The sequence below is a fragment of the Dermacentor andersoni genome, chromosome 8 (genome assembly GCF_023375885.2).
Source record: "Dermacentor andersoni chromosome 8, qqDerAnde1_hic_scaffold, whole genome shotgun sequence".
NCBI classification, from domain to species: domain Eukaryota; kingdom Metazoa; phylum Arthropoda; class Arachnida; order Ixodida; family Ixodidae; genus Dermacentor; species Dermacentor andersoni.
Window position 1 is genome coordinate 29537383 of NC_092821.1, and position 72089 is coordinate 29609471.

The 72089-nt window shown below is 44.7% G+C and overlaps 1 protein-coding gene and 3 long non-coding RNA genes across 4 annotated transcripts; 1 reads left to right on the forward strand and 3 right to left on the reverse strand.

Moving 5' to 3' along the window:
* Positions 1 to 12352: 12352 nt before the first annotated feature.
* LOC129383454 (uncharacterized) lies at positions 12353 to 27867 on the reverse strand. The gene is made up of 3 exons (XR_011895961.1): positions 27316 to 27867; positions 14849 to 15031; positions 12353 to 12616 (listed from the first exon to the last, which is right to left on the reverse strand). It is a non-coding gene; the product is annotated as an uncharacterized lncRNA (long non-coding RNA).
* Positions 27868 to 40227: 12360 nt separating this feature from the next.
* LOC140219779 (uncharacterized) lies at positions 40228 to 41723 on the reverse strand. The gene is made up of 2 exons (XR_011895962.1): positions 41631 to 41723; positions 40228 to 40333 (listed from the first exon to the last, which is right to left on the reverse strand). It is a non-coding gene; the product is annotated as an uncharacterized lncRNA (long non-coding RNA).
* Positions 41724 to 54383: 12660 nt separating this feature from the next.
* On the reverse strand, positions 54384 to 56423 carry LOC126526201 (uncharacterized). Its single transcript, XM_050174142.2, has one exon. It carries the CDS (start codon positions 55836 to 55838, stop codon positions 54960 to 54962), a length of 879 nt encoding a protein of 292 aa, XP_050030099.1. The 5' UTR covers positions 55839 to 56423; the 3' UTR covers positions 54384 to 54959.
* Positions 56424 to 62422: 5999 nt separating this feature from the next.
* Positions 62423 to 64243, forward strand: LOC129383456 (uncharacterized). The gene is made up of 2 exons (XR_008611367.2): positions 62423 to 63088; positions 63945 to 64243. It is a non-coding gene; the product is annotated as an uncharacterized lncRNA (long non-coding RNA).
* The last annotated feature ends 7846 nt before the right edge of the window (positions 64244 to 72089 follow it).

The window sequence follows — 72089 nt, forward strand, 5'->3', positions numbered from 1 at the left end:
TTATTTTTTTAAAATAATAACATAGTTTTAAATAACTGGCATCCTTTTTAAATATCACAGTCACGTAGGCAGGCTAAGAGCTGCATCTCCAACAAGTTAACATCTCATGTTCGCTATGGTAAAAACTGCATTTCATTGCCTGAACGCAGAGGTGAAGATGGAGAAATGGAGTTATGTGTAGTAGACTGTTACTTTGCTGCTGCATCCTGGATTTTCATGCATTAATGAGGAATTCAACAGACTTCAAGGTTGCTTCCTGCTGTCTGTGACAATGCAGAGGTCTACGTCAATGAGTGAAATTTCTTGAAAGTATATGAGAAGAATATGAGTGAACCACTTTTGACAGTTCCACATGCATTGGACTTCATATCCACAATGAATGTTTTGAGTAATGACTTCAGACTTCTCGCATTGCTTTACCGAAATAATCTTTTAAACTGGTTTATTATTAGAGGAGACAGAAGAAATTGAATGCCCTCTTACCATACCACCATGAGGTGACCATGACTGCCAACAGAGACACTCTCTCCCTCTGCCTGGAGTAGCATCCGCAAGCGACATTCCTTCCTCGCCTTGTCACATACTTGAGCCGAAGAACCACATCGGGTTCACGTGACTAGCACCACCCATTTTTTTTTTCTTATCCAGTTTTGTTGCGTGGCACATTTTCCACCATGGCATTGCGCATTCTGAATTGGGCGATTTACTGAAGTAATGCGTCATGCTGAGCGACACTTTTAAGACTGTGTTTTGCGTCGCACTGTTTGTTTGTGTTGCCTTGACTCTGGCTGGGTGTGGCACTTTCTCGAGAGAGAGGAAAGTGGTGTTTTATTTGAAATTTCAGCTGTCTGTATGACATGCACAGATTTGTCATGAATACCTGTGTCATGTGCTGTAAGGCTGTAAACTTAAGAACAGCATTAAATATGTTCTATTAGTGGTGAATGCAACGCATACTTATCTTTTGCGCTCAAAGAAAATGTGAACAGTGTACAGTGCTCCCACTTCTGCGTCAGTCTGATAAAAAGGCCAACAAAGAGTGATACTGCACTAAATCAAGTATCTTGAAATTTGTAGACATACTAGGGATGCTTCTGCAGCAGACATGATTGACCAGAGAGGTTAACAATGTACAGCTGCTTGCGGTGACCAAATGCACAGCATCATCAGCTTTGTGCCATGCTATAATTCTATCAAAACTGCCTAAAATTCTTGCAGCTTTTTAGGAAAGGATTAGTGGCACATAACAGTGTGCCTTTTTTCCCAGTTTTTTTAATGTATAATGTGCTCCCACGTAGCTGATGCGACTCAAAGGTTTATAGTCCTGAAAGCTTGTTTGCTTTGTTATGAATGTTACCAAAAACTTACGTGTTCAAGCTTACCCCTGCCCACACCGAGCGCAGACCCAGTGAGTTTATTTAGTATAGAAAGCTAAAACAATGTAGTGGCAGCACTATTGTTATGAATCTGTCGTAATGATAGATGTTGCTGATTTTATGTATTGCTTGTTTTCATCACTCAGGATATCACCCAAAATGCTAGGAGGTGAAAAAAATAGATGTATATAATGTTCACAAGATATGGTTATGTGATGAGTAGGGACTGGGTGGTGGCAGCCGATTGAGGGAACGAGCTCGCCTGCAGATCTTGCAACCACAAGAGAGAGGTTCAAGTAGATTTTATCGCATTAAAGTGCAACAAGTGACTAGAAAAAAAAAAGCCTGAGCATGTCATCAAAAGATACCGTTGGGAACAAAAGTCTATGGATCTACACGCACCATGAAATACCCAATTTTTTTTCTTACCTGCCATGTTGGCATACACTGGTCCACAGTAAAGTTGCAGAATGGGGCAGGGCCCTCGATTTCATTCCTACTTGACAGAGTTGAGATCTCTTAATTCCACTCTTTTTAACTCCCCAGAATGCGAAGAGTTGTACCATTCCTCCAACTTTAAATGAAATTCTTTCTATAGTTGTTTACTAGTTGTGCCGTACAACAAAAAATTTATTTTTGAAGTCCTAACAACATTGCAAATAATGTTATACTTTTTTCACGAGAACAAATTCGCTTTGTGACCTTTTACTTTTGCAGTACGTTGCTAGCTGTATAATCTCTCTCAAATCTACTCTTTTTGACGGCACATACATGTTACCTGCGCAAGTTTAATTCATGAATAAATAATGTGATTGCAGAATATATTCAGTAATGTTAATCTATAATGGCATCAGTTGGGCAGATGTAGTTGGAATGAAACGGGCACACAGTCCTGTAGCGCTAAACCTTCACTTAGAATAAGTCTGCAAAAACAGGTATCTTTGCCAATTACTCTAAACTAGACTAGGCCAAATTTGTTTACATTTATAAGTTTTTACTGAATACTGGCTCTTTCAGTATCTACCTATAGGTCACTACCTCTGCCATAGTACTTGCCAACAAAATGATATTCTACATATTGTGAAATTCTGAACTCCTGGAAACTGTTCCATGGACGAGCTTTAATTGCACTTAAACACTAGCTTTTAGTTGCCAAGAATGATTCTATTTAGCAAGAGCATGCTTGGACTATGACAGAAGGATGGAGGCCAAAAAAGTTACTGCCCTTCCACTGCTGTGAAGCGGGGTGCAAGCGAAGCTTGGGATCTGCGGCACTTTGTAACGCCTCACGGCGAGGTCGGCACGTCATTGTCGACCTCTTTTTTGAGCGAGTTCCTGGTAGCATCAATCAAACACTGCCTGTTCTTTGGCCAAATGCACAACACGTGGCCTGATCCCACTGCCATTCCTTCAACGCAGCCTGCGCTTCGGCAGAACAGACCAAACACGGCCTCCCCATCTGACTGCTGGGCCTGAACTGGTGTGGGAAACTGCAGGTGTCAGGCGAGCGAACACACCCTTTCCCTCCTCTGGAGGAAGGGTACGCCCGTGATTGGCTCATGCCTTGCGCTGCTTCTACTTACCCACCTTAAAGGCAGCGTTTGATGAACTGACAGTGGCTGAATCGGTTAGCATGGTGGTCTCGCAACCCAGAGGTCGGTGGTTCGAATCCGCAGCCTGATAAGCAATTTCTATTTTTGCGCAGCTTGGGTTTTTTCGCGCGGTAACACCGACACCAGTGAGGCAATACAAGCTTCTGTTAAAAAGGTCGCAAATGGTTGCATCTTATGCCAGTTCCTGTTAATGTGGACATTCACAATGTTATTTTTCACTGTCAGAGGTATCCTTGAAGAAAAAAAGGGGGGGGGGGGTGTCAACAAAGTATCAACACTACAGAAGCAACATCGACGTACATGGTAGTTGAAATAAATTGATGATTAAATGTTGATTATGCTGTCATGTCCGACGCACAAATTAAGGTGATGGATCTGGCGAGCTTCAAGATCACGTGTCAGCACTCTCATTGGCTTGTTGAGCATGTGCAGCGTCGGTAAGATTAGCATTTCTTCTCTTCAGTGTTGACTGCTGCATTGTGACGTGGTGGAGCATTGCCATTACGAATCCCCTCACAAACTATGAGCTACCAAACTGGTGCACTGAGACCAGTGCACCAGTTTCACGTCTGTGCGCACTCAAGGATGACAGCGCGCATGCATTGTTGGATCTGGAGGACAATTCCAGTTGTTGTCCCCCAGATTTTGGACCTTGCCGTTGGCCGAGGTTGAGGAGAACTTTGAGATGAAAACTGGAGGTTTATTTACAATATTTACAGTGAGAGTACAAAGAAATTAAGTCATGAAGTCATTACGGGCCGGCAGCAACTCGGACACTGCGGCCCGTGACAAGAAGCTCGAAAGAAATGAATGAAGGAATGCTCTGGTGCTCCCAATCTCTGGCTTTTAACCCCTTCGGTGTCTCGAAGTCACGTCACGTTCGGCCAATCAGCGAGCCCGCTCAGGTGGCGTCATTTTCGGCCAATGGTAGGTGCCCGTGCAAGTGCAAGTCACATTCGGCTCAGAGGGTCGCTCCTTGGGCTCCAGTTGTCAGAGGGACTGCTTGTCTGCAGTATTGCCTTCCTGGTCTGCAACTGCCGTCACAAAGGTGGACGGGGGGGATTGCTCCCAGGGCTTCGCGGTGCATTACGGCCATCGTTGCCTCGCGGCTTGCAAGCACTGTCACAATAGGCGGATGGGGGGAGACTGGTTGTCTTCGAGCGACCTTTCAGAGCTGCAAAGCAGCTTTGCTCGGGACCTACGTTACCTGGAACCGTGCCAGGCTCCCGCTACACTTTCAGGAAGAGTCAAGCAGTGGGTTTGGACATGCCGCGCCTCGGGAATGAGGTAGATGTGCTTCTGTGCTCCTTAATTAGGTGTGGCGCGATTCGATGTGGTCTGGTGAACTCGAAGTAGGCTCAGGAAAACGTCCCATATCTAACAGCATGTGCACTCAAATGTGCATACATACAAATTCTTGATTACATCTCTCATTGTACTGTTACACTAAGGTACGTTTTAATACTGCATAAAATTACTGCTTAATTTGCATATCACCTAGCATAAATTATAAAATATTCAGCATGTGCATCATATAGCCGGCTATAAAGAAAAAAGTTACACGGCTCCTTCCAACACATCATGCTACGTTTCGCAAGCTGTTCCAACAATGAAATAGATGATTGCACAATGGTGGCCGCTTTTCATAAGTTAGCTGGAATACATCCGTGTTAGTGGCAAAGCATACAAATTTGGTTTCGTGTCTTGGTGAACTGTGCAAGCTATTTCCGGCCCAAATTTCTTTTTAAAGAGTTGCACGCATTCATCATCCTATTTTAAAGTTCAATGCAGGATGAAGGCGCCTCCCTGCAATCTCCTATTATCATTGTCTTGCACTAGCTGATGCGAACTTGTGCTTTCAAATTTCATCCTTGATGGAACTTCCCTTCCCTTGGCACCCATTCTGCGACTAATGGTCCACTGGTTATCTACCCTATGCATTATATGGCCTGCCCAGCTTCATTTTTTCCTCTTAATGTCTACTAGAATATCGACCATCCCCGTTTGCTCTTTGATCCACATCGCTCTCTTCCTGTCTCTTAACATTTATCATTGCATTGCTCTTTGTGCGGTCCCTAACATGTTCTCGAGATTCTTTGTTAACCTCCAAGCTTATGTGCCATACTGCATGCTTAGAAGAACGTGTCTACCAAGTTGACATTTTCAAATTCCCTGATTTTTTCAGGTTTTCGCCAAGTTTCACACAACTTTGTTTTATGTCAAGAGGGGCTAACACCATGTCACCTGATGCTGTCACTCTCTGGTAAGCATGTTAAAAAAATAAAAACAACAATCCAGTTTGAACAGTAAGGAGTAGTGTTTATTTTATTCAAAATAGAAAACTGAAAAGAGGGGTTTGTAAAATGCACAGTTACTAAAATATCTTCGAAAAAAACTTGGTGCCTTTTTACTCTGTGAAGGATGACCAGCGAAGCTGTGTATGTGGGCCCCTTAATGGTGAACTGCACCTCCGCCGCGGGTCTGCCTGGTATTGCACTACCTATGGGATTGATTGGCCCGTGTGTGGGGAGTGCTTAAAGCCTGCTTCATCTCCGCCGCAGGTTGGACTGGCATTTCACGACCTTCGGGATCAGCCCACATATGGGGAGTGCTTAATGCCTGCTTTACTTTTGCCTCGGGTCCGCCTGATATTGCACTATCTTCGGGATCGGCCCACCGTATGAAAAATAGTTGGTCTATGCGCGGATGCGATCCGCCAGATCCTAGCCATAGACAGCTTTGCTGTAAAAAAAAGTGGTCTAGCTCACGGCAAATAGAGTCGAACATATTAAAATGCGAATAAAAAGAGATGCTGTTAGGAATGGCCGTACGGGGTGGCAACGTGCCAGCTATTTCAGCCCGCTGCACGTGTTCCAATCCAACCAGACGGGGCGCACTTCAGAGAACTGCGGATAACCGGCAGCCACGTGGCGCGGGGTCAGCTCAGGAATGTGGTACTCGGCAGCGCCACCCTTGACGGGGCAGAGTTCTACGAAGCCCTCTGACGTCGGCTCCGGACCTTTACACCTGTGTGTGTGTGCGGCACTGAAACCTGAGCAACACGTGTTTGTGAGCCCTCCTCCAAAAGGGCGGGTCATCTACGGTGACATCGAACGATGACTGGATGAACGTTTCCGTCCACTGGGAATCAAGGGGGGAACAAGTGCTTATAAGCAGCGTTTGCCTGCTGCTAGGGTGTGCTTGTCGTCATGAGCTGAGTGCTCGTTGTCATGCTCGAAATGTACTAGTGAGCTGTGTGCTCGTAAGCTGTTTGCTGTATGCGTCGTCTTGCGTGCTCCTTGTGGGAGTCACGCTAGACTGGCGATGTATATCATGTTTTAAATATAAATCCTGCAAATAAACCCTGCTCACCTAGCCCTGTCGTCCCAAGGTCCTCCCGACAACTACGACCGCTCCAATCCCGATAATGCATACAAAAGCAAATATTTGTATCAACTGATCGCAAGCTCATTGGTATTATGCCCGAACTTTGTCACAAGTGAGATTCTCCAAACAACTGGAAAGTCAACCTCAACTGTCCTGACATACTCTCAGCCTGCGCATGCCTCAGTGTTGCGTTTCACTGCTTTAAGGGGTTTATTTTGGTTTGGATGTGAGTAACCTGCATCTCAGCGTCAGCCAACACTTTGCTTTTTGAGCTCAAGCTCCTTCAAAGAGGCGGTGGCACTGTTCCTTTCCTGGTCATTCCTCAATGCAATGGTCTTTCCTATTCTTGTCCTGGCTTTGATTAAGGCCATTTCAAATCTGCAGTTGCAGCACATTCGGAATGCGGATCAACGGTGAATATCTCAGCAACAGTGGGGACAAATTATTAGTGATTGAGGACCTTAACCAAAAAAGTGTTAGTGGGTTTGAAGATTAATATGCAGAAGACAATGTTCAAGAATTCACATCGCCAGTCAGCCTTTAGAGTCTGTACAGGAGTAATTTTACCTAGGTCAGTTGCTCGCAAGGGACCCTGACCATGAAAAGGAAATTTACTTAAGAATAAAAATGGGTTGGAATGCATATGGCAGGCATTACCGAATCATGGCTGGGAGCTTACCACTGTAATTGAAAAGAAAAGTGTACAATTCTTGCATTCTACTAGTGCTAACATATGAGGCACACATTAGAATCGGGTAAATACTGTAATTAAATGTTGTAATATATGGTTCTTGCTTGAAAAGTTTCCTAGGGCAGGCATAAATGGGAGTTGTCGACACGCGATCACAGGTGTTGAATGCATACATTGTTTCCTAAGCATTGCTGTGGTAGACGTGCTGCCACTAAAGGGGTCGTTATTGGGTTCACCATAGGGGTCAACAGCGAGTCATTGCTCAAGTTCAAACTATCCCGCGAAGGCCAATTTCACAATCAAAATAAGAGATTCTGGACTGTAGAAATGTATGACCGCCGGCCAGGATTGAATTACCCGGAGTCGAATTAACAGAAGTCGACTGTACCATACGGCAGTGGACTTTGCAGCAAGAATGTATCTCCTACTACACATAGCAGAATATTGGCATGCTGCAGTGCTCAGTGGCTGCAGAACAGTAGACTCCTATTAATTTGATCCCGGCTGAAAGTCCCAGCCGGCACACGTGCATTTCTATAGGTCCAAACTTTAGTTATTTTGATACTAAAATAGGCCTTCACCCAATAATTCCAACTTGAGCAGTCGGCATGCATGCTGACCCCTACAGTGAACCCAATAAGCGACCCCTTTGGTGACATATCTTAGAGGACAGTAGATGTGTTAAACAGACTTTATCTCCTGCAGGAAATGCCTATTTTTTGCCTGCCCAGGAGGAGCTCCAAGTAATAATCACAGATCAAAACGTCTGATTGCGGTGTTTACCCATTTCTAATGTGTCGTGCTTAACAAAACTTCCTTGGCGATTTTTGTATGCTTTACCGCATAACATGGATGTACTGCGGCGAAGCTCACTTTGGAAAACTGGTTGCAATGTGCAACACATCAGACCCTTCTCCATTTTTTTTAAATAAAAATTGTGTGCGCATTTGATTTCTCTTTCATTTTAGGGGCTTTTGTCCTTTCTGTGCTAGTTTACACTTTGGACACACAGACAGCGGGCGTGTGTTTCACTTTGGGGCATGTTAGAATCTGTACGTAAACCATGGCAAATAAATCAGTCGTGTGTGTCGGCATTTCTTCTGCACCTTCTTAAATTTGACCCACCAGATAATTCAGTCTGTCTCGTCGGTCCCATCACAGTCGAATTAATGGAATGAAGTCAACTGCATTTTGCTTGCTGCTCAGAAGTATGAGCTTGAATAAAAAACATAACAACACGCAGGACATAAGGAGACAAATGAAGTGCTGCAACATTTGCCAACTGGCCTATGTTAGCACTATATGAGCTTGAACCCAGATGTGCCAGCTGCATTAAGATTGTGATAAAATGTAAAATCGCATGTGTTGAACTCAGTAGGTTGGTTTTCCTTCTTGAAAAAGTGTTGCAGAGTGCCTGTTAAGGATTCACTGAATGATGCTGTCAAACTGTCAACAAGGTTGCAAAAAATTATTCTTAATACAACCCTTTCATGGACACAGCAAGGTAACAAAATTGTTTTGCGTGTGAAGCATTAAGAGTATATTCGTGATCAGATATTGTTCTTAAAAAGTGAACTTTGAAAGCAAACAAGCATTATGTATGAATCAAAAAAGTGGGAGATATATGTCTCGCTGTCTAGATACACTATTTTTATCAAGGAGACGGTTACATGATCTAGTCACCTGCTTCTACCTTCTCATGGCTGCCTGTAAAATGGTAAGAAGCAGCATGTGCATGTTAGCATGCTTTTGTGGTTTTTACTGGACAGCCTTTACGCCAGCAGCATATTTTGTGATTTCCCATTCCGGTGGTCGATCACATCAAGATGTTGGGCATGACAATAGAGGTGAACGGCTCGAACACCGTCGCAGTCGCTAAGCTCACCACGAAGGCTGAGAACGCCACACGTCTTCTGAGACGAGTAGCCAACCGGCATCACGGGCTCAAGGAGGACAGCCTGCTTAGACTTGCACAGGCCTTTGTAATCAGTCACTTCATGTACATCGTGGCCATGCACTATTGGTCCAAAGTGGAGAGAGACAAGCTTGAAATGCTCCTGCGTAAGGTCGCCAAGAGAGCCATGGGTCTACCCATGCACACAAGCACTGGACGCATTAAGCATGTACAACACGCCGAGCGACATAGCGGAGGCACAGGAACGGGCACAGATCACCAGGCTGTCCAGCACACTTGCGGGCAGGTGGATCCTACGAGAAATTGGTGTTGCGCTTCGGGAGATCGAGTGTAACAGCCACGGGCTAACACCCGACAAGAGGAAAAAGATCAGGGCAGCCCCTCTGCCCAGGAATATGAACCCAGAGCACAATACCGACAGACTTGGTCGAGCCAAAGCACTCTGACAGGCAGCCGCCTCCGGGAAAGCATGCTGCTTTACGGACGCAGCTAAATATCCTGGCAAACGAGCCTATGTAGCAGCGGTGGTCAACAAGATGGCATGGTCATCAACGCGTGCACGGTCCGCACTGATAGTCCTAAGGTGGCCAAGCAGGCGGCCATCAGCCTTGCACTCCTAGAATTCTGTCCTTCGAAACAGGGAGCATATCCTGGACCGTCGGCAGAATACTTGGTACTCATCACCTCACCCCACACTATGTCAACTGGTTCCCGGCACACATGGGACCATTCCTCCAATGGCTGCTCCCTAACCTCAACGAGACAGCACACGAGACCGCACGAGCTCTAACTCACCGTGTGAGCCCGGACTCCCTCTCGGCAGAATGGGCAAGCGAGCGCGATCCCCTCGTCACTTACAACGATCTCACCCAGCATTTATAAGTTAGTCAAGAGAACCGTGCCGCTACCGCACAAAGCACTCAATAAAGCACAAGAAGTCACGTACAGGTGGCTTCAGACGGGCACCTACCCATGCCTGGCCTTCCTGCACAAAATCTTTCCGGATGCGCACCCTCACAATGCGAGTCGCTACTGTAAGGATATAGCTAGCCTTGATCACATGCTCTGGGCTTGCCCCCTGGCGCCGGAACCGCAGGGGTGAGTGGGACCGAGCTCTACACAGCTCGGACCTTGAAGCACAGCTCTGGGCTGTCCATCAGGCCCGCGAGGCAGTGGAGAGGCATGGCCTCTCTGTCCCAACGTGGGAGCGGCCCGCTGCATAGTAATCGCGCGTACCGACGGACCTCAAGAAAGTTATCCATCCATCCATTTTCACAGCAGTTGTCAGAAAACATTCTGCAGAGAACAGCTAAAACACAATGCATTTCTCATTATAGTGCTATTTTGTGTGCGTGAGTTTAATAAATAGTTAATTTGCAGGTGTGTGTATGGCAAATTGAGATGCTAACTTCACCGAAATCATAAAAGCACACAGCACTCTACTTAAAAGAGTCTGAGCATTTGGCCACTGTTGTGTCACTAATGTGCACTGTCCTAGCCGTCTTCATTACCAAGCAGAAATACAACCAACAAACTATTTTTCGGGCATGCATGAGAATTCGGGTATCTTTGCAACACCGCGACGTACCCCATAGAGGCAATTATAAGGACAGCTGAAATTTCGGATGCTGAAATGCTTTGCCTTCAAAGTGCGGAAGGCACGACCATTGTCAAAAATGTTGTATAATGCCGGTTTTCAAGCGTCAACTTTGCTGCAATATAGCTTGCAACAGGAAGAAGCTTATGCAATGTATTGTGGTGAAGCATACCAGCAGTGGAAAGGGGCCACTGTAACATGGCATGATATGTATTTCTTTATTTACACACATACATACTCTCTCCTGTTACAGCACAAGCACCAAGAAGCCTAATAAGTGTTGTGGTTTGTTTACAAAATTAAGAAAAATTAAATTATGGGGTCTTACGTGCCAAAACCACTTTCTGATTATGAGGCATGCAGTTGTGTGGGACTCCGGAAATTTCGACCAACTGGGGTCTTTAACGTGCACCTAAATCTAAGTACATGGGTGTTTTCGCCTTTTGCCCCCATCGAAATGCAGCGGCCGTGGTCGAAATTCGATCCTGCGACCTCGTGCTTAGCAGCCCAACACCACAGCCACTTTACTAAGTAACTAGGGCGGGTACAAAATTAAGTTCCTTGCCTACCCAAATAAAGATGTTTGCAACATGATGTGCATGGTATACCGTCCTTGGGAAGACAAGCTTAATTGGTTGCTGTTGGCTTTGTGTCTTGCTTCACTCTTGAGCAGCGCTTACTGACTGCACAGTAATAACAAGCTCCACCAAATGGCTACAGATTACTTCTGTACTACTCCAAGTGTTCCAAAAAGACTTTTCGAACACGAAGTAGAAAAAAAATTTTCTGCTCCTAGACTGCTCCAGAATGACAACTTTCTGCTTGAAATCCTAAACTGTCTTGACCACCACTGAGGGGTTGATCTTCAACATCACTTATATACTTAAGATAAAATCTCGAGTAACACTTACTGGTTGTCTAAACATTTTGAAATGGTTTCACAGGTACTAATTTAACACTTCTTATATGCACTTTTTAAAACATAACAGTGCATAACGATTTCGGTAACATATTTCAGTATTCTACAGTTGATTTGGAGGATTATGCGTCATCACTGGTCTGCAATTATGGAAGTGTAGAGATAAAAAATTGGGGGCAAGAATGCCTACGTTTTACACATTGTCGTTGTACAGAACAAAACCTATGCAACTTGCTATAAAACTGATTTATATAGTATTAGAAATTACCATAAAAAGTATGTAAACAGCTGGGGTTTCATAGTTCTAGATTCTTATGTTTTCGACTAGCACGTCCCTTTAAATGGCAGTAAAAGGCATGCATAAATTTTTTTTTGGACTGCCTCATTTTTTAAATGTTTTGTTTTCGCAGTCCTTAGGGAACCACCCCCAAGAAAAAGCACCTTTGACTGTAGCAGTAATCAGTGGTTTGCCTAATTGGCAAACAGTTCAGGATGCCAAACAGCCTCAAGACAGCTGTACCTCTGATAGAAGGCACTAATACACAGTGCAATGCACTGTTTCTGCACTCTGGACAACTGTGATAAGAGCTGTATTATGTTACCTATTATAACTGCATGGTGACAATACAGACAGGATATGCAGGGCATGCAGCGATGAGGACAGTAGCAATGGAATGATATCACCAGTGTACAGAGCGCTGAATTCATTCTTGCTCTGTTTACTGACAACTGAGAACTGCATGAAATAAAAATGCGAGAAAAATTAAGAGAAAAATCCTAAGTGTGAAGGAATACTACTCATCATATCTATTGCAATTATTCTCAAACAGCATTCCCTATTTCTTGCTTTTATTATTAATGCATTTATATAGTAATGCTCACCTGCTGTTCCATGTGTTCCATTGACACATACACAATCAGTTGTGGTGTGGTCATAATGACTAGCATAAAATATCTCATCCAAAAGGTCCTCATTTTTTCTCAAAAATTTAACTTTTGTAAGGTTGTCCTTGGTGGATCCTGCTTGCTTAACAGGTTAATGCAGTGGAACGTCTCATCCACGTTGGACCGCACATTATCCAGTACTGCATCCATGGACACGCCTTCTCGCAGCTTGTCTTGAGAGAGTAAAGAGAAAGTGTATATTAGTTGAAGCATAAGTAAATATTACCGAGCACGCAAGGAAGTGAAATGGGCACTGATGAACATTTTTAATATCATTATTTAGAATTCCTTTCATTGAATAATGAGTTACATTCACTTACAAAAACCTTTTGCAATGGTGTGTAGTAAATAGTTCAAGCTGTCGCAATTTTTGTTCTTTTTACGTCAACTCTTTGCAAGGACATGGTGCTATGCAGCCTTCAGCTGCTGAAGAGGCAAGATTACATATTTAAGTGTTTCAATGTTTGGTGTCATTGATAAACGGTCATAGGGATCATCTGCACCAGTGTTATCAGGTACGTAAGTGAAGAAATTTATTGTGTGTACCAAGTTTACAGCTAGGCTGCCAATTTCATCCTTCACTGTTGGTAACCTTGTTCGAACAAAAGACATTACTGAACCATTGTGAAAGCATTGCACTGGACTGGACATGTGAAGATTGTGGTTCAGATCCTACCCAGAGCAAAAATGTCTTCCAACTTTTATTTCCTTTGCTAAATATTGCCATTATTTACAATTTCTATTCTTCAGTTAGAACTTTATTTTCCAATTACATTCCATAGCATAAGTTATTGCCACTTCCATAGTGGCATGCCACCATAGAAGGGCAAAACAGGGTCGGCAATCGAAAGCGTGTAGCATTTCCAGATTAACTTAAACATAAACATCACTGTTACTGATTGCATTGATGCACATAACTTTAATAATGTCAATATATATATATATATATATATATATATATATATATATATATATATATATATATATATATATAATGAATTAAAGCTTTCAGCAATTATTTATATAGTTGATTTATCGGTCATTCATCCATATTTACAAGGAGCAGACACACCTGTGAACGTATGCTTTGAAGGCTATGCAGTCATGTTGGTTTTTGAGTTAAAGGTATTATTTCAGTCAAGTAGAGTACTGACTGGACACTTGAAGCTGTTTTACGGGTTCATGTCTAAGCCTAATTGTCGTTATCATTCCAATCATGTTTCATTCATGTAGCTGATTCATGAGCATTTGAAATATTTAGGTACCATATTTTCCAAACCATAGGTGCCACCTTAATTTTCGTCCAAGCATATTGTACAACAGTGCAACTTATATATGCAAGACCAACATGAGACATTCTTTTTCTCCAGCAATGTACTTGCAGTTTATTTTGTCTGCTGGAATGTGCAGCTCATAAAATTTTTTTTTACTGAAGTTTAGTGCCCTGAAATGGGTATGACATTTTAGGATAAATGTATAAACATGCACAATCGCATTTCACGATGCTGACCCAAGTTAAAATAGATGCATCTTATACAATGAGTTATATACACATTTTTTTCTTTGAAAGTTGTGAAAAGAGGGGGGAAAGGGGGTGACTTGTACAACAGTTCAAATTATAGTCCAGAAAATATGGCACATGGTTTGTGAGCCCTGCATATAGTAGAGTAAAATACAACTTGAGCGGATGAAAGTTTCACATGGACAGTACATCTGCTGTGGTTGACCTACAGTAGTGGCGAGAGGTCGCAGTTTCATCGATGTCTGTAATAGTTGCACTTCAATTTAGGCAAAATGGCAGACATAATTATGTACAATGCACCTTAAGTAAACCCAAGTGGAAATGATTCCAGCTTACTGCTGTTTTGAGACATTGAATCCCACTAGGATCATAAGCCACATCAATCCAGGTAACTGCAAGCCTGAAAGATAAAGCAGAAAGGGAAAAAGCCACAGTCTGCTGCGTGGCATACAGTGCACCAGGAGGCACTACACCTTCCTGCTTGGTACATGAAGTGATGCAAACAAGTATGAACAATAACTAAAGTCGTTGCCTGCAATAAGAATAGCCATATAGGTCAAATAAAGGCCACTGGCTGTGCCAAGGTAGTTGTTACCACTGTGAAATTGGAGAACGGTTCCCTTTTTTCTCTCTCTCTCTCTGAACCCTTCAGGCATTGATACAATGTAGCAAAATGATAAACATGTTTCTGATGTCATTAACTACAATGCCCTGCAGTCAGTAAAGGTGGCCTCAAATTATGTGGACATGAATTTCAAATGCACTAACATGTGCTCCAAGTTCATTGCATGGTCTGGCATGAGTATTGCCTTGTATTTGTGATGTTGAAAACTCGACAACCACTCTTGATGTATTATAAAGCAGAGCAAAAGCGGTTTCTTACCAGCAATAGCAGCTCTTTCCGACTTGGACAGAAAAACACCACCCAGTTTAAAGTCGTGGCCTCTGTGCTTGGATTGGAAAACCACATACACACCTGTGTTGTCTTCAGTCACGGCCATTGCCGCAAAACATCTTTTTCCACACTTAACACTTGAAGGCCGCTTCAGCTTTTGTTTACTTGTAGCTGTGGAAAAAGATAACCGGGTGGTTTATTCTAACTTAAGCACTGGACTTCCAACACATGCTTCGTGGTGGTTCTACTGCGCCATTTACACCATTTAGCTACCGTATTTTCCGGTGTATAAGACGCGGTTTTTTTCCAAAAATCTTGCTGGTGCGTCCTATACAAGGGTGCGTCTTATATGCGAATTTTTCGTTTTTTTTTGCGGGTTCAGAAATTACTCAGGTTCATGCTCAAGCTTTTTTCACCGAAAAAATATCACTACCAATGATGCGGTAGTAGCACGGTTAATACTTCAATACGGGGACCGCCGTGCGCAACTTTTTTTAGGTGAACTTTATCATGAAACGGCGGGGATGACGACTTCCAGAATCGCAAACACGCGGTCGTTTCGGAGGCGCAAGCAAAAGTAATGTGAAATTCCCAAAGATGGCGACAGTCGCGCTTCTCGACATTGTCAAGACAAGCCAAGCCGGCGTTCTTTTTTAGTCATTCTTTGCAACTTCGCAACCGTGTACGTATTACGTCTGTGTTGGTGACTTCGGCGTGTGTTTTCCACTACCTACACCTGTCGTGCTCGGTCTTACTACAGTATGCCACCGAAGTTACGCAAGAGCTACACCGCAAAGTTCAAATTATCTGCGGTCGAGTATGCTACCTAAAACGGAAATCGGGCTGCGGGCCGCCATTTCGACGTCACCGAGAAGATGATTCGCACGTGGCGACAGTCGTCCGCCAAACTGCAGGCGATGAAGAGCGGAAAGAAGGCTGACCGCGGGAAGAAGGCGCGGTGGCCTGAACTTGAAGACCGGCTCCTCAAGTGGGCTCTTGAACAACGGGCTCAAGGTAGGGCTCTGTCAACCGTGCAGTTGCGCTTGAAAGCACGCACTTTGGCGAGTGAAATCGGTGCCGCTGATTTTGTTGGTGGGCCGTCATGGTGCTATAGATTTATGCAGCGCAAAGCCTTGTCAATAAGAGCGCGAACGACAATGTCTCAACAACTACCAGACGATTTCGGAGAGAAAGTGGAGAAGTTCCATGAATTTGTGAAGAAGGAAGTCGAAAAGAATAACATCATCGACAGCCACATCGTAAACATGGACGAAGTGCCTCTAACATTTGACATCCCTATGTCAAAAAGTGTCGCTCAGAAAGGTGATAAGACTGTCACAGTACGAACAACTGGGCACGAAAAGTCTCACTTCACTGTCGTACTTGCGTGCTGTGCTGACGGAACAAAGCTGCCGCCGATGATAATTTTTAAAAGGAAAACGATGCCAAAAGAAAGCTTTCCGCCTGGTGTTATTGTCACAACTAACCAGAAGGGCTGGATGGATGAGCAAATGATGGGAGTTTGGCTCGAAAAGTGCTTTTCGAAGCGCCCGGATGGATTTTTTCACTCCCGGAAAGGCCTTCTGGTTATGGATAGCATGCGGGCGCACATTACTGACTTGACACTGAGGCAAATCAAGGCGAAGAACTGTACCCCTACAATAATACCCGGTGGTTTGACGAAGGTTCTACAGCCTTTGGATATTTCCGTCAACCGCAGCTTTAAAGCTATTTTGCGACGTATTTGGGAGGCGTGGATGACGGAAGGCGAGCACAGCTACACCGCAACTGGACGCATGAGGCGCGCTTCTTACAGCGAAGTTGCGAAGTGGGTCCATGAGGCCTGGAGTGCTGTTAGAGTGGCAACCATAACTGCAGGGTTCCGGAAGGCTGGCCTGCTAGCTTCATCGCCAACCGAGCACGACGACAATCAGACCAGCGGTTCTGAGTATGAAGAGAATGCTTCAGCCGCGTTGCCTCCAGAAATGGGCGAGCTTTTTGAGAGCGCATCCGAAGATGAAGACTTCGATGGTTTTTTTCTTTCTTTTTTGCTAAAACGTGGGCGGGTATGGCGTGAGTGTTGCCTTTTGCGATCACTTAGCGTTGCTTAAGAACTTCTCACAGGCCGCCGCGGTGGCTCAGTGGTTGAGTGGTGATGGTCGATCAAGCGTGTTTAATTAACCCTGACTAGCCTAAGTGGGTAAATTGGGGTGCGTCTTATACACGGGTGCGTCTTATATACCAACTTTTTCAATGAGAGCCTTCATATATGGCGAGTGCGTCTTATACAAGGGTGCGTCTTATACACCGGAAAATACGGTACAATTCAACTTGCCTGAAACCTGGCTACGCAAACTGCGCAAAGGTGCGGTATTTTCACGCTTTCAGGGCAACGCAGCCTTTTCAGCAGGGGTATGAGAAGACTTAAATATAGGAACCAAATAGTGAATGTGCAAGTAATTCAGTTTGAGATGCATCATCTACTAGACTTTTCAAATATTCAGTAATATTTGCAGTAGTGCAATGGATTGCCCGACATCAATGCATTGCATGCAGCATTTCAAGGGCACTTGGTGTGTCTCGGAACAAGCACACAAATAAAACAAATCTGGGTTTTTACATGCCAATACCACGATCTGATTATCAGGCATGCCTCTCTCAGTATAAGTTTCGTCCTGGCTGTCAACACCAATCGAAGCAATTACTATATGCAATGCTAACAGGGTACGGTGACAAAAGCAGCATTCATAGCAAGCACAATGGCATGCGCTAAGATAAGACCCATTGACCACTGGAAGGCACACAGTTTGCATTGCATACGTGTTCTTGCACGTGGTCTAGAACTGTATGGCAATTTGTCATCTTTTAAGTACAGGAACTAACTTCTGTGCACGCTTGTGATAGTTGCTGACTTGTGAAAAGAGGGGGAGGTTACTTGTGCCTGGTTCAAATTATGGTCCAGAAAATATCGTATATGGTTTGTGAGCCCTGCATATAGTAGAATAATATACAAGTTAAAGTGATGAAAGCTTCACATGGAAAGCACATCTGCTGTGGATCTTGTGGACTCGTACAGCAGTGCTTCATCAGTTATCAAAAACCCGTACGAATGATCTCAGAACCAATCGCCAATTAGCCAATCGTACCAATATATTAGCGCCAAGCTTTCTGCGACGGCTTGCAGCCCATATCACAATCACCAAAAGCTAATTTCATGGCACACTACCCTGACCTTTGGCCCTAATCAGCACTGCTTCGTCAGGTCGGTTGGGTATCAGCAACTAAAGCTACAGCTAGCTGATTAATCGACTCATATCTATTTGCAGAGGCCAGAAAACCACCTCGCGACAAAATTGAGTGCATGGAATGGTAGCAATGTTGTTCGTGCCCACTACCGCCATCTTTGCATCCATTTGTGCTATGGCACCTCCTTCTGGACACCGTTCATAGCCTCGCGGCAGTCTATTGTCGAGCTTCTTGCGTTGTTGTCGGGTGTAATACACTCGTGCATATTGCCATAGTGCTTGTGAAAGCACACATGTCATTTGCAATGCACATAAGACATTCACCTTTACTTCTTTTGTTGTGTGACAGATCAAATTGTTCTAGTGCAGTTGTAATTTCTTGCCTCTCTGACGCCTAGGCACACAGCTGCTTTCATTAGCCCACAAAATTTTTATTTGTTTACAATGGCTTTCTACCTACTCAAATAAAAGTATTTGCAACATAATGGCATGGTACTAATTGGCTGGTTCTAGGTGTTAAAATTTTCTTAAATGTGTAAGCATTTCTATGCTTACCCAACGTCCATCATGCAAAATAAAAATGTGGGCCGATCCCAGAGATAGTGCAATACTGGGCCGACCCACGGCGGAGGTGAACAGCCTTCAAGCACTCAACAAAGTGAAAAGTGCATACAATATAGATAGAGCATGCAGCAGCGAGTGGCTTTACCTTTGTTCTGCCTGTTGCTACCACGAGATCGAAGCAGCGCTCACAAATCTCTCAGCACACACCGCACCCTGCCCCTTTCGCAGATCGCTTTCACGATATGGGCCAACTCTTCAAGGCAAAGCTACGAGAACACAGTGTTCAAGATATGGTGCACGCGGCGCATAATAATTTGACGTGGACGGATAAGGCACTAAAGAGCAGTACCAGCTTAGTATCAGAACGTCGTCAGCACACCTGGTGCCACCATCTGCAGCAGTCCATGTTGCTGCGATGCTGCTGTTTATACCGGTCATATTAACTTCCATAACACTCTTTTTTGTTCAAGTACCCTAAAGAGTCCAGGAGGCATAGGGGTGGGGGATGTTACGATTGGCCAGCGGGGATAGTGACCTTCTGGCTTCGCTGCAATGAATCTCTTCGTGAAGCCAACAACACGCCCCCTTCGAGTAGCCCTACGGAGCCAGTAAGGCTAGACACGTTTGGCGCACAGGATTGTTAGCTGGTTCGCTGTCACCTTCAGGGACCAATTGGAGCAAGAAAACGCCTGGAAAAGTTTGTTCTATGGCGTTCCCCCATATACTCTGGTAATAGTCACGGTCGTTTGACAGATTCAGCAGCTAACTGCAGAGTCAGCTCAGGAACCAAGACGTGCCAGCTTGAGTCAAGCGTGACAACATCCGTCTACGAGGCCCCACTCGTTTCGGTGTGTTCAGTGAAACAAAAGTGCAAGAGAGTATGTTAACCTTCGCCCTTAAAGGCGGGTACTTCGACGACTTTGAATGCTTTGATTGGATGAAGGTTGGATGGCAGCTTTCCCTGGCCTAGGGATCTAGTAAGGACAGAGTGTGTTTAAGCAGACATTTTCGGCTGTTCAGTGTGCATTTCAGTCGTGCTAGACCCCTACTCCTCGTTCTTAATGAGAACAAGTTCCTCCTTTCAACAACATCCTTAGCATTGAATTAGTCGGACGACGGTATGGGCCAGGTACCCCTTTTTTCATGGCAGACACCAACTCATTATCAGATCTTGGCTTTGGCACGTGAAGTGTCAAAATTTGAATGTTTGATTTAACTGCAGGAACGGCGGCAGTTCCTGCGTCATTTTAGATTACCTTTATTGTTCATTTCTATCTTCGTTTTCTGTTTGGGCTCCCGGGGGCTAGACCATAGCAGTTATGGCTAGACGCGGCGATGAAAAAATAGGCGAGTCTAGAAGCGTTGCCAATTTTGGTTCCTTAAAGTCAACTTTGCCGTAATACACTGCGGTGAAGTATACCACGAATGCAAAGGGGTCACTGTGAGGGGACACAGCACGAGTTCCTTAATTTACACGAGCGTTCCAGTTTTCTGTCAGTACGAGCACGGAGACAACTAATAACCAGAACTTTATTTCTAACAAGTTGTTACAATTTGTTGGGGTTCTTCAAGCGAGAAGCTGTTGCAAACAGCTTGAACGTCCTTGACAGCACAGCAGTCAGTGTAGAAGAAAATAAAGCATGTATATAATCATATATTATATATAGTGATATACTACACACTATATTAGATCGTGCTTAACAATGGTAATTGCACAGTTATAAAATAGTAAAGAGGGTGGACAGTGCAACTCTATGTCTCAACCGAAACTAACATGAACACAGTATATATATATATGTATATACATATATATATAAAGAGAGAGATAGAACAGCGCATTAGTAACTCCAGTTACGGATATCCATACATTTGTTCCCGCGCACAGGCATCATGTAACGAACGATTGTAGACCAAAAATTATTTCACGTTTCTTTCCGGATGAAGACATGAACATTAATAATGCCTTGGTTTTCATACTTATTTGGAAGTTAAGGAACATTACAGGTTAGCGATTGCATTAGATAAATTGTTAGCCTTTTTGGCACGAGCCATCTATTCTGGCGGGCTAGTTGGTGCGAATCCATGAATACTTTGTTTAGCGCAAAAGAACAGACACAAGATAGACGATAGGACAAGGCGTAGCACCTTGTCCTGTTGTCTTTCTTGTGTCTGTTGTTTCGCGCTAAACAAATTATCCATCTATCCTGGCTGTAGTCCCGACAGTTGACTTTACAAGTGAAGAGAATTTGTTAGAGGAAAAAAAATATGAATGCAGTAAAGGAAGGCCATATACATCTGGCAGTTTGATAGCGTTAAATTTGGTAAAAAGTGGTGATGTTGCGTGGAGGTATGGAACGTTGGCAATAATTTGACGTGCACGTTTCTGAAGAAAAAGCTTGTGTGTGTTAGTGTTCACAGTGGTGCCCCACACGCATGCAGTAGTTAATGTGAGACGCAAATAGTGCCTGGTAAATGTAATTTCAACTTTTCTGGAAAGAAATAATGATTTTAAGGCCGTTGTGGCTGGACCATCCCAATGAAGTGGAAAGGAGCGCGTTCGCTTTAGGAATGACATTGCAAGCCTCCAGACCAGAGACAAAGAGGTTGGTATCATCTGCATATAGAATGGTTGTTGCCTCGCTTTCTGCGAGGGTTCATCGAGCAATAAGGTTCCCAAAGAGCTCCAGCCACACTGGAAGGTGTGAGGTGAAATTCGGCAACACTGATGCACGCGGCTGTTCCCCCACTCTCTATTCCCCCCAGCCGCACTTTGCCTCGCTGCTCCGCTCATTCTTGGCCCAGCACCCGTCCGATATGGAGGTTCCCATTGTTGATCCCGCCAAGTACGAGATTCGTTCCGTAATTCACTTTTTGCACGCCAAAGTGACTCCACCCATGGATATTCATCATCAGTTGACAGAGCTGTATGGCGACAAGTGCATGTCCGTTCAACACGTCCGAAAGTGGTTCAGGGAGTTTAGTGCCAGTTGAAAGAAAGTCCACGATGATGAACGGAGTGGAAGACCGTCAGTTTCGGTTATCAAGATGGCCCAATGCAAAGTGCTTCAGAAGAGGAGGATCAACATCGGTGAACTTGTTGCTCAGATTCCTGGGAGTTCTTACGGTACAGTAGAAAGAGCTTTGACAGAAAAATTGGAGTATCATAAGTGTTGTGCTCAATGGATGCCGCGGCTATTGACATCAGACTACAAGGAGAAACGCCTTGACTGTGCTGGCCAGTGTCTTCAAAATTGTCAAGAAGATAAGGAAGGATTGTTGGGCTCCATTTTTATGGGAGACGAATTAAACAAAAATCCTGATATGAAACAAAAATCCAAAGAGTGGCGTCACCCAGAGTCACCAGTCGCAATGAAGTTCAAACTCCTGCTGGCAAAGTCATGGCCACTGTTTTTTGGGATCGTAAGGGAGTACTGCTGATCGATTTAATGGAACGTGGGACAACAATCAACTCTGCGAGTTATTGTGCAACACTATGAAAACTCAGGCAAGCTATCCAGAACCGCCGGCGAGGACGACTGGCAGCCACTGTAACACTGCTTCACGACAACGCCCGACCTGACGTCTCCCGTCAAACCCGGGAACGTTTGACAAACTTTGGCTCGACTGTCGCGCCCCACCCACCGTACAGTCCGGACCTCGCGCCTAGTGATTATCACTTGTTCCCCAAGCTAAAGGAACATTTGAGTGGCCAACGCTTCCGGAGCGATGAAGAAGTCGAAGGGGTGAAACGCTTAATCAATGGGCCGGCGGCAGACTTCTACGACGCTGGGATACAGAAATTGGAGCACTGTATACAAAAATGCGTAGAAAAAGATGGCGATTATGTAAGTTTCATCTTTCCATTAATGTAAATTGCTATGAGAATAAACAGTGTTGTCTCTTTCTAAAATTGATGGGAACCTTATTTCTGGATCAACCCTCGTATGTCCATCCATCATGTCATTAATGTAAATGTCGAAGGGGACCTAAAATGCTGCCCTGTGGGACACCTAACAATATTGCCCTGTTGGAGGAAATACTATTTCCGATGACGACGCATTGCCTGCAATCAAGCAGATACGAACACAACAAAAGAATATGCCATTCCGTGTACACCGTTGGCAGTCAACTCTGTTAATAGAATCTTGTGTCGCAGACGGTCAAAAGCCTTGCTGTAGTCAATAAATATCCAGACTACTAGGTTTCATTTTTGCAGCTTCTTGATTAACACCTGCTGAACAAGCAGTGCAGTTTCGGTAGAGCAGGTCATCAAAGCTGTTTCGCCATCGCCAGGGTTCGTGCCACGCTCCAACCATGATTCCTCGCTCCTTTGTGCCCTCCAGAGGGGCACGGTCATGGCCCCCCAAACAAGGGGCTTAAATCACCACTGCAACATAATTGCAATTTTTCGCTTTTAAATATGCTTCAACGCAATAGATTGCATAAGCTTCCCTGCTTAACTCAACTGTAATGCGGCAGAGGTGACTTTAGGAACACTTTCTAGACGTGCCAAACAATATGCGCATTCTGGTCGGAACTACACCTGACTTAACATTCCGACATGTAGGCATGGCTGGCCCTTGTGCAGTTTAAGAGCATGGATACGCATGCTGGTTGTGGCTTGAGAAGATGCAACTTCTTAAACAAGTTTCAATGCAATGCCCTAGACTGAGCTTCACCGCAATGCAGTTGTGTTATGCACTGGAGCTTCCGTAATGTATTGCAGTCCATCACTGCAGCAACGCCAGAACCAGCTTTGAATGGGTGCCAGATGAGTTATTACATGTCTCGGTGCGCATACTGTGACAGATGACGGCGCGTGTGCGCATGTATAGTCGGGAACATGTGCAAGGCTGCGTTGCAGTCTCGTATATGGAGCTTGCAAGATGGGCGAAGCAAGGCCCAAATCACCACAACCCTGCCGGAAGTAGCTCTAAATCCCTGCCTGTACACTTCTTAGGGGTCTTGGTGCTTTTACAGTGATCGGAGATTGCACATATAATATTATATTTTCAATACTGAGCTCATTGGAACATCTTCCTGTTCGTGCTACGCACACAAAAACGAGAAATAAGAAAAAAATTGTGCAGATCCCACACACTGTGGGAATTGATGTAAGTGAATCTTTCCATGCTGGATGCTCTGACTGATGATATTTAGCAGTGTTGACGGCTAAAGCTTAATTTCTTGCAACGTTTAGGCTAACACGAGATTGGCGAATTGATGTTAAACGTTACCTTGCGTGCACCACTGCTGTTTGTCTGCGTAATAGGCAGAACACACAGGGAGAGGTGTTTGCATGAGGCGTTATTGTGCACCATATCTTATAACCTCTGAGATGGTTGAGCGTTGTCATTTCCTCACATGGCACATCACATTATGGCAGAAGTATTAAACGAATTGGATTATGGGGCTGTACGTGCCAAAACGACACTCAGATTATGAAGCACGGCATAGTGGCAGACTCCAGATTAATTTTGACACCGTGACACCATGATGTTCTTTAATGTGTCCCAAATCTAAGTGCACATGGGTTTTCTATTTTGCCCCCGTCGAAATGTGGCTCCCGCGATTGGGATCAAATCCATGACCTCTAGTAATGCCATAGCCGCAGAGCTAATGCGGTGGGCACAGAAGTGTTGATTTCACAGTCAACCACTTCTGTAGTGTTTCCTGGACGCTGCGGTGCACGTTAATTAATGCAGCTCTGCTTCTGCACGCCCTGTGTGAGTTGCCCGCTTGACATACTTACATGGCGTTTATTTTTCATAAATAGCAGCAACGTATTGTATCGTGCCTTGAACTTAAGCGCCCTGCAACCGCTGTTGTATAGTAGTGGAGTTTCCTTGCCTTCTCAAGTCGCTTCCCCCGTCTTATATGGGAACTGCCTCTTCTCCCTCTTCGTCTCCTCTCTACAGTTCTATCTGCATCCCCTCTCGCCTCACACGTAAGCCTCACTGCAGTTTCTGCAGTGCTTCTGAGGGGAGTCACGGATAATTGCAGCTGTCAAGTGGCTAATGTGACAACGGCCGGGGAGCTCCAGAGGGCATTGTGCACACTCGATGCGGTGGGGTGAAAAAAAGTTTCTCCCATGTCCTTTCCTCTTTTACTTGTGCCTGTCATGTATATACACACACTGAACACCCTCCCCCCCCCCCCCCCCGACGTGGTGTGTGTGACATCAGCAGCAGCCCACAGCAGCTGCTGGAGTGGGAAAGTCAAGGGAAGAGACAAAGAAAGCTTCACTTTAAAACAAAATGCGTAGAGGTTTCTATGCTTACCCAATGAGGAAACCCGTCCGTCACGTAAGATGGTTGCTTTCAAGATAAGGCCCACATGAGCGAGCGAATTGTAAGATCGGGCCTGCGCAGCCGCGCCACACGCAGCGGCGGCTGGTGTACAGTTGGTAATGGTTTGCATTGAGAGGAGGCAGCGTCATCAACCACATCTACGTATGACGTCTACCTAACTTGACACTGTTCAATTACGTCACGTAGAACAGCACGCATTGGCCAATGCTCATCTTCTACGAAGCAGCAACATCATCCAAACGCACCATGATATAAAAGGAGTGAACAGTGCTACTACTGGCCTCTGCTTCATACTCATGATGGTCTCAGTTTAACATTTCAGTGTTGCAACTGCGCTTCTCCATTTTATGATTTTTTCGTGGCATTTCTCGCAATTATATGAAACACAGCAGCATATGACGACAAAACAGTAGGTGATCAGTAGCAAATGCTTATGCATCATATAGATAAATCCCACAGGATATTCTGCATGTAATTTTATCTTTTTCCACTTTCAGTATGCTTCACCGCTATGGTATGCTTGACTCCGTAACATTGCTTTGTCCAGTGTCTCTGACCCTTTCCCACTGTTGGTATACTTCATCACAATGCTAAGTGCGTGGTTGAATGTGTAACACTACTGTATTGGGATGAAGCTAACTTATGGGTCTCACATTAGACAGTTTTAATTTGGCGTACGCTATATGCTATAGTATAGCGTATGCTAAGCAGCGCACATTTTTTTAGTTTAGTTGGCCTGTGAGATGTTCGGATCTCAGAGACCATGTGCCGTCATTGCGGCTATCTCCCGACTGTAGCTATAGGTGGTGCTAACATGTCGAATGTTTCTTTCATTAGGCTTCGACTCGTTCGAAATGAGAAGCGATCTCAAAAACACCACACGGTTATCCAGAATACTCTGTCGTCGAAGCAGCCTGAGACTAAGCGAAAGCCATTTACACAGTCATTTGCTAAGAACAAAGTGCATTTTACAAAAGCAACGCCAAATTCAATTCGAAGTGGGCAGCCGGGCCGCCGCTATGTTTCACGCAAACTCCGCAAACCACGCAAAGACGCTAACGCTAAATCTGAGAAATAGAGTGGGTACACTATACGGGATAGGTCGTTCTGCGCATGCACAGTGATCACCCACTATATTATAGTGTACACTAAACTAAAAGTGTCTATTATGCAGCATGTTTTAGATGCTTGCTAGTTTTAAAGTCCAAAAGCCGAGATACAACAGCGTCACACACTATCATGTGAGGAAAACAAACCGCTGCATGCAGCAAGTAGCATCAGCATAAGCACTAGATTACAGTCGAGCAGCTCTACAATGAAGACCACAATGAATTTGCCTGTACAACAAAGAAACTTATGCGTCTCTGGCGGCTGATTTATGTTTATAAAACGAATGCCACACCAGCGCCGCCACTGCCCTGTGAAGATTTCACCAGGGTAGGCTGTGCGCTAGTGCTAACAGCAGCGTATTTGAAGAGCGTGCTGATATTACTAGTCCTGTTGCCCTGCTCCAGGATTCACTCAACTCGCATGCTACTTGTTGTAACGCATCAACGGCTGACGAATGCATGGAAAGGCCACGAATGTCAATGAAGGCGACCAAAAATTTTTACAGCAAGGGAGGCTTAGTGGCACTAGACAATCGGGGGCTTTGCTTTGCATGGCTCCTGCATTTGGTTGGAGAGCAAGCTGGGAACCTCAATGGAGCATAGGGTGGCTACAGTAGAACATGCTGTCAGGGATATTGTGCGGAGAAAAATTATCAGCCTATCTCGTTAAGTCTTTCTTGAATTCTTGTTAAAGATTTTCTTTTGTTGAAAGTGCTTAGCTATTGTGAACAGTGAGCTGCGCAACCTTTTGCACAACGTGACCTGCGTAACGAAGGATTTTGAAGGTGCGAGGACTTTGTTAAAAAGGCGTTTGACTACATAGATACATTCAGAGAAGCGCCTTCTACCCTTTAGCCCATGCAGAATTTGTAGGTCCTATGTTTGTAGGTCCTAGGTTCTGCTGATGTACTGCAGTGAAGCCTTTAATATGTGCCCCAATGTCCGATGCTGCGGAGTTCAATATATCCATTTAATGTCAGAACAAGTTTGATGTATGAAGTTTCATATACATGTAATTCTCTTGGTGATTCACCACCTGTTATTTAAGCAATAATTCCATTTATCATTGTTTCATATAACAAGGTTCAATTGTAATGAATTATTGCTATATGACGTTCTTTCCATTACTATAACTAATACTCTCAAGCTTGGAACCTCCCAGCTTCCTCATACAGTTGGCCAATGTGACAGCACACCTGACGCAACAAGCCATGTCGTACACTTACTCTGTGCATATTCACAGCCCATGCAAGCTTGTGCTGAAAGCTTGTTGCTGCTTGCAGAGGTAAACATTTCACTTGACTGTTGTAACGATCTTGCTGACTATGTGATGGAATAAACAGTTACTCCACAATAAAACAGTATCAGGCCATTTTGTAAACATTAGTTTGAAGTAAAACTGTGCCATGCATCGTCGAAAAAGGAAAACAACATTACAGGGATGAGCATAGTTATCGTGGGCTTGTCTCTATAGCTTTTATGTCTTGCTTTGTCCACATTATGCTGCACAGTTTTGGTTGAAGCGGTTATTGGCTGGCAGACGTCTTCCCATCATGTTACTACGAGTTTTGATGAAAGCAGTCTTGGCCAGCCTCTCTACCCCTGGTTCTCTGGCTTAGGTGGTGGTGCCTCCAGTGGTTCAGATTTGAATGGGTGCAAATTAATTTTCCCTCTCAGTGAAATCATACCAACTTTCCCAGGTTACCTGGCTTCTACAATTCCTCCTAAGTTGGACTTGTTCAACAGCTTTACCGAGTACTTTAAGTAGGCAGTGTATTCTATGTTGTAGGGCAAACAGAAAATTAGCATAAGCACTCTTGCTTTTAGGCTGCCATAGACTTCGAGTTAATAGTGCAGTCCAGATCAACATGTCCTACCTTGATCCCTCCAGCCTATGTGCCAGCCTTCCCTATGAGCCACTACTTGTGCAGGTGAACATACCTTCTTTGTTCCATGCAAAACATTTTGTTAACTGTTTTCAGGAAAAAGTAGTTCAAGCATAAATGGCTAACACATGCTCTTCATACCAGGGTGCCATGGATAATGGAGAAGATAGGGAAGTACAGGCTAGCATCGCTGTCCAAGATCCATCCGGCAGCTTCTCTGTCACAGGTCCATGTGTCCTAACTGCTCGTCTTCAATGGGAGTTGACACTAGGAGGTAAACGCACCTCGTCTGTAAAAGAAGACTGTGCAAACATACCCAGGACTTTCTAGTTATGTCTGTGGTTTCAATGTTGTGATCAGAAGTCATGTACGAAGCAAACCCAGCTTACAGTATTATAGCCAGAATACAATGGTTTAGTAACATTGAAGTTGTTCTGTCATTTTTTTAGCTTGGTCAGAATCACAACAGAAGTGAAGGCAGCAGAATTGTGCACCAAAGGCGCAAGTAATTTTTGATAAATCCAATGCTTAAGGTGACCATGAGCTTATTCAACCTAAGTTCGTAACGTCTACTTAACATGTCACAAGATGTTAGTGGAAATGAAAAGACCGCCATTAATAGTGATAGAACCAAGCATGCTGTTTGTAGTTCAAGTAGGAATGATAGTTTTGAATTGGCACAGAAAATTGCGAAAAACTGGCCATGAAAGCTTTTTACTTGAGATTTAGTCCATGAGGTCACTGTGTAAGTCACCTGTTATGAAGAGCAGCATACTTATTGCTTAATATTGCAGCCTTTATATTACATATATGTTCCTGCTTTATTGTATGCATATTAGGAAGTAAATAAAAAGTACTAACACCATTACCAGTACCACCCCAATGCAAAAAGGAGTATCATGCAGCACAGCCGTGTCATAATTGCCATTGTGCACTAGAAAGCTAGCTAGCTGAAGTGCCATTTAAATTCAAAACATTTGTGTGTAGGCCTAAGTAGCCAAATTCGTTTCAGATGGAGACATTCATTGAAGAGCATGTGTGTGAGACAAAGGTGTAATAGGTGTTGCATAACAGCCGGGTCTTTTAGGTCAGCTTTGCAGCACTTGATAGAATACACAAATGATGGTGAAGCATATCAAGAGTGGAAAGGGGCCACTGTAACGGAACCTAGCATGCGGTCCTTAAATATACACGCACGCACGCGGAGTCTCCGGTCACAGTACAAACATTGAGACGGCTAATAGCTGTACTGGCAGCCATTCAGTCTCACATTTCTGTGAGCCAAAAAAAAGAGTGATTTCATCATTTTATTGTCGGTGGCCCCCCTCCCCACCTTTGGTTGGCGAATTTTCTTTAGAGGTCCCAAAGTTGGGAGGTTTGATTAACATGGATATCGACAGGAAAGAGAGAAGAATGCAGCCCAATATGTCCCCTGGCTTATTTATAGCATTAAGAGAAGTTTAAATTTGCACAGATATGAAAGCATACTGACTGACAAGTTAGCATTTCTTTTTTCACTTGGTTTTACATCGTAGGTCGACACCCCTGAGAAGGCTTCCTTGCAAGCTCGTGCAGCAAGACTTGCCTCTAAGCAGCAAAAGCAAAGAAAGGAGATGAAAAGCCTGCAGCAGTCAAGGTGGCATTTTCAAAAAGAGAATGCTAAACTGAAATCCGTTCTGAAAAGACAAAACACACAATATATTTTATTCAGAGAGCAGGTTTTTGTGCTTGATATTCTTGGTGCTGCAAATTAGTTGTTTTTGCAACAACGAATGGGTAAGCAGACAAGAGAACAAACACCAACAGACTGCTTGCTTAAGCCGAGATATTTTGCTCTTACTTTAAACTTTACTCTGAACAGGCATACAGGTACACGAGGAAAGTGTTTGATGCATGTTTGCCACATCCTTGAACTTTAGGCAATTGGACAATAGCGGTAATAGAAAAGCAGGATTTTCCAAGGAGGGTGTAAGTGCGCTTAAGTTGCTCAAAGAATAGCAAGCGAGACCATCAAAATATGTGGAGCCTTGTAGTTGACAAGATGTCCATTAAACAGCAGGTAGTGTGGCAAGAGGGACATTTTGAAAGCTATGTGGACATGAGCAAAGGAGCCACAGGTGACTGCTTGCCACAGGCAAAAGCTGCCTTTGTAAGAATGGCTGTATGCATGAGCCACCGTAATTGTTCACTGGAGTCTGATCACATGACCTAAACTCGCCACTCTGATGTGTCTGTGTCTGCTCAATGTTTTTCAAACCAAGCATAACAAGTACGGCCGCATACAGGTTGCACAGTGTATTGCACATTTTAAAGGAGAGTCATGCAAGTCATACAAGTCATACAAGTCATACAACTACGTCATACCTGCCTTGTTGAGTAGGTGCGTGGATCACGTCTAGGGCTCACTGTCATCTGGTAGAGAAAAACTGCAAAACTCAAATATTAAACAGTACCGGGTGGCACAGTTCTTTCCTTCTTTCTAACCATGCTATGCATTTCATTCAGTGGAATTACACCAGAATGGGCTTTTGTGTGAACTGCACATTATATATCTTTTTACAGGTTTGTCAAATGGACAGTGTACAGGAACATACACACAGATTACCACATATATCTGCTGGGCAAGGCAAACAGCTGAACATTGGCCTGACAGTGACTTGTTTTTGCCTTGAGAATGATTATGGGTGTGTTGACAAGTTTGACCGGACTTGTCCTAGAAGCATCCTTAATTTTGATGATTAAAATTATTTTTTTGTGCCTGATAACCGAGAAAATTACATAATAATAGTTTTATGAAAAACAATAATGTCTTCACAAAATAAAGTAGAAAAGAAAGCAGGAGTGCCCAGTCAGTCACAAGTGCTTTTTGCAAATTTTGCTGAACCTGCATTTTGTTAGCCCCTAAAGAAAGAAGTGCTGTCGCTAGAGTTTTAAGAATATTAACTGATTACCACATGAAGAATAAAATATTCACAAAAAGGAAACATTGAAAAAGATTGACGAAAGTTCAGATTTTTGCTTCCACATGTACAAAGAAGATGCCTTAAAATTTTTCCAGCCTGTTGCGATAAGAGCCATCAAGTTTGAGGAAAATACATTTGCTCTTGTCGGAGCTGAAAATTCACAAGTGCTCCATGTTCAGCATGTTTGAATTAGTGCTATGTTAAATACCTTTTTTCAAAAAGAAGAGCTTTCCTTAATTTTACAAAGTTACATGTATTGACATAATTACGCAATCTGGAAAAACATGTTCCTATATTTGTTTGCTAGTGCATTTACAAAGCAAGTAGTGTGACTGAATAAATGCCACCACTGCTGTGACATAGTGTTTGTAGGTGCTTGATGCAGGTTCTTTTCCTTTAAGACACCAGAACACTTCATGATGGCTCGAAGATCGCCTAAACAGAAAATTTATGATTGAGAGCTTTTGGAACATTCCTGGGCAGGGGTCGCAAAACAGTGCATGGGTGCCGTGAGAGAAGAATGGTGGGGCATTGTCACGGGGTTTTAGAGGGCCTGCTCCTGATATCAAGCAATAAAGTGCATCTCTTGCATGTGGAGAGCATCCAAGAACAGTTTACTCTGTTGAATGCAGAGCTATCACTTTATGAATGAGAGAGAGTGTGCAGTGGAACTTGCGGCACCGAAGTGAAGTAAAAAGACACTAATGGAAATGAGATTTCATCCTCCCAGTGCCTGTTTAAAGACTTGGCCATTCTCCGCCAGAAGTTCATCTATTTGTTTGTGAAATAAATTTTTTTTTCTTGCAGAACTAAGATTCTTTTCGTTGTCCTGAACACTATGGTGGTAAAATACACTTTTTGAAATCAAAATTAAAAATTGTCGCCATATGTGGCTGGCTTAAGTTATCTGAACACACCCTTATGCAAGACATAAGTCACACAGATAGACATCTTTAATGCTGTGCTGCAACAGTAAAATAGTAGCCTCAGATGAGACTACACCTTTTAATTGTTAATATCCTCTGAATACAAGTGCACTTTTCAGCAGCAATCTGAAAAGTAACGGGAGACAGAGACCAGGACTATGTGCGCCAGCATTGAACAGGTGCAGCGGGGTAAAAAAACATGTTTTTGGAATAAGGCTTCTGCCTTGATGCCATACACTAGGCCATGCCATAGGTTTGGGCAAGAAGTGGTGCCTCTCTGCCCATTTCCTCCCGCGTCGAGATCCAGCAGGCAGCATGACAATTGCGTAATACACTCGTCTTCTGGTTTCCCTGTCACTCTCGCAATGCGTACTGCCCTTCCCCAGACTTTAGAGTTAAGGAAAGTATCTCTCTCTGCGGAAGAGACACTGGCTCCCTGACTTTGGCCATGACTGGATTCGATGAATACTTGCCACAACCTATGAGTGACCCATGCCCAACTATCGCAAACAAGGCAAGGCTATTTACTATGTTTTTAGAAAGTGAACCTTCTCTGTGCAAGTGCTACTTATTGCTCTCCAGAATAAATAATGTTGTAGCTGGCACCACTGGTTACCCAATTTGTCAAAACCCAACGTAGCTATGATTACCTGCAGTACGGGTTGCGGAGTACTAGGGAATGCGGGTGTGTGGCTAGATCAGGAGCTTGCCTTCAGCTCTCTGTTTCTTCAGCCCTGTTCAGAGATGGGTAACATTTTGTTTATTGACAGTGGCGTACAGATTCAACTTCGAATTTTTTCATTTCGTAGTACTCACTGCTTGCCCTTCCTTCGTTTGTGTGCGAGTGGATGCATGTGCATGTTTTCCCTTTCTCTCTTCTTTTGATCTCTTGGTATATAAACATGCCAACTACTTGGCTATTGCCAACAACTTGGCAATAGCATGCCAAGTCTGCTCAGCTAACTTCTCCACCTACCATTACAATTTCTTGCGAGTGCAGACATATACTGACATACTGGTTGATGTGTATGGTTTGCTTGTGATAAATTTTTTAAATTTTCACCTTTGTAATAGTCCGTAAGGCTCTGGAACAAACTGCCCAATACAATGGTAGAGGATTTTAATGAAGCTGTAAGGGCTCTTAATTTTGCCAAAATGTGGTATGTTGCAAAACAGTGTGTTGTATATTTTATGACCTTTTCTTTTTGCTGAATTTTTTGTCGCATTTCACTCATTAGTAATAATATTGGAATAGCCTGTTACAACACTTATACATATTAAGCCTCTTGTTTTCTTCCATTCTTTTGTTTTCAATACTATGTTATTTGCTTCACATTAGTTAAAGTGCACGTATGGGCAATTTCAGGAAAATAAACATGGAATTAAATACATTCTCAGAACATGCAAGTTTTGTGCACAGTGGGTGAGCTGTGGAGTGTGAATAGTGCAACGTGCAGTGCACGTTCAGAGAAAATTGCCCTAGGCTAGTGGTATGGCATAAAGCAGCACCAAGATTCTTGGGAATTCAGCGCACTGGAACCAAAATGCAAAATATACCTTTTCGTTCACTATTGTACCTAGTGTGCAATGAAAGACTATAATTAAAATGTACAGAGGAAATTTTTCACCTGATCACAGGACAGAAAACCAGTGATTCCCTTATTTCACAGAAAAAAAACATGATTTTCATCTCTTTATATAAAAAGTGGGGACAATCAAAACAATCCATGGCACATAATGCAAGATAGCTCCATCTCTTCTTCAATCATTTCAAAATTAAATTAGGGGATTTGAAATCCTGCAAATGCCCAGTGGAACGCTATAATGGGTGATTACGGATTAATTTTGCCCATCTGAGGTTTAACATGCACCCAAAGCATGTTATTCAAGCATCTTTGCATTCCATCCCCTGCAGCTACCATGGCCATAATCGAAGCTGCAACCTCTTAGCCAGCAGGAACATTGGACATCCTCTAAGCCACTAGAACGGGTCCCGAAATGTATACCTTGACCTATGCCCATGAGCAAGAAGTATATGGACCAGGGATCGTGCAATAAACTCAATTTTCTCATTCGCCTGTAAATTGAACTTGAAATTTGAGAAGCTAATCCCACAGGTGAAAAATTTTTTTGGAACTAATATATCTATACACGTAGATAAATACAAGGTTGCTAGAGACTGATAGTAAGCTGGCAGAAAAATTTGTGTTGGAACTATTAAGCACATTCTAACATGTCTTGTTTCGCTCTCAGGCAATGCATGATGAGCATGTTGAAAATGCAATTAAGTATTTACACCTGAAGCTTCAAATCACCAGAAATCATCTGAGTTAGAGATATGAAACACATGGGAAAAAAAGAAACAAATTCTGCCCTACAATTCAGCCCACTGCAAATTGCTTCATGAAAAGATTGTGCAGTTGTGCCATAGCAACAATCTCGCCAAGTGGCATTAACAAATGGTTCAAACTAGGGGTGGAGGAGACTGAATGCCCGGTCACTTCCGGAAAGGCGCAGTATATATATTTTTTATTTCTGTTTTGAAGATTCATTCAAAGGCTTAAAATGTTGAAGATTCCAGTTTTACGGGAAATGATGAGACATGATAGCCTCTTCATTGCATAGCAGTCAACACTCTTGTACAGGATCATTCATAGTAGATGCTGCATCTAACATTAGCTTTAATGATAGAGTACATAGAACACAAACGGAGGCACTAGCACGACTCTCTGAAAGTGCGGCACGTCAGCATGCTGCATCAGCACCCCACCTTTTCTTTCATTGGTGGCGGAGGGCTCTCCTGGATCAGGAGCAAATGATGTATGACGCATGCTTCCTCCTTTCCCCTCCAGCCATGCTGAATCTGTGCTCCCATCCCCATGGCACACTTTCTCCTGTCCCATCAGGTGCCTCCTCAGTTCGCAACTGCATCGTCCTCCTCTCCAGTTTTTCCCCTTTCTTGCTGTACACAAGGTGACAGATGGGTTTTCCTTCTCATGAGCGCTCTAATGCTAAGACATCACAAAAAAAAAAAAGAACAGAAAGCCATAATATCTATGCAGCTGCAAAATTAGAAGTAATATGTCGTACATTACATGGAAGGCAAACCATGTTGTACAAGATCCTGCTTTTGTGCAGCAAATACTGTTGGGCAAAGCTGGAAACAGCTGGCTGTGTGAATATAAGAATGCAAGGTGCATGATAGAAGAGCATTTGATCTCAGTAATTTATGCAGTAATGGCAAGAGGACAACAAGGGAAATGATTCAGGTAGCCCAGATGGCGCAATAAGACAATGTATAAGTATGCCATCAATTGGTCTCACTATAAAAGAAATGTGAATATGACATCGGCCTTTAATAGGACAAAGAATCAGTGGTTCCATGTAGCATGACTTAGGGACAAAGTTGCTTCTGTACATTTTGGTTTTGGTGGTACACTGCACAGTAGTTATATAACTGTTCCTTCTGCGAATTATACATTAAATTAGAAAAAAAATTCAATTGCGCTGTTTTTAGGTGCCAAAACCACGATGTGAATATGAGGCATGTTGTAGTGGCCAACTCTGGAAATTTGGAGCACCTGGGTTTCTTTAAGATACACCTAAATCTAAGTACACAGGTGTTTTCGCATTTTTCCCCCATTGAAATGTGGCTGCCGTGGCCAGGATTTGATCCCGCGACCTCGTGCTTAGGAGCCCAACACCATAGCCACTAAGCAACCATGGCAGGTAAATTCAGTTAGAAGTCGGGGTTATCAGTGCTGTTCGTTGCTTACATCTTTTGTTTTACGCTGTATGTACACTGGATTTATGACGCGGTTTGTTCTTCAAGAGGTTGTGAAACGGTTGTGTGACTGGCCCAAGTTTATTATTGCAAGAGTAAAGGTCCAACGTGGTCATAGAGACAAACATAACGGCTCTCAGCACATATTATACGAGTTGTGAAAATAGAGTGCATCTTTATAAACTTGATTGAATACACAATAAAGAGAAAACTAATCGACATTTCATATTCTTTATTTCATGTAATATCCATTGACACTCAGTATTTTCATAATGCAATGTACACTGACCCACAAGATATTATGGGGTGCGCGAGCACGTGGCGAAACGGCCCTCCTCTGCTTCTAGCGGGGCACCCCTGGTGTCGAGACTGACGCCTGCGCACATGCGCCCCTCCGAGACTGCAAGCGTGCATGTTTCCACGCTTACTCCTTGCACCAGCGATATGCGAATGTAGCCGCGAGGTGCCCCTCTTGTGATTGGCACTGTGGCGGCTTCGACGGGCAAAACTTTGTTTATACAATGGAAATTGAGAGTTCATTTTCTTCTCGCCAGTCTCCTTCTATAGGGGGTGTTTTCTGACATGCTCTTCTGTGAGAGAATGCCCCGTTCATAAAAAGAAACAACAAAGATTGGACACGAAACGGTGCAGCTCAGAAAAAAAAATTACTTGGGTTCGCCACCGGGCCCTATGTGTCGGCGCTCGTGACTCGACAAAAAGCAGCCGCAGCAGCACGCACAAGCTCAGGCTTCACATAGTTTTGCGCCAATCGCAAGAGGGGCACCTCACGGCTACATTCGGATATCACCGACGCACGAGGAGGAAGTGCAGAAACATGCACGCTTGCAGTCTCGGAGGGACGTGCATGCATGCAGGCTCGATACCATGGGTGCACAGCTAGAAGGGGAGAAGGGTCGTTTTGCCACGCGCTCGTGCACCCTGTAATATTTTGTGGTCGAGTGTACATACCAGATATGTTGTCTGTAGTGTTTATTTCTGAAATATGATCTTTTGGGATGTATAATACATATAATAGGCATCTTAGCTTTGTTGCACATTAAGAGGAATTTATTTTATAAATACTAAATAATTATCTGAAAAGATGAATGTTTCTTTAGGTTTCACACATTTCTTTTGATACATTGTAAATGTATATCCTAATAGATTAGTGTTTTGTATGTTATACGCTTGCCGATAGGAGACTTACTGCTGCCATGCGAGGGTCTTCAGGCACATTAAAGCTGTATGTTGCAGCTTTTCGCCTGGAGGACACTCAACAAAGTTTGTTGGAAATAAAACCATTTCTGGTATGTTAAGTCGAAAATTCTATTTCAAGTTGCTGCCTTTAGACACTTCGTGCCAACCGCCATTTTGGCAAGGCTGTGTGATGTCGGGGAATAAGGCTGCTTCGATGGATTTCAAGACCAGATAGCAGCCTTCCTTCACACACTCTGGCACCAAAAAGGGCAGCACAGGTGTCAGTGTTACTTTTGCTACAATTCCTTCACTTGTGCTATAAATAGCAGCAGCAAACTGCCGAGAGATGCACATGCAAAAGCAAAACAATGCATGAGGGCCATAACATATTTCCCAGCTCCTGAAATCAGTTCCAGTGTTTGCAGTAGGCAAAAGCATGGCCTTCAAGATCAGATTACCAGTGGGAACAGTTTCCGAGGGTGCCAATTCATTTCATCAAGACTCAGTGTTGCCACACTGCTTTTGATACAAGTTTGAGAAAAAAAAAATTTAAGTGAACATTTTCTAACACATTGAATGCAGTCAAATTTTCTTTCTGTTATGCTTTCCTTTTATTTGAAAGCAAAAAAAATATCTAAGAAAACAAGACGCAAAACAGAAAGAAAAATACCTCAGTATAGGGCGAGCATCATTACACAGTGTGTGAAACCAGATGTGCACGCCTGTGAGGGTGATGATTGGCCAAGTGTGTGCACTATACATTCAGTGATGCTACAGGCATGCACTCTGCTGTTTGCGTTTCATTTGACGCTGATAGTACATCCACACAATGTAGCCACAGGGACCAGTGAGCAGTCAAGTGAAGCTTTTTGAGGTCATGTTTAGTTGGATCATGCAAATAAAATGCATTAATTAATCATATGCCATGGAAGATACAAGCACAAGTACACAAATTACTGTGCATGACAGGAGTGGCTGCAAAGACGTATAAGGCTCACACAAAGGCCGGACAGCAGACAAGGGACGATGATATTTAACTAATTTCGCCAGGAAAAATGACTTCGAAGTTTGTGCATTAAGTACAAAGAAAATCCGAAGACACCTAAGCACTTCTTACGAGTTGTGAATACTTTAATGTCCAACTGAACGCCACTGCCGAGTTATGAACTCCTCGCGGGCAAGCGGGCACGTTAAGACGCTTGGCACATATTGATTTAGTCTTACCGAGGCGCAGTTAGAACGCACACAAGAGCTTGAGCAGACAAGGAACACAGGCTTGCGAGAGGGAAGGTGATGTGTTGTCGTAGCAATGCACTCTCCCCTCGCGAAGTAGCGCGGCAGCAGATGTTCCCCTTCGCTTGCTTTCCTCTGCTTAGACACGAGCCAGCAAGTGCAAGCTAAAGCCATGAGCGCGCCTCGTGTGCTCTCATGGCGTCACAGTCAATGGCAAATTAGGCACCGTTTTGCTGCTACAGATGCTGCCGGCTTTTTCACTGAAGGATCCACTTACCACTCTTGCATAAAAAAAATCCTGTCACTGACCACATAATAAACAGCAATAAAGAAATTCCATTAAAAGTATTGCATCAAACCAGCTCAGAGCACAAAAGATGACCAAAACTGTCAGGCTTGGCTGCTGAAAATTAATGTCTTGTAGCAAGGTTTAACGAGCACAAATGATATGCAAGAATACTCAGAATGATGCGAATGCTCAGATGCTGAGCTCTGCTCTTGTGCAGGAGCTTGGCAATGCAGCTGGCATAAAATTCCAGTCTTCTGACTACTACTCTGATTTCATGAAAAGTAGGTTATTCTGGCAAGAGTATAGGACAACATCACTGCAGTACACTTTTACTTCACCTTGTCAGATCAAAAAGTCAACAGACGTCTGAAGTGGTTCAACCACAATTCACAGCCGGAGAACAGGATAGCAACTATAGAATTTGGCGAGATGATTAGACAACAGCCAAAGGAGAGTGGACGAAAGTTAGAGGTGAAAGCTGTTCTGTTTGACTGTGTCGAGGTGTATTGGAGTCGTCAAGCAACAGGCAATAGCGATGGTGGTTCCTAGCGTGCCGATATTGTTCTGGCTGCAAGGCACATAATGGTGATTATTGCATTTTATAGTGTCCCATTCTTCTTTAGATGACAAAGTACTTAAATTTGTGTATTGGTTACATTTGCAGTGACGTCCAAAATCTAGATTTGTACTGGGCAAAGACAATACTTAAAAATTAAGCTCAGTGGTTTTACATGCCAAAATCACTAAATGATGATGAGGGATGCAATAGTGAGAAACTCTGGATTAATTCTGTACACCTGGGTTTAACGTGCACCCAACGCATGGCGCACAGCATGTTTTGCATTTTGCCCCGATCGAAATGTCGCCGCAGGGGCTTGGATTTGATCCCACGGCCTTGGGCTTAGCAGCCAACACCAAAGCCACAGCACCAGTAACATTAAAACAAAGCAGCGATTTGATAAAGCGTGTAAGAGCACAACAGTTTTTAAGCATTGCTTCATGCTAAGGTCCAAGTCATAAGTTCGGTACTGTCACACAACAGCCACATTAATGAGATGAACAATGGGGGTAAAATGGGAAATTAAGCTGCAAAATCATGAAGCAAAAGCCTTTTAAGCTGTGAAGTTCTTTCGGAACTTGGAAGGTGTGGACATTTGGACATGCAGAGGATGCAGTCTTTGGAAACAACTTGCCAAGTTAATTAGTTGTTTTTACCAAAGCAATATTTCATCACAAAGCAAATAGCTATAATTTCAGTATGCTCCAAGATTGAAGGCCCTATGATGAAAATTTCTATTGCATTTCTAGCAAGTTATATGGAGCAACCAAAGGTAAGAGACATTTGATGCTAGTATTCAATAAATTTCAGTTATTAGAAAGCACTCGTCCTGTGCCCTTCTGTGTGTCTTCCGTTGTTTCCGCACTGATTAGTAAGTATGACGCTAGTGACTGCAATAGAATACGTGAAGGCCGAGAAAATAGCAATGGCAATGAAGAGCTATTGCTTGAACAAAAAAAAAAGGAAGCATAGGTGTAGTGCCAAAGCAGAAAGGAAACGAAAAGTATGTGCAAAGCCATGCATGACAAGAGAAAGCAGTAGGCAAGGAGATGTGGTGAGCAGGGGAGGGGGGGTATTCTGTAAGAGCCCACCTAGTGGACTCCATTTCGGCCGCTACTGATTGGCTAGGGCTGCTCGTCTCCCTCTCTCACACAGCTGCATCCAATCAGCAGTGGCCGAAATGGGCAGTACACTAGGTGTACTCTTACAGAATACCCGCCCAGGAGAAAATGATGAGATGGATTCTTGCCTTGTGAAGTGCAGCAACTGTTTTTTTTTTCTGTTCAGAGCGAACGTGAGCGAGACTGGAGATATAATGGTGATATGAGGCTTTGATGTGGAGATAAGCTGTGGTCTAGGATGAAGCACAATTTCGGTTTCCAGCTGTGGATGAATTTCCAGGAGACCCTGCATATACAAGTTTTTTTTAGCAATTAATAATTCACGTATCTGGCGAAGGAAATCATTACAGTGACATGCGGCATAAGCAATAGTCAGGCACATATAGCAAAATACAGTGCCACTGTAGAGGAAAGGCGACAGGGAAGAGCAACAAAAAGTGATCAAGCATGTGCAGGGAGAAGGGTACAGAAAAAGTACAAGGGATCACACAAAGGAGATCAGTTTGACAGTGACGACAAGAGCAGTACTTATGAGCACAACTTTCGGAAGAAAGTAAGTAGCAAATTAATTGGGTCATCAGTTGCCAAAGAGCAAGCGTTTTCTGTCACAAATGCTACTGACGCCAAGCGTCATGTCCTGGCGCTGTTAAGGAAGTGAAGGCGCAGTTGTGGCAAGGGATAGCAGCAGCAGGTGTGTTATAATAATGGCAGTACCAGGCAGTACTGGGCTACAGTGAGCCAACTGTACCAGCCTGTGCTTCTGGAAATCTGTCACCTATGTCGAGTTGAAATGTACTACTAAAGTGGGTGTACGTCGGAAAGACTTTCTCGCCCAGGCGGCGCTCGTGTCGAGTCGGTGATCGCGGATTATTTATTTAATGAGCAATCTTTCGTCTCATTAAAGATGTTTTGTGCCTCATCCCGGGGGAGGAGTAGGGGCCATAGTGTAGACCAGGCATGCCCTCCTGGAGCAGTACCTTCGCTCGTGCAAGGCTTTTTGTATGCTGCTCTCCGTGACTTTTAAATGGCATTTTTGAATGGTCCCCTTCGATATAAATAAAGGTTCTTCAGCAAAACCATGTGCAATAAATCTGTAAGCGGGAGCCGCAGAGCTAGCGAAACGGAAGCAAAGCAGGCACGTCGGACGTACATTTAGACAGAGCGTTATTATAAGCTCAGGTGCTCTCGTGAGGGCTCCGTTTGCCGGTGACGTATGCCATCTTGTTGCAGTACTGGTAAAAATCCATTATATCGTCGGGACGAAAAAAGCACCCCGCCACTTCTATAACACCAGTCGGAACACTGCGGCCGCCATCACCTTTTAGAGTGGTCTACGGCCATAAATTACATAACGACTTTCGCTTTTCCCAGCTACAGGGTGCTAAATCTGTTTCAACATGCAGACATGCATGTTCACGCGAATCTCTTGAAGGGTGCAGTATGCACCGATAACCAACATACGATGGACACGGCGTAATGCTTTGGCATTAAAGTTATCCGATTGGTCCTCGATATCACAGGTTCACTGATCCCGTCGCACGTTCCGTATGCTAACGTTGCGACATAAAGCGCAACAAACCTACCAGCAACATCCAAGGAGACGCAGGAGGAAAACTTGCGGACGACACACGGCTTCGTCATGAAAGACATTTGAAGCATGGCCAGCCGACACACGGCAAAATGCGCGCCTAGGGACAAACGCATACAAAACAAGCAAATCAACTTCTCCTCCGTGGTACCTAGGCAAAGGGGGAAATTCAAGGCGCGAACGCCCCCAGATTTTCCCTCTCGCACCCGACAAACGACTGGCGATTCCTCAAATGACCGTCTCGTGCAATCGACGCTACTGTTCTGTCGTAAATTGCCATGAACGTGAAGGACGGAATAACAATGTTCAGTTTTACCGATTTCAATCGCGATCGTATGAAGGGGAAAGGCGAGAGCGCTGGATACGGGCCGTTCAACCTGTTGGTAATTGGATTACTTGCATTCCCCACAACACAGTGACTCGCATAAGAAAGTGCGACAATTTTGTTCTTCTGTAATTGTGTTGCGTAGCCCTAGCTGACGGAGGACTGTGGTAGCCAAGCGAAAACTCAAGATTTTGCAGCCGCCACTTCGTTGGCAACAGAAAAAACAACGTTGCGAACCATCCTGCTTATATGTGCAGTGGCGTAGCTAGGTCGTCTGGCACCCGAGGCTCATAGGTCTTCTGTCACCGCCCCCCGGGTGTAGCCAGCGGAAAAAGGGGTGTGTTCAGACGTATATGACACCGCCCTCCCCCACTGTCCCCTTGCACCCGGGGCCCACGGACCCCCCCCCCCCCCCCCCTGTTGCTACGCCACTGCTTATGTGCCATCGATATCTCCACCTTTTAACAGACGTCCGCCTCCACTTGACTCAACAAGTGGAACGGAGAGATTTGGCAGATCAGCTTAACCAAACATTTTGGTTCGTTTATGAATTCAAGATCCTGTTTTAGAGCATCGTTGTATCGCGAGCTCGTTTCTACTTTCGGTATTTTGTATGTCCTGCGCTGATACAAGCACGCTTCGCAATGTGCTGAGCCTGCTCGACTGCGTTTTTCAAATGTGAGCAATGAAGTTGCTGTAGGAGCACTGGACGAGTAATTGCGAAGTAACGCACGTATGTAAAGAAAAAAAATGTCGCGTGTATTTACATTTATTTCTGCGCGCTTGTTGCTCGAAGCGTCTGCGAAAAGTTCAAATTAAGGTACGAGCGATGCTGTAGCTCCTGCGAGAAAGAAAGATGCAGCGCGTAGGCAATGTAGGAAGCTTCTTTCGTTATGATCTCACGCTGTTTACTGCCTTGGAAAACGTTTTCTGTTTGCTGCCCTGGAAAAGGTTATGAAAGGACACTCTCTGTAAATAATTGCGAGACAAAACATTACGATAAAATACATAAAAATATAGGAGATACTTGAGTCTTGTGTTCAGGACATATTCAATATGAACCAATTTGAAATGCTCAGATTTTGATGCTGATATGCATACAGACAAACCTGATGCTCTCTGTACTTGCGAGTTGCAGCACGCCGAAATAACACTTGATACTTTATTTTACATTGTACATGTACTTCGCTCTGCTGAGCTTCCTTTCCGAAGCGTGGATGGGCGGAAGAAGCTTTCCAGGTCCTTCATTTTTAGGAAACCGTGCTTCAACACAAACGAAAGAGAAGGGTCCATTGTGGCCTATGCACCTTCGCTTGCGGACAGCTCTTCTTGCACTACTCAGTTCGCGCCAAGGCTCCGATGGGGGCGCTGGTGACGGCTTTTTCCGCAGCGCCGCCTGGGCAGAGTCTGAGGTCTTATAAGCCGTCCTGCAAAGACATATTGGACACAAAGTGAGCCCAAGAAACTATTCAGCAAGGATCTTGTGGCTTTTTTATTGTATGCAAACCAAGACCAGCGGTTTCCAACGCCGTATCCCTGACTCTTTTTTTCATGGCTACAAAAATTGAATGTCAACCGCGCTTGAATAATCTTCCCGTATCACTTTTATAGTCGAGCAGGTGCCGGTTGTCCAACAGCTTTAACACTTCTTGTCTTCGACGAAGACGTGAATGCGACTTTTAGTTGAAAAAGTGACGTCGGCTGCAAATAATGTAAAAGACCTGGTTCCGTTAATGCGCATATCATTCGTAAACCTGGACGACAGTTCTACATCCCGCTTAGATATTGCACTCTCCGGGACCCAAATTGGTTTTATATTGCAACGTAGATTGAAGACGGAGTCTTACAAAATAGACGCTTCTGTTTAATGGCGGGCCAGGAGAAGAACGCGCAGCTCACGCACTTCGTCGTCTTTCATGGCGCCGGCCTTTGCGCGCGCCGTCCCGCGGTGCGGGCGCCCCACATCATTGTGTCTATTGCCCCCCATGCGAAAAGCGACCGTCTAGGTCGCGTCAAAAAGTTCTTGCGGCGACAAGAAATGGAGCTCCTCAGGTGCATCTCGGCGTTCACGTACGCGCATAGTAGGGTTTCATGCGCACTATACATGAACAACTTCTGCGCGAGGACGACGACGGAGCGAACCGGGGTCAGAACTGCAAGGGACTACTTCGTAGGTCACGTCACTGAGGCGGCGTGTAACCTTGTAGGGGCCAAAATACCGGCGGAGCAACTTTTCCGAGAGTCCACGGCGACGGATCGGCGTCCAGACCCACACGAAGGCACCAGTATTGTAATGGACGTCGTGTCGACCCTGGTTGTAGCGGAGGGTGTCGGTATTCTGTTGGTTCCGGATACGATGCCGAGCAAGCTGGCGTGCTTCTTCAGCTCTTTGTACGAATTCTTCCGCGTGTTCGCTGGGCGGGCTATTATCAACCAGAGGTAGCATGGCGTCAAGTGTTGATGTGACGTGGCGCCCGTATACAAGTTCAAACGGCGTAAACTGTGTAGTCTCCTTTACAGCAGTGTTATACGCGAATGTTACATAGGGTAAAATCTCATCCCACGTCATGTGCTCTACGTCGATATACATGGAGAACATATCAGCCAGCGTTCTGTTCAGACGTTCAGTTAGTCCATTGGTTTGAGGGTGATACGCAGTGCTCTTGCGGTGAGAGCAATGCGTCAGCTGGAGAACGTTCTCCATAAGTTCGGCTGTAAATGCTGCACCGCGGTCGGTGATGAGAACAGACGGTGCACCATGTCGTAGGACGATGTGGCGTACAAAGAACTTGGCCACTTCATACGAGTTTGCTTGCATAGCTTCGGTTTCGGCGTACCGGGTTAAGTAGTTGGTAGCGACGACTATCCATTTGTTGCGCGAAGAGGTCACTGGGAATGGCCCAAGTAGATCCATTCCTATCTGTTGGAACAGTGCTTGAGGAGAGTCCACAGGGTGGAGAAAGCCAGCCAGTTTGACTGCTGGTTTCTTTCGGCGCTGACAATCGCGGCACGTCTTGACATACCGTTGCACAGAAGAAAAAAGCCGGGGCTAATAATACTTCTGGCGTATCTTTGCTAATGTCTTAGCGAATCCCAGGTGTCCCGCACATGGCTCATCATGGCAGGCTAGCAAATTGTCTTGGCGCAGCGCCGACGGCACGACAAGGAGGTACATATTTGGACCGCTTCCACAGTTTTTCCTGTAAAGGACGTTGTTGTGCAAAGAGTACGATGATAAGCCGCGCACGAGCGACCGAGGTAAGACACCTTCAGCTCCTTGAAGGTGCTCGATCAGCGGCAGCAGCTCAGGGTAAGCGCACTGGTGCTCAGCCATCTTTATGGCATCGATAATGCCGACAAATGGCAAGTCATGGTCAGGGTCCGAGACGTCGTAGGGGGGGGTGCGCGTGACAAACAGTCGGCGTTGCTGTGCTTCCTTCCAGATCGGTAGACAACTGTAATGTCGTACTCTTGCAAGTGCAGGCTCCAACGGGCTAGTCTGCCTGAAGGATCTTTGAGGTTGGCAAGCCAGCACAGGGCATGGTGATCGCTGACAGCCTTAAAGGGTCTACCGTACAAGTAGGGTCGGAATCTACCAATTGCCCACACAACCACTAAGCATTCCTCTTCAGTGGTTGAGTAGTTTTTCTCAGCCTTGGTGAGATTGCGGCTTGCATAAGCAATGGGGCGTTCCGCACCAGCTTGCCACTGCATAAGAACTGCGCCAAGACCGGTATTGCTGGCGTCAGTATGAATTTCAGTGTCAGCATCTTTGTCGAAATGAGCAAGTATTGGGGCCGCTTGCAAGCGCTTGTGCAATTCATTGAACGATTGCTGCTGCTCGTCCGACCAAATGAAAGGCACATCGTCGCGTGTGAGCCGTGTCAGAGGCTCAGCAATTCTTGGGAATCCCTCGATGAAGCGCCTATAGTATGCGCACAAACCAAGGAAGCTTTGGACAGCCTTCTTGTCTGTGGGTGGCGAAAACTCAGCTACGGCAGCTAACTTATCAGGGTCTGGTTGGACGCCTCTAGGACCAACGACATGGCCAAGAAATTTGAGCTCTTGGAAACCGAAGTAGCATTTTTCAGGCTTGATGGTGAGGCCACGGCAGTATGAATCGCTGCGAGGACACTCTCAAGTCATGCGAGATGTTCGTCAAACGTGCTCGAGAACACGACGACGTCGTCCAAGTATACGAGGCAGGTTTGCCATTTGAGTTCAGCAAGCACGGTATCCATCATCCGCTGAAAGGTGGCAGGTGCGGAACAGAGACCGAAGGGGAGAACTTTGAACTCATAAAGCCTGTCAGGTGTCACAAACGCTGTTTTTTCAGGATCCTGTTCATCGGCTTCGATTTGCCAATACCCTGATTTAAGATCCAAAGAAGAAAAAAAATTGGCATGCTGTAAACGATCCAATGCGTCGTCGATGCGTGGCAATGGATGAACATCGCGCTTGGTGACACGGTTCAACTTTCTATAATCTACACAGAAGCGTAGTGTGTTGTCTTTCTTTCTGACTAACACTACAGGGGAGGCCCACGGGCTTGTGGATGGCTGAATCACGTCGTCTTGGAGCATCTCTTTCACCTGATGCTTGATCGCTTCCCTTTCCACTGGAGACACTCTGTAAGGATGCTGACGAACAGGACGTGCAGACTCGTCCGTTATAATGCGGTGCTTTAACTAATTGTGATGGACGTGCGCCGTACTTTGGACGATGTTGAAAAACAGTCTGCAAATTCATTCACGAGACTCAGTAGACGGTCTTTCTGATGGTCTGGCAGAGCAGCGTTAACGTGAATCCGTTCTTTTAGGCTGGGTAACTCAGATTGCCGAGACGATGCGATTTCCAATGTGGCAATGTCAGTAACATCAATGATTTCGCGAAGGAATGCGATTGTCGTGCCTCGCGGTATATGCCGAAATTCGTTGCTAAAGTTTGTTAGCAAGATGACTGAACATTTGTTGCGCACCCGAAGAAGCCCTCTGGCTATGCAAATGTGGTGCTCAAGAAGCAGAGGGATGTTTGCCTCCGCAATTCCTTCGGCGTCGTCCTCCATGTCGCATCGGACAAGGGTAAGCACGCTGCTCTTGGGTGGTAACGTAACGTGATCATCAGCTACGTGAACCGCGATGTCATGGTCGTTGCCATTGCTGTTCGCTATGGCTTGCGTAGTAGCGAAGCTGACTCTAGACTCTTGCAAGTCGATGATGGCATCGTTCGCCTGAAGGAAATCCATGCCGAGTATAAGGTCCTTTGTACATTCAGGAAGAATGACGAAGTCGCCGATGTACGTGAAGCCCCGAATATTGACTCGTGCTGTGCACCGGCCTATTGGAGTTATGAGGTGCCCTCCTGCAGTACGAATCTGAGTCCCGGTCCACTGCGTCGAAACTTTGTTAAGGATACGCGCGAGATTCTGGCTCATAACAGACGTGTCCGCACCCGTGTCGATTAACGCCGTGAAAGGCTTTCACGTGCCCAGTCATACAGCTAAAACGGTGTCAAAATCTGCCTTGAGAAAGGCCTTTGTAGGCTTGCCTTGGCAGCCAACCGTTTCAAGGTGCCACCCACCCCATCACAGGCACTTTTTCCTTGTGATGTAGCAAAAAAATGCCATGTAGCATCCAAAGTAAAATCTTCCTTGTGGTAGCACAGGTTTGCGAAATCCTTTCTTTTCTTATGCTGTGAAGCAGCCCCATCTGAAAAGTAGTGCACATGTCCTACCTGCGGCATGTCTACTTTAAGTTGATCCATCAGCACCTGCTGAAATGTCGAAACCACGGCAGTCATATGGTCAAGGCAGTCGGATATCACTACGTATGATTGCACATGTGGTTTATCAGAAGAGTCCGTCGAGCGAGAGTAAACTACAATCGGGCGTACTGTTGCTTGATAGTTGTCCCAATATATTGACCGTGAGGCACTCTGAATGAGAAAGCTGTAGTTTTCAGAGAAATCCATTATAACTATGGCTTCTGCAGGCGTGAGAGCGGTCTTCAAATTGCGTAGGTGCCGAGCTTGGAGCTTACTGACAAAGTGATGCGATATTAAGTCACTTATCATCTCAAGGAGACGGTCTACGAAGTCATTATGGGTGAACAAGATTGTTTCCAATCGGCACCGCACTAAACTAGCCCACTGACGGACAGAAATACTTGCTGCCAAATCCCGGTTCAGTGCAGGAGAGCTCAATATCAGCGATTTGAGCGACGAATCTCCTGGGCAAGTAAACAGTGGCGTGGCTTCAGGTAGGCGAACTTAGAAAAGCCGCACTTCAGCTCTGTGTTAGTTTTCTTCCATTCCTCATGCGCTTCCTTAAAATTCATTATCATAGCAGCAATCTTTTTAGCTTGCCTCGGACGACGTCTTTCTTGCCTGGAAGACAGACGGATGTATGTTCATCCTCATAGAACATTATTATGCTTTTTATTGTTCTATCGTCCAGTGGTCAACTTAACTTTTATGTAGCAATGCGAACTTGATTTTCCGATGCACCAAATTACTCAGCAAATTTTTTTCGGGGCCATAAACGACGCGCCAATGCCAGATGATAGATTTTTTCGACCATTTTCTTTCTCGTACGAATCAATCTCTCACGTCTTCAAGAAGCTTTTTATAGTCTTCCGCAAGTGCGGTGGTTGGTGCGATTTCATAGGCTACGCCTTGCACTTGAGCATCCTTATTATCATCATTGGGCAAGGTGCCACCTGCGACAGCTGCTTCTTCCTCACGGTGCTTCCGTTTTCTGCTCGAGGTTATTCCAGTCCCATCTCGTGGTGCAGCATGGTCTGTTGAGGTGGATGCATTCCCTTCAAATGTAGACTCACATATTGTTTCACAATCTGCCAAGCTCTTATTGGCTGCGTCTAACTGCGCCCACATTTGGAAACACCTGACTTTACATTGCGGACAGAGTTTCAGCAGGAACCAGCCCCAAGAGAGGCATTGCTGTAGCGAGGCCCAGAGATATGATCCAAGTTCCCCGACTGTTTGACCCATGGTCGGAGAAAGGGTTGGAGCACATCTTTGACATGCGTAGTGTCGTGAACTTCTTAATATAGATGTAATAATGGTGTGCGCATACTGTTTCTAAACTGTCCTTATCGCTTTTCGCACGCCACACCAGAAGACAGTTCACGTTCCTCCAGGCTTTCAGTTCTAATCAGGAAGGTGTTTTTCACTTCTGTCGTCTTATGACAGTCTTTGGTTCCAGTGAGCAGGGCAAAAGGTCTTCATCTGAAAATAGAAAAGGAATTCACCAATTTCAGGGTGAGATCTTATTTATAATGCTTTGCGTGAAAGATGCCAGCGCTCTTTCTGCGTTTAATTTATACTTATGCGAAAATATTTCAATTTATGAATGTATGAAACATACCTTTGAGATGTGCAGGACTCTCTGGGGAAATTAAGCGGTCGTGAAGTTCCATGTGCAATTGGAGGATGGTTTACCTGGCACACAGCAAGCACAAGCCACATTGCACTGAAGCGTGCGTCTGTTTGCAATGAAATGCAGATGGTCACACCGTTTCCCTTTCGTCTGCGTTGCAGACAATGCTAGCTTTGTCGTCTGGATCCCACGCCAGCAAGCCTGGGCTGCGGAGCACTGGAATCAGCACTCTATCTAGCTTGACTTGCGTCGGAAAATGGCCGGTGCTGACACGAAAATATAAAAAAAAACATCTCTTGCATTTAAAAAATAATACCTTTTTAGAACTTCCCACATGCATAGTAGACGCGTAGGGCTATCTAATGGTGTAATGCATATATTTTTAGGCTGACCGCCAAGGCACCTTTTTTTACCTTGAATATGGAACTTTTTGAAAAAAAATTTAGCTTTACAATATTTTTTCATGCGAACTGCTAAACCTTCGATACTTTAAATATTCTTGAGCTGTACTATGTTGACTGGGCTACCAGTATATATTTTATATGTGACTTCCAGGTTTTTCTACGTTCCGAGAAAAAAACTCAAATTTTGCAATTTTACATGCTTTTGCTAGTGCCAGAACAATTGAAGTATTCAAATATTTGTAAAATTGGCAATTTTTGCAGTCACATCGCATCTTTGGGTTGCCACAAAACCCAATTTGAAGGAGTGGATCATACAATGTGTCTTTGAGAAAAAATGTTGATTGATGCCATCTAGCTCAGCTTGGCAGGAAAAACAAATTGTCGTCAAAATTCTACAAAATTTTTGGCAAGAAAGATAAACGTGGAGAATGAGTTTTGAACTCCAACAAACAGGTGGAAATTTTTGCAGCTATATCTGTGATGGTCGAAAAAACGCTGGTTGATTTGGCGTGGAATGACCCAAAAGTAATGAGCTTGCTTCCCTTTGAGTTATCATAAATTGTTTCTTTCCTGATTTCGTTTTTTCCTCTTAAGTAGTTACTCATAGCAGGTTTCTTTTCCATTGCCGCCACTCATGAGATTATTTCAGCTTCTCTGACTTTCCGGTTGACATTCTTTGTTGCTGTGTTGCCCACCCTACAGGCCGCATACTTGGTAAGCTTCCTAGTTCTTTTCCTCCACTGTGAATCAATGTTTTTCCTGTACAGATACCTGACCACTCTCCCAGCCCATTTACTTTCTTCCATAATCCTCAGTCGTTCTTCATACTCAATTTTACTGCGAGCTTCCCTCACTTCAAAACTAGTCTAGCCCATATCACCCTGCACAGCTTCATTTGTAATCTTCCTGTGACCGCCCAATGCGAGGTGACCCACTGACCTTTGGCTCCCATTGAGTCCTGATTGTACCCTTGATTTAAAGCAAACCACATTTCCAAAAGTAAGTCCTGGAACCATTACACCTTTCCACATACCCCGGAGCACCTCGTACTTATTGTATCCCCACAGCACTCTGTGCTTCATTATGGCTGCATATCTCTTCCCCTTTACTGTTATTGTTTTTTCTTGTGTTTCCATATATCTATTGCCTTCGTTTATCCATATACCAAGGTATTTATAGTCTCTTACCCGAGGTATTTCCTGGCCCTGTATTGCCACTGTCTGTTCACTGTTTCCATTGAATACCATAACACCTGATTTTCTAACAAAAAGTTTCAAACCTAAATTCTTGCCTTCCTGTCCACAGATATTAGCCAGACATTGCAAATCACTTTGCTTGTTAGCTAGCAACACAATGTCGTTCGCATAAAAGAAATATCGAAGCTGCTGCTCTACTACTGTACCCGCCTGTCAGCATGAGAGATTAAACTCGATATTACTTCCCTCTAGCGCCCTCTCCACCCTCACTATGTACATCATAAACAGCAGTGGAGATAAAGGGCACCCTTGCTTCAGTCCCTTGTTGATATCAATTTTGTCCTCGCTCCTCATCGCACATGTATTGTCCTCTCGTGGCGGCGCAGTGTGGTGTAGTTTTACTATATTTCCCTTTTTCTTTGTAAATAAAATTTTTTTGTAATATTTCAAGCAAGATTCGTAAAATCATAAGACTGCTCGAAATTAGCACATTTTACGGAAAATTCAGAAGAGTTGGCACGTATGTCCTGATCACGTGGTTTCTAAGCCTCATTTGACTCGCCGCTGGAACGGAAGATGGCTGATTTGCCCGCTGATCATCGGCATTGCACGACGTTGCCGGTGAAAAGAAAGCGCACTGCTATAGGTTTGGAAACAAAGTGCTTCTAACCAATGAGGCGATCGTCGCGAATGTGCTTGCATCGGATAGCAGCAGTAATGGTCACAATGGCAGCGCTGACGCAGTAGTGCAGGCTGCCCCAACGTTGTCCCCGCACTTAGTCCTGTAGATGATTCAGTCCCTCGTGGGCTTGTTTTCGCGAGGTCCTTCTGCTTCACTACGTGGAGCACCTGGATGCCTTTGGAGAAGGATGTTGGCAAGCTTCACATAAAGCATGCAAGGCTGACGGACATAGGGTTTTCTCGTGCAAGCCAGTGAGAAGTACGTAGCGAGATGCCTGTGACAAGCTAACCTCAGCATTTTTTCTGGATTTCTCAAGCTGACAGACTACCACGGCAACCTTATCGCACTTATTAGAAGGCCCCTTTTGGGGCTATCAAAGCTTTGCCTCGGCGGTACTTGCATATCGCTTGGCACCCGTGACCCCTCTTTGCAGTTATAGCAGTGCCACTCTTTAACACCGACTGCCGCGGCTTGTTACATGCAATCGGAGCTCCCAGGAGGCAGTTAAACAAGTGAACACAATCAGCAGCAGGATGAAGGAAGGTGGTGGGGAGAGGCAGTGGCCTCCCCGCCATTATAGTTTTATCACATCAGCTCTGGCATCCGCGGATTTTGATATTTCATGCAATCCGGTTATAACAATGGAATTTTTGTGGCACTTAAATATTGTTATAAGTGGGTTTGACTGTATATCTCCCAGATCAGTCTATATGTTTTGTAGAGTAAAACCACACTTCCAGTTCCGGATTTATGCACGTACAGTTCGAACGACGGTATCTGGGTTTAATTCGGGCCTTCTTGCTCTAATTATGCACTGTTCCGTAAGGAGCTTTATACTAACTCTGTGCATCTTTTTGCTTCCAAACTTCATTTTGAAGCCTTTTTCGTTGTCGCACTTGCACTAAAAAGCCTCAAATCGTTTTATTTTGACGAAAGTTGCCAGAATGTGGGGGCCAGATACTCATATCCCAGACTCCCAAACGATCCAAAGTCGCCAATGAAGACCTTGTACTTAACCAAGGAAACCTAAATTTGTTTAGTGCAAACAAGCAAATATACAATACACCACTACACTTCTAATAATCAACGTATTAGTGCAGAATAAATGAAATGAGTTATTCACAAAGACTTTATTATTTTGGACTGATTCACTGTTTCTCTTTAGCCTCCCTTTAGGACGAACTGATGGCCTAGTTGATAATTCATGATTTTTCAGTGCACTAAAAAGAAAGCACAGAAAAAATGAGGACACACACGAATCGCAACTTTTTTCAATGCTTCATTTTTTTTTGTGTCCATGTATGTTCAAGTACGTTGCTTATGACTAAGTTATATTTAAAGGCAATGAGAGGAATGTTAGCAACGATGCACAGAAATGTTTTGAAGTGTGTTGGGTAATTAACGGATAAATTACAATTGCTAAGCATTCATTTTTTGCCTGTGTAGAGGCATTATTAAATTTGCAAATCTTGCCCACTACCCCTAAAAAGTGAAGGTGGTAGTAATTCTATATTTGCAGAGAATGGGGGCCATGTTATCAGTGGCATGTACTGAAATCTTCACAAGCATATTTTACAAACCCTGCAAGAAGTTTGCCCAACATCATGAAAGAACTCAATGTGCCACAAAGTTGACATTCAGAGGGAATAATATCATGCATGATGCATGGGTGAAGTTTTGAGATTATCAGTTAAGCACAGCCTTTGCAAAAGCTTTGCATATATGTAGGAATCAAAATTACAGGGTCTCTTAATATCTCTCAAGAGGTGAATGGCAAAAGCCTACTCTTCCTTCTCTTATCATTCACCCCTTCTCTTTCTTTTAGTTATTCGTAATCAATTGTCGTCATTACAAGCTGTCGTTAGACATGTTCTTCATATCATAGTCATCAGTAGTCATTACTGCTCACTAGTAAGCATTTTGTCATTTGTAATTAACTGTGGAGATTACAAGCTGTTAGACATATTGGTCATTTCGTAGTCATTACAAATCATTAGTTGTCATTTTAGTCATTAGTAGACATTTATAGTCATTTCTAATCAATTGTGGTCATTACAAGCCGTCATTAGACATATTGGTCATTTTGGAGTCATTAGTAGTCATTACTAGTAATTAACCTCAACCAATCTCTATTATAACATCATCATTCACAAGCTGTCACTATCAATCATTTTTCATTCTTCAATCTGTCTTCATATGGCATGATGATCTGCTGACACAAATTTCACCATGAGCCTAGAAAGGCTTTCGCCTTAAAATGCACATTAATAAAGGTATTTGCATAATTTCGATTGCTGAACAAAATTTATCATAACTGCATTAAATGGTAATGAACAACCTTACAAATGCCATGACTTTAATTATCTTGATGCATTCAGCACAATAAAATGCTAATGAATTGAAAGATTACATGCTTTAGTGCAAGCGTAGAAATATCAACAATTAAGAGTACCCATGCACAAAACACTTTAATAAGTGCACTGAAACAAACTTGCACAATTATTCCCTGATGATCCTTAAATATCTGAATGCAGCCTTCCGCGCTTATATGCACAATAAAAAGCTTAAACATCACAATATCGAAAAGACCTCCAAAGATTTGCATATGCATAGAACCTACAGGTAATATATGTGTGTGTTACAGAAAAAGCTCTACAAAAATTGGGAGCTGGCTAGTTGGTAATCCTTGAGTAGAGTTGAAGTGTAAAATTGACACAGGAGACAGGGAACCAGACAGACAAATGCCAAGTTTCAAGGATTTTATTAAAAAAATAGCATGTATATTTACACTAGGGTTCCATGAAAAAGACTAAGAAAAACAAGAAAAGCAAGATATATAGAGAAGTTTCACTACTCTGCACTACTGTGGAGCAAGTGTACTTGCGAAAGTCCATTCATTTGTCAAAAGGTGCACCGACTAACACATGAACCTTGAATTTCTTATGCTTCAATTGTTTCTCGTGTGCACTGGCTTGGGGACCTGTACATTATCGAACTTTTTTCAAAGTACGAAAAGCACTGAAACAGTCTCTCACATTATTAGATGCGCAGGCGAACCATCAGTGCAGACTTTCGCGAGAAGCTTTGGAGGTATGGAGGGTACTGAAATGGCATCTCCCCTGTGTGGGTGCCCAGGTGTTGGTTCAGATAACTCTTTCGTGAGATGCTCTGAGGGCATGCAGGGGGCATGGAAATGGCTTCACGTCTGTGTGGATGTGCACGTCAGTTATCAGTGTGGACTTGACACAAACTCCAACACGAAGGGCACTAAACAGCCTCTCACATTAGTGGATGCGCAGGTGAACCTTTAGTGCAGACTTTTCATAAAAGCTTCGAGGGCATGGGGCACTGAAGTGGCATATCGCCTTTGTGGGTGCGCAGGTGTCGGTTCAACGTACTTTTTTGTGAGAAGCTCTGAGAGCATGCAGGGCACTGAAATGGCCTCTCGCCTGTGTGGATGCACACGTGATCCTTCAGTGTGGCCTTGTCTGAGAAGCTCCAAGGGCACAAAGGGCACTGAAATGGCCTCTCGCCTGTGTGAGTGCGCAGGTGTCGGTTCAGATTAAAATTTCGTGAGAAGCTCTGCGGGCAGGCAGGGCAGTGAAATGGCTTCTCGCCTGTATGAATGCGCACATGATTCTTCAGCATGGCCTTGTTTGAGAAGCTCCAAGGGCACAAAGGGCACTGAAATGGCCTCTCGCCTGTGTGGGTGCGCAGGTGTTGGTTCAGATGACTCCTTCGTAAGCAGCTATGAGGGCATGCAGGGCACTGAAATGGTCTCTCGCCTGTGTGGATGCGCACGTGGTTCCTCAGTGTGGACTTGTCTGAGAAGCTCCAAGAGCATGCAGGGCAATGAAATGGCCTCTCTCCTGTGTGAATGCGCAAGTGATTCTTCAGTGTAGACTTCTCCAAAAAGCTCCGAGGGCATGAAGGGCACTGAAAGGGCCTCTCGCATGTATGGATGCGCACGTGAGTCTTCAGTGTAGACTTGTCTGCGAAGCTCTGATGGCACGATGGGCACTGAAATGGCCTTTCACCTGTGTGGGTACGCAGGTGTCGGTTCAGATGACTTCTTTGTGAGAAGCTGTGAGGGCATGCAGGGCAATGAAATGGCTTCTCGCATGTGTGGATGCACAGATGATCTTCCAGTGTCGACTTGTTCAAGCAGCTCCGAGGGCACATAGGGCACTGCAATGGCATCTTGCCTGTGTGTGGGTGCGCTGGTGGTGGTCCAGATTACACTTTTGTGAGAAGCTCCACGAACATTACGGGCAATGAAATGGCCTCTTGCCTGTGTGGCTTGCAGGCGTTTCTTCGACTTGAATGTTCGCAAGAAGCTCCAAGGGCATTCAAATGGACACTGGCCTGCATGGACTGTGGTGCATGCTTCAGATCACGTTTACCTGTCTCATAGGCATAGGAGTGAAAGCAGTGTCGGTATCCTTGATACAACTGCACCATCCGCAGTTGCTTGACAGCTGGAATGCCTCAATGCTGCACCAAGAAAATAACACGTGTTACCTGAGCAATACTCTCAACCTCAAAATTCAAACGTAATTAGAACTGCCAAAGGAATGAAAGAACATAGATACTAATGCTAAAGATAAACCTTTTCTTCATTCAATAAGTCTTGATGGTGTCTTCAGATCAGATCAGAGAACAGCAAGACAACCGTATTTATTTGCCCAATGTTTTTGTTTGCTCAATGACCAAGTTTGTGAAATCCACACATAAGCTCACCTAAAAAAAATATTTTTAACTGTAACACGACACTGTAAGGACTGGGAGTATAGTATTAACACAAGCTGCCGTTACAATGAAGTGCTCCCCGCAGGGGCGTCTGCGCAAGCAGGCGTTTGGTGTGTTGCGACACCACGGACCCGAGCACACGAGGGTTGGACCCTCCCGCGTGTAGCCGTGCGCGGCTTAGCCGTGTCCGGGGAAAAGAGGATCCTGGGGGTTGAGCCAATGCCGGGTGTTTGGACCTTTACGGCCCCTCGGCGGCGGCAACACACCCCTTTGGCCTCGGCTTCACGTAGACGGCACCCCCGGACTGACCCACCCGGGGGAAATCGGTAGTTGCCTTTTCCTGTCTCTCTCTTCCTCTAATCTTCGTCTTTCTCTCACTTTTTATCTTTCCTGTCTTCTCCTAGCTTCCACTTACTTCCAATTTTTCCAGGCAGCAAGGGTTAACCTTGTGTGAATAGCCAACCTAGGTTATTTCGTATTTGGTTATAGTGGTAACGTACTGCTGGCGTTTGCAGGCCGTGTTTTACGGATCCTGCAGCGTCCCCTTGTAGGACTCCACGGTGGGTGGCTGGCGTTACTGCCGAAATTACAATCTCTTATGGCTTCTTCTTTCCCCACATTACCTGATCGCTCCCTCAAGAGGGGGCGCACCGATGATGTCTTTGAATTTTTTGCCCGCCAAAAAGAAACCTTTCCTCGTTTCCATGTAGTGCACTCTGAAACACCAGGCAAACCCGTGCGAACAATCTCTCCATTCCTCGTGTCCAAGTCTCTTACCCAAGTTTTTGGTACAGGTTATAAAGCATCCAGGATGGCAAGCGGCGATCTCCTCTTGGAGCTCCGCAACCAGAAACAATATGAAAATCTACCCAATCTAGTTTCATTTGGTGACGCCAAAGTAACAGTAACTCCTCATCGTACCATGAATACCACGCGTGGCGTAGTCTCCGATGATGATTTATTGGAGCTGACTGAGGCTGAGCTCTTGGAGGGCTTCAGCGAACAGAATGTCATAAATGTCAGAAGAATCAAGATGAGGCGAGACGGAAAAGAAATTGCGACTAAACACCTAATACTCACCTTCAACTCCAGTGTCCTGCCCGAGTCAATCGAGGCCGGGTACATCAAGCTTCGTATAAGGCCGTATGTGCCGAATCCCTTGAGATGTTTCAAATGCCAACGTTTTGGCCACAGCTCGCAGAGCTGCCGAGGCCGCCAAACATGCGCCAAATGCAGTGCCCTTGAACACGCCACTGAAGCATGTAAGAACTCTCTACACTGTGTAAACTGTGACGGGGACCACGCCGCGTACTCGCGGTCGTGCCCCTCCTGGAAGAAGGAAAAAGAAATTGTGACTATAAAAGTAAAAGAGAATACATCGTTCAAAGAGGCACGAAGGCGGGTAGTATACCTGCCAAAGAAAACCTTTGCCGATGTGGCGCGTCAGGGGGCAGCGTCACAACGGCCTCCGGCGGCTGTCCGACCCACAGTCAGTGAGTCGGCAGTCACGCCATCTGCCCCCACGGTGGTTGCAGCTAGCGCTGCTCCGCCAACCGAGCAGGTGGAGCCATCGACCCCGAAGGTGGGCGCAGCCGAGGCTGCCCCAACCTCCGAGGCCCCCTCCAGCGCTGGCAACGGCCAGCGCAGCCAAATCCCTCAGGGAGCCCCATCGACCTCCGGGCTGGTGGGCGCAGGGGTCTTGCCCTCCAAGGCGGGACTCCCCCTGAAAACCGCTCGCTCGCAAGAGCACGTGTCCGGCGCCTCACAAGAGGCAATGGACACTACACCCATCCTCAAGGCGCACCAAGCGCCTAAGGAGCGGCGAGGCTCCCTCGAACGCTCCAGAAAGAACAAAACCCCTATTACAGGGCCTCGAAAGGGCTCTGTAATCTAAGGCATCCCTTCCGTTTCCGTAAACACAGCACTAATTTACATTAAATATGGACACACAAATCATACAATGGAACGTCAGAGGTCTACTTAGAAACCTCGATGATGTACAAGAACTGATCCACCAACACAATCCAAAAGTGCTGTGTTTACAAGAAACACATTTAAAATCCAAACACACAAACTTTCTCCGACAGCATGTTACTTTTCGCAAAGATCGCGATGATGCCATCGCATCATCGGGAGGTGTTGCAATAGTAATCCAAAAGAGCATAGCATGTCAACATTTACAGCTACGAACGGCCCTTGAAGCAGTGGCGGTTCGAATTGTTTTGCTAAACAAACTTATCACTATTTGTTCGATTTATATACCCCCACAGTACAAACTAAGCAAACATGAATTTCAGTCCTTCATAGATGAATTGCCAGAACCTTACGTTGTACTTGGAGATTTCAATGCGCACAACAGCCTGTGGGGCGACTCTCGTATAGATGCGCGAGGTCGTCTTGTTGAACAATTCCTCTTCTCTTCTGGTGCATGCCTGCTGAATAAGAAGGCACCCACATATTATTCTCTCGCCAACAGAACATTTTCATCAATTGACCTCAGCCTAGTTTCCCCGTGTATACTGCCCGAACTCGAATGGACAGTTACAAACAATCCTTACGGGAGCGACCACTTCCCGGTACTAATAAAAACATCTAAAGAAAACGAATATCCTCCACAAGCTCCTAGGTGGAACATAGACACAGCCGACTGGGAGAAATTTCGAACTCTCACCAGCATCTCATGGGCTGACATCCCTTGTTTAGAAATTGATGCTGCGGTGGAGTATCTTACAACATTTATAATAGATGCCGCGTCAAAATGCATATCCGAAGTAAGTGGTTTGGCATGCAAACCACGTGTACCGTGGTGGAACAGCGAATGTAGGATCGCGCGTAGGAATCAGAACAAGGCGTGGGGGCTGCTACGTGCTTCTCCCACTGCAGAAAATCTTATCAACTTTAAAAAAGTAAAGTCACAAGGCAGGCGAACCCGCCGACAGGCCAGAAGAGAAAGCTGGCACAAGTTTTTATCAAGTATTAACTCGTTTAGGGATGAGGCCAAAGCCTGGAACAGAGTAAATAGGATTAGAGGCCGGCAAACATACTCACTCCCTCTAGTAAACACACAGGGTGATACACTACAAGACCAGGCAGACTCACTTGGGGAGCATTTTGAGAACGTGTCAAGCCCAACAAATTATACACAATCCTTTCTCAAATACAAAGAAACAGAAGAACGTAAGCCATTAACAAGAAAAGGTCGAGAGAATGAGCCTTACAACCGTCCCTTTAGCATTGCCGAGCTAAGAGCTGCCTTGATCACATGCAAGAGCTCTGCACCAGGACCTGACAGAATTATGTACGACATAATTAAGAACGTACACACTGATACACAACTGACTTTACTTGCACTTTTTAACACTATTTGGGCTGCTGGATATCTTCCACTTGCATGGAGAGAAGCGATTGTGATTCCCATTCTGAAGCAAGGTAAAGATCCTTCGTTAGCGTCAAGTTACCGCCCGATAGCCCTCACAAGTTGCATTTGTAAGCTGTTTGAGAAAATGATCAATCGGCGACTCATACATTTCCTGGAATTAAACCAAATGCTTGATCCCTTTCAGTGTGGCTTCAGGGAAGGGCGGTCCACAATTGATCACCTCGTGCGCATTGAGGGAAACATTCGCGACGCCTTTCTACATAAGCAATATTTCCTATCCGTGTTCCTCGATATGGAGAAGGCGTACGACACAACGTGGCGCTACGGAATCTTGAGAGACTTGTCGGGCATGGGCATCCGTGGCAATATGCTCGCCCTAATAGAAAGTTATTTGTCCAACCGCACCTTCCGAGTAAAAGTCGGTAATGCACTGTCACGTCCTTTTACGCAGGAAACCGGTGTACCCCAGGGAGGTGTGCTCAGCTGCACTCTTTTTATTGTTAAGATGAACACACTACGTGCTTCACTGCCACCGGCCATTTTTTATTCCGTATACGTCGACGATTTACAAATAGGCTTTAAATCCTGCAACCTCGCAGTATGCGAGAGACAGGTACAGCAGGGCCTGAACAAGGTTTCCAAGTGGGCTGACGAAAACGGATTTAAGATCAACCCCCACAAAAGCTCTTGTGTTCTTTTTACTAGAAAGAGAGGCCTGGTTCCCGATCCTTGTGTTCAACTGTGTGGACATCAAATACCCATAAACAAAGAACACAAATTTTTAGGTATTATACTAGACTGCAAGCTTACTTTTATACAGCACATTAAATATCTTAAAGAAAAATGTCTAAGGACAATGAACTTACTTAAAATTCTATCCCATTCAACATGGGGTAGCGACAGGAAGTGTCTGATGAATGTTTATAAGAGCCTAATTCGATCACGATTGGACTATGGTGCCGTCGTATACAACTCTGCCGCTCCGAGCGCACTAAAGATCCTAGATCCTATCCACCATCTAGGTATCCGCTTAGCCACTGGTGCTTTCAGAACAAGCCCGATTGAAAGCTTATACGCGGAATCAAATGAATGGTCGCTCCATCTACAGAGAACTTACATCAGCCTTACATATTTCCTAAAGATACACTCCAATCGTCAACATCCATGTTTTAACACTGTTAACGATATGACCTGCTCTACACTATTCCATAATCGTCCTTCTGTAAGAAAGCCTTTCTCACTTCGAGTGAAGGAGCTTAGTGATCAGATACATGTCCCACTCCTCGAGCTTCGCCTAATGCATCCAACCAAGGTGTTACCGCCTTGGGAGTGGCAGGTCGTAGAATGTGACATATCCTTTTTAGAAATAACAAAACACGCACCAGAGATCGAAATACGAACTCATTTCCTAGAACTCCAGCACAAGCACTCCTGCGCAGAGTTCTACACAGACGCTTCGAAGTCTAATGCCGGGGTGTCGTATGCTGCTGTCGGCCCATCCTTCTCAGAATCCGATGTACTACACCCGGAAACAAGTATATTTACTGCCGAGGCTTACGCATTACTGTCTGCCGTGAAACATATAAGAAAATCAAAACTCCAAAAGTCAGCGATATACACAGACTCCCTAAGTGTCGTGAAGGGCCTGATGTCACTTTATACACACAAAAATCCAGTACTTAATGAACTATATTCCGTCTTGTGTAAAGCGTACAGATCTAACCAGCATATCATTATATGCTGGGTGCCTGGCCATAGGAGCATCGAGGGTAACGTTCTGGCGGACGAGATGGCCACGTCAATCGCATCGCAAGCTGTTAACCCTACCGCTGCGGTGCCTGTCACAGATCTGAGACCTTTCTTGCGAAGGAGATTGCGAGACCACTGGCAACGCATGTGGGACGCGGAAACGGATAATAAGCTCCACCTGATAAAACCGCAGTTAGGATTCTGGCCCCCTACTACAAAATCGCGCCGAACAGATGTCCTATTCTGTCGTCTCAGAATAGGACACACGTTTGGCACCCATAATTTTCTACTCACCGGAAGTGAGCCTCCAACCTGTGGTAGATGCGGGCAGAGGCTGACCGTACTCCACGTCCTCCTGGAGTGTCGGGAAGCCGAATCTGAGAGAAAGAGACATTTTTCATTAGCATACCGACAGCACATTCCTCTTCATCCTGCAATGCTCCTTGGTCCAGAACCGCTTTTTAATACAGACACAGTGCTACATTATATTAGAGATGTGGTCTTACATGTTATTAGTCCCATGAATTCGTAGCGCCTCCTCTCTCGAGAGGATGCCACTGCGATAACTGTTTTGAATAGCACATGCCTCCAGGCCCTTGTGCTTCAAGGGCTCTAAGGAGGTAGTAGTGCTCTGGCATTTCTTATAATCTGATATATTTTACCTATCGCATCATTCTTTTTATATGCATCTATATGTTCATAGTACAAGTCATACGTCATCGCCATAATTTTATTACACATATTTTACGCACTTTAGAGCGTATATTTTAAGGCCCCTTTACAGCCACGTCACACCAATTTCATAGCAATCATAGTTACACTGCACACCCACTACCACAGACATGGCGCTCTTTGGCCATACCTGGCCCTTGCGCCATAAAACATCAAATATCATCATCATCAATGAAGTGCAATGGCATGAACATTCAGTAATACCATTATGAGCCTGCTGACCAAACTAAGGAAAGAAGGATTTTATATCAAACTAGGATTCACTATAGTGTGTGCTGTGGTAGATTGTTACATTTTTGAAATTTATTTATAAATACTGCTGACTCACTCAAGCCTAGATAGGAGTGAACATACAGAAAATGCAAGCACCAAGGAACAAGAAACACGAACACTGGAAAACTAAATTTCTTAGCTAAACATTTCAACTCATAAATATGTTAACATTCTTACTTTCAACAATGCTCTTAGGCAATTCATTTGATTCTTTGCCTAATAAAAAAATATATGTGTATTTATATCATTCATGGCATGTAGTTTCTGTATCATTCCTCTGCGCATTTGATGAGAATTCACACAAGAAACGGGAAACAGCTAAAGCGATTTCATAATGCTGGACTTTGTCAGGGTATATTAAATACAAGACGTTTAGTCTGTTTTGTGCATCTCGAGTGGTGAAGAGTACTCAGCATTTGCGACACACCATCAGTTATTCGGTGGTGATTCCGGATGAACCCAACTGCTATTCGCTGCACCCATTCTGATTTAGTAATTTTTTTTTGCATACGGGCACCACGAAGCTGATGCATACTCAAGGAGACCTCTGACAAGCACGGTGAACACTGTAAGCTTTACCAGTATGGGGGCTCCTGAAAATTTGTGACAAAGTTCCCGTAATGTTCTCAGAGCACTCACACAAATGTTCTCAATGTGCTTGTTCCACCTCATGTGTTCCATTAGCATTACACTGAGGTACTAATAGGCAGAAGCATCATTAGGTACAGTGTTGCCAATGAAATAGGGAAACTATAAAGATCTCCTCTTGCTGCTTATCTTCATAGCCGAGCACTTATTAATGTCTAAGCTTATTTCCCACTGTTCACACCAGTGGCAAACCCTATCAAGATTATTGCTGAGGCTAGCTTGATCGGCTTTCGATCTAACTACTGTGTACATTACGCAATTGTTCGTGAGAAGCTTTATTTCAAATAGAAATCAACTCTGTTAGTTATGTCATTGACATATATTAGGAACAGAATCAGTCCTAAGACTGACTCCTGTGGTAGGCCTCATGTCACAGGAAGCATCTCGGAAATACAATTGCCGACCTCACCTGTGTGGGTGCGCTATTTCCTATTTCTTCCCTGTTATTAAATGTGAAGTCGTGATATGTGATAAAGCACTGAGTGACAGTTGACAACTGTTCCCTAGGACCATGTTGGACCACAGGCAGCAAGCTGTTCTCAGCTAGGTATTGCTTGACGTGCTGACAGATCATATGTGTTAACATTTTGCAGCAAAGTCAGCGAGATAGGGCTAATATATTGTTATGGGGTTGTTGGGAGTGTAGGCAGACTGTGTTTACAATATAGATACAAGCAGAGTCAATGTAGTTAAGATGGCTGACCAGCAAAAACATGTAGCAGTCAGCATCTCGGGATAGTCTTCATCCTTTCTATTCTTTTATCCTTCCGTAACAGGACCCTGGGTGCTGAAGCGCCATCTCGGCGCATGTTAGGCGAAGAACTGCAAGCGAAGTATGGCTTCAGCCGCGAAACATGCATGATGTCAACAGGTGTTGGACTTGAGGATGGATCAACCTGATCTCGTAATGACTTCATAAGGCCTTGTCTAGCGAGTGAGAAGCTTCTGGGAGAGGCCGACCTGATGACGAAAGGAGCACCCAAGAACCTGGGGCGAACTCAACATCGCGATGCACCAGTCATAACGCTCTTTTTGTATATGCTGCGAGGCTAATAAACAAGATCGGGTGACTTGACTTGCCATGTGAGCGCGATCGATGACTTCACGAGCATACTCAGTTGCAACACGTGGCACAGAAGGGAGGATGGTGTCAAATGGCAATAACAATATTCCGTAACAATATTACACTATAAGGGAGGATGCAGGGCTAAAACTGAGATTTTTTCCAGAAATGCTTATTTTATAATTTTGTTCATTTTAGATTCCTAGACATGTGAAGAAGCCCATTGCCAAGTTTGGCAACAATACGCGCCACAGGAAAAAAAGAATTAATTCTCTTTTTATGACAGTGGTGCGCATTTGCCGTCGAGAGCACCCATAATGCTGTATTCAAGACATGGTCACAGAGCGGTCAAGAAATTGAATATGGAGTGAATTCCCACATTAGAACGTTTGTTCTTCACGCATTTTAATCATGGGAGACCTTCCATTGAGAGTACAGCAGACTGCAAAGTAAAAACTAAAAAAATCAAAGCCCCTTTCTTAAAGAAATATGGTTGAATGCGAAGCTTTCCCCCCAATGCAAAATGAATCAAACTTAAAGTACAAAGCCAACGACAGGCAATGAACCCGAGAAATGCTGAGCGACCCGATGCTATGCATATGTGATTTGATTGCTTGTTTAGGATTGTATTTTTTTAACATTGAAGTTGAATGAAGACACTTTTCATTAAGGTGCATAGCCTTAACTTTAGATCATGTAGCCGGTGATTACACGTGTGCATTCACACTTTCAAGGATGACTCTACACTTTGTGGGGTCTCACCCATACTCTTGGGTCAAAGGAACGACAACACAGTAGTGTAAACAATCACAAGGGCATTTATTGCACCTTTCATAGATCAATGCCTGCTAGCCGAGTTGCTATCCATAAAACATGCCGATGGGCGCGCGACGAATCAAGAAGTCCGACTCACCGCGGCCGGTTAACGAGCGAATATGTTCGCCCCATGCTGGATCCCAACGCCTGGTCGTTCGCGCGTACGGTCACGCGAACGGTGGCACATTCCAACGAGGCCTCGTGAGACGGTCTCACAGAAGCATGGATCGGCGCACGCGCGGAGCGTCCGCGTCACTCGCCGGTCCCGAACCAAAGAGGAAGAGCTTCCTCCTTTTCGCGCCCAAGTAACCCCGCCGGTAGGCGGCGTTAGCAGTGCAACACTCGCGCCATCTCTCGTACTGCGCTTCAACCACACCGACCGCCGCGGGCCCCAGGCCACGCGGCGAAGCCGCACTGCAGGAGACGGAAGCTATGCGGGAAAACAAGATATCAGGGGACGCGTGAGAGTCTCGCATCCTCACAACTTGCACAGTATTGCCTTGTGATCGCTGTGGTAGACGGTCAGAGGCTCTGGCATCGTAACGTGACAAAGCCTGCTTGCAAACGTGAGATCAATGCAGGAACAGTGTTGCGTCGTGGGTCTCTGTAGCGTCTTCAGTTTCAACAAGTAGCGATCGAGCATGAAACTCTCTATCCATTTGCTGTGCTCTTTCGCCACATCAGTGTTAAAGTCACAACACACAAGGATCGGCACTATGTGGCTTTAAAGTCTTCATCGTTTCTGCCAGGAACGTTTCCACGTCGAGACGTGCTCGGTCTGATGCACGCTGACGATCACAAGACCAGTAGTCATCTCGACTGCACAAGCATTTCCCAGATGGCTTCTGCATGCAGTTGCTGATACACGGGATCAGCTTTACGGGCATGATCGCACTCGTGCTTACATTTGCGTACAGCAGCCTCTTCTTCTGCCGTGCGCTGCACACGCGGCCTACTCATGGTGACAGCCAGAAATGCATTGTGTGACTTGCGTAATGTAATGCAGATATATACAGTTCAGCTGAGTAGCGTGGTGTTCAACCATCTTTCTTTGAGAAAAAGACTGACTTTTTTTTTCTTTTTCCAGATTTTAAGACGAGCCCGCGTTCATGCGCAGTTGCTGTCTCCGAGAAGCAGGGAAGCTCAGTTAATCATGACAGGGGTGGTGTCATGCCTAGCACACACAACTTGCGCTTCCAGTCAACGTTGTGCAGATGCGCTACTCTTGCTGAGCTCGTCGCTTTGCGCCGTCATCAGGCACTAACCGACCGGCCAGTCGACATTGGCGCAGTACTACGAATGTAGTGTTCTACGCAGAGGTGTAAGTTCGCTTTCCTACAGTGCGCTTTCGGCGCTCACGAACGAATCAGTGTGACATATAAAGCTTCACTTTAAAAAGAAAGGCATATTCTGGTTGCGCCCCCCCCCCCTTGTCTGTGAGCTGGACTACTCTAATGCTGAAAAATGTGAAGGTGACTTCAAGCAATTGCTGCATAGCAGGTTCAAATTGAATAGGATAGAAAGGTCCAACATATGGAGCAGGGCACTTTTATTAATTATTTTTGGTCTTCAAATATAGCGTGTTGTGAAATCCTGGTGCTCATTTTTCGCACTTTTTGGCCAAACTTTTAGGAAAATTATCATTTCTGAACTGCTTTGCCAAAACCAGCTTTCAATGTAGTTTCCAGGTTAAAATTTTGTCAGGACCAAGATGAAGTACTCTTTATATTTACAAATGTTCACTAAGAGAAGAAGTCATTACATATCAGACATATAATCACAAAAAGAAATTGAACTTAGCCTCAAAGTGATGATATTGATGCAGAAATGTAATGAAAAACACGTGACTGGCCTTATCTCTTACCCCCTAGATGGAATCTAGTAAAAACAATCTGCAAGACTTCATTATTTATAAAATGATAGTTTCCCTGAGGTGGCATGCCTCATCGGTCCGTATGACAGCCATAAGTTCGTTTCTATTTGATCTGTATTAATGAAATTTAGAATGTACTTAAAATATTGAGGATACACCAACTTATAAATTATTATAAATATCAGCACAATGGATCAAAAGATTTATGTTGTTCTCAAGTTAATGCCAATTTTTCTTTGAGGGAACTTTCTGCACCCCTAGGGATTTTCACTTAAAGGGACACTAAAGGCAAATATTAAGTCAAGCTAAATTGATAGATTAGTGCTCGAGAACCTCTGCGGCATCAATATTATCCCGAACAGAGCCTTAACAATCGAGAAACTGAGGTAAATGCAGGACATGATTAGAGACTCCCCCGGGATATTCAAGTACTTGCCCGATGACGAAAGCACTCCTGAGTTAAATTTCGTCACTAGTACTGAACCACTCGTTGCAAAAAACATCCTTGTATTGTATTATAAGATGAAATAAAATGATACTTGTCCAGTTCTATCTCATTATTAGAAAAAAGAACTGATTGAAATTACCTTTGACAATGACGCGGGCGGTTGAAAGCTTTCGTTTTCGCTCGACTTGCGCCGCCCACACTTTTACGTTTCAGTTGTTCCGTTATCGCGCAGACATGCGCAGGTTTTACTGGCTCGAGAAAGTCACACAAAGTGCGATTAGCAGAGAATTCAACGTCCAAATGATGTCGCGGGATGCCTGAACAGCCTACGCCACAAGACCAAAAAGCAGCTGCAGCGGCGAATCCACCGCTGTCTTGGCTTGGTACTGCCGTCTGTCGGGCGACGTTTTACTCACCGACAGCAGCAAAGCGTGGTGATGGCGTATCCAACGTCACCCCTCCCCCGGTTGGGTGGCGGGAGATTTGAATTTCAAAAAAGGTATTCGGACCCTTCAGGAGCAATTTTATCCTAAACTAAGTCTGTTTTTCACAAGAAACAAGCATTGGGAAGTTTATGGAAAGGTAATTAAACAGTCCACGTCGACTTAGTATTTGCCTTTAGTGTTCCTTTAACTCGTTCGCCAAAAGAAAATTGTACACCATGTTGGTAAGGGTTACCCATTGTGACTTTGTCCACGTTTCCATTCAGCCGTGCAGCCTTCAACACAGAAGTGACAATAGCAGTATATGTGAAGACACAATTATCAAAACAGTGGTACCAGAGTCCGTTCATAAAGTGTTCCCAGTGCAATGCCAATAAAAGCACTCTGCAGCAAAGCATAAGCCCCCCAAGTAAAAGGTTGCTGCATCACAAACATACACACATCAACACTCCCCTTCACACTAACCATACAAGAGCAAATTATTTTCTTTAATACAGGATGCAACACAGTATGGTTCTTCAGGTGACGAAAGGAACACTTCCATGATGTAAATCCAGTGCTACAGAATCGAATGTAAGAACTAGCATATGTGTTATCCGTGAATGAAGTGTAGACTAAATAATGCCATAATGTTATGGCATTGCCAAATGCCAGAGATGTTATTAGCAAGGACCAGAATTCCTATTTATCTTTTCACATGGCTCCCCAGCATGTTTGGACTCTTTTCTATGAAACGGTGCAATCCTGACCCAATTATTAACATGTGTTATAAGAAAGACACTGAAGACAATTAGCTAAACAAGCTAAAGTATTAGGTGTTCCAATGTTTCTTTTATTGAGAGGAGGGCATTTGCAAACAAGAACCACTTTTTGCTGCCAAACTGTTCTGCAAGAAAGAAATGGTAGGGTAGAAGAAAAAAAAATTGTTTCACCAATAAGGCAAAGCAGTAGTGTGATATAACTGGCGAAATTTAATTCCCAGTAAGCCTTAGAATTCTTGGAGCAGTGTTTATCAAAGTGACCATTCGCAGGTGCAAGTAAGATTCTCCTAACAAGAAGTAAAAGGTTGAGTCAGTGCCTCCTTTATACTTCAGTTGGCCGGCAGGCGAGCACTACAACAATGGACCACCGCCACCTAAACAGGGCACTCTTGCACGAGTGGCGCAAGCGCCAAGCGAGCCCAGCCATGGCTCAACGCACATTTCTCCACGTTGGCTGCAACGCCCGTATTTCTTTAATTACTAATTTCGCAGTTCAGAGGTACACACATATATGTGGTTTGTTCCTTATCATACAATTTTCGATGTGAAAATGGTAACAATTGCTGCTAGCGATGCTGTCAAGCAGTGTACATGCTCGCTTTTGGTTTAAAGGAAAAGCCAGAAGACACGTTTCTGGGGTTGTCCACGCAGTAATGGTGCGTGCGAGAAGTGAGAGCAGCATTTATTATTCACTGTTGTCTCAAAGCTTGAGGCACTTCATTTAATGGGGGACGCGGGTCTCAAGATAGCAAAAATCGTAAAAAATTTCAATTTTTGGAAATCCCAATTTCGAAGTCTTTATAGTCCAAAGTATGCTCTGGCAAAATATTAAAGCTGAATTCCATCAACAAATGCTAAATAACAATAATTTGCAAGTGTGAGTAGACGAAAATCAACACCCAAATTCAGAAATTTGGCCTGACTTCAAGCCGCTGTAGCTTCGCGTGACGACAATCGATCGGCGCCATCTTGGTCTTGCTACAAAGCCGCTTCCCAGCGTCTGAATTTGGTGCACTTCAGGCCAACCTATGCCTCGTGGAGCCGCTGCAGTCGGCGCCTTTTGAAAAGTCGCGAGGAGGAGGCTGATTGGGCAGAGCGTGCGCGACGTCACCATGCGGAGAAGTGCAGCCCTCCAATTAGCCATGACGTGCACCTCCTCTGCTGGCCTCCCCGGTGCAGCCAGGCCTCGTAGTTTGAAGCGTCTGCGACTGCTTGCTCCGCCATCCCAGACGTGTGTTTCCCTTTGTGTTCGCAAGCTTTTTGTCGTTGCCGGGAGTTTACTTGCATTAGTTTTTGGTCGCTCTACCCGCGTTGCCGAATTTGTTGTTTCACGTGCTTCGATGGCTTGCGATTCCTGTTTGAAAGTGAGCTCATGGAAAGAGTGCAGCAAAAAGAGGCACTTGGAACAAGAACATTGTGTCAGTGAAAATCGAAACTGCAGTGGCGCCGCCGGCTGTTTCTTCTGTGGTCAGTGTGGGTGGGCCATGCTCAACAACGTCGACTTCGGTGCCATCACAATCTCGTTTGCCGCCGCTTTATGCTGCTGGAGCAAGCTCGTGCGCTCCGCGCACGAGCTTGCTCCACTGACAATGACGTGCCCGAGCCAAGTTCGCACGCGGAGCGCATGGACACTGTGTTTTACACCGAGGAGGAGTGTGCAGAATGCGAAGAACGTGCAAAAACATTTTAAATCTTCCTTGGCAGAGATTTCGGCGACTTCGCGGAAGTTCAACCTGCTAGATGTCATGGTGAGTGACGACGACAGCGATCGCGGCACGGAGCTCGTCATGGTCGACATGAAAGCGATGCAAAATTTTTTTGCTACTGCTACATGTACCAAGTGCAGGACAGACAGTCTACAGTTCTCTAAGTGCAACAAGAGCCAGTACAGCTTAGAAGTAAAGCTGGAGCTCATGTGCTCTGGTTGTGACTTCACTTAGTGCCATTTTTCGTCACCACGAGTCAACAGCCCATCCATGATCATACCCTTTGAGATAAATGTGAGGGCCGTGAAAGGTATCCAGAGCATTGGAAAGTGAGTGACTGCGCTTGCGGACTTCTGTGCCGCCCTGAACCTCTCCCACCATGGCCTTCATCATAAAACCTTCAGGGCACATAGGGACACCATGGTGGTAGCTTGCCAAGCAGCTGCTACAGCCACAGAAATGGCAAGTGTAGAGGTGGTCAAGACCCTCTACAAGGACTTCCTCATTCCGGTTGGGACTGTTGACATCATTTTTGACGGCACGTGGACACAAATCCAACATTGCTGCTGGGTGCATCATTGAACTGTATACGGGCCTGGTGCTAGGCCACGTGTTGTCTAGGTACTGCAATGGCTGGCGGGGGACACCTGACCCAAGTGATGACGGCTATGATGACTGGGCAGTCAACCACAAGTGCCTAAAAAATATAGACTGCAATGCTGGACAGATGGAGGTTGAGGCAGCCCTGATTCTGTTCAGGCGCTCTCTAGAAAAGAATGGGCTGTGCTATACAACCATGCTTTCAGATGGCAACAGCCGCACATTCCATGCTTTGAAAGAAGAGGGTGTCTATGGATATATTTACATAGAGAAAAAAAGACTGCCTCAATCATGTTCACAAGAGGATGGAGACTGTTCTTCGCACCTTGCAGGAGAAAAAGAAAGCACGAGGGGAGTCTCTTGGTGGGAAGGGAAGGCTTACCCAAGAGAAGGTGAAGATCACAGCATACCATAAAAACCTACATATAATACAAGGTCTTTTTCCAATTATTAGCGTCCCAAATTTTCTACTCATTATATGCAGATCCGAACAAAAATTTCAGCAGAAATTTGGGCTAAAAGTTTTGGTTTCATTATTGCTGCGTGGCTATGGCTTGATTTCATTATTGCTGCGTGGCTACGACTTGGCTTCATTATTGCTGCGTGGCTACAGCTTGGTTTCGTTATTGCTGCGTGACTACAGCATCGTTTCTTTATCGTTGAGTGCGCACCTTGGCAGCACACATGCAAACCACGCTTCGCAAAGTGCATCTTTTTTATTCTGCATTGAAGGACCAAGATGTCCAGACCACGAAAACAGTACTCGGCTGATTTCAAGAGAAAGGTTATTTTAGCCACACAGGACATCGGCAACAGTGCAACAGCGCAAGGCAGTTTGGCGTCATGGAGAGAAACATTCACGGATGGCGTCCACAGAAGGAAGGTCTTTTCGCGTGCAGCGGAACGCGAAGAAGCTTTCACGGCCCAAAGAGTGGGACATTCCCGGAAATCGAACTCACCTTGATGGAGTTCGTACTCCAACAGCGAGCCGCATCTAGCTGTGAGAATGGAGCTTATGCAGGCAAAAGCTAAGGAGCTTGCAAGAGAAAAAGGGCTACCGAGCTCCGCCTACAAAGCGAGCAAGCACTGGATTTATCGCTACATGTGCCATGCTGGTTTTTCCTTATGCTGCCGAATTTCGATTTTACGAAAGCTACCCGAATCGTTCGAACTGCTTGTGGCTTTCCAGTGCCACGTTATTTCGCTGCACA

Excerpts from the sequence above, each read along its gene's own strand:
- LOC126526201 (XM_050174142.2), bottom strand. The coding sequence starts at position 55,838 with ATGCCATTGCAGTGCCCTATGTGCCCTCGGAGCTGCTTGAACAAGTCG.